The following is a 72,089-nucleotide window of genomic DNA, read 5'->3' as shown; positions in this document are numbered from 1 at the left end:
CCCATTCCTTCATTGTATCTCTTGATAAGATGAGGTTGTGGCACATCTATCTTGCATTTCTGCGCATTTGAGTAACGTTTTACAGATGCAAGTGGCTCATGTGTATAACAATTAGATGCTACTGTAACCACTGCATTATCATTCCAGCTGCACATGTACACTGATCCATCAGATAGATAGTCAAAATTTCCACGATCTTCTTTAGAAAGGGCTTTTTTGGATTTCAGTGGACAATGGCCAGTTCGGTTTTCACGAATTGTTCCTGTTGCTCGTACACCTTTTTTTGATAGCTGAGAAATTAAGTCATATGATGTAAAAAAGTTATCAAAGTATACTTCATGCTTAGACGTGTCAGTCAGAACTGATAATAGATCATTTACAACTCTGGATCCTAATTGCACATCAGGGGATCCTTCTTTTTTGCCTGAATAAATCTCCATGGAATATGGGTATCCACTTGAAGAGCACAGCATCCAAATTTTGAAGCCGAATCTTATTGGTTTTCCTCTAATAAACATTTTACACGAATGTCGACCGTAGTAGGGAACCATAGATTCATCTATGCTCAATTTTTCATGAAATACACCAAATTGTTGAAGGTTTTTACACAATTCTTCGTAAATAGGGTATACTTTTCCAAGTTTGTCATTTTGTTTTAATTCATGGTTGTCCATCAAATGAAAGTTGTTTTTTATTTTTCGAAAACGATTTCGAGGCATAATTGTTGGTACAATTGGCACAGATGTATCTTCTGCACTGCTCCAATACATATCTTCAGAAGGAACGGAATGGTACCCACTCAATAGCAGCAAACCAAAAAATTGTAGGATTTCATCTCTGTCAACATCTATTGATTCTCCTTTTTGCAATGCATACAAGTTTGTCATATTTGCTAAGTGTTCAACATACTGCAAAGGTAAAATTTTAAAAAATAAATCAATTGGAGATAAATCCACCATATTCGGAAATGCGTGTCGAAGTGGTTCAATACTTTCTGACGAAATCAGTTTCTGAAAATTAGCTTTCTTCTCCCAAGTTAAATCCATTTTCATTCTTTTTCTACTTTTATTTCCTGATAATTCCAACTTTTTCTTTTTTTCCGTTTTCATTCGCTTTTTACTTTTATTATCTAATGATTTCAGACTTTGTTCTTCCTCCGATTTTTTTGTTAAATTTTCACGAGAGTTGGCGAAAAAAATGTCCACCTGTCCACATACATCAATTGGTGTAATAGGTTGTAACTCGTCTTTCTAGAATGTCTTCTTCCTCAGTGATATTGCCTGGTTCATCAGGGGGTAATTGGCATATATCTACATCTGACAAATCCGAATCTGACAATGTCTCTAAATAAGCCACAGCTTGTTCTACAGTAAGAAATCTTGTAGACATTTTTTAACAGTTATGAACAGTTGGTATACGTCAAACAGAATTTTGTTTCGCTCGAAAACAAAGCTAGCGAATTATTGAACTGCATTTAAAATATGAAGAATAAAACTCTCACTAATATTATTTTTTATTATCACGTGACAATGCAGCTGTCCGAGCAGGTGTGGATGCGGAGCCATATAGTCCGTCAAACAGTAGACTGTTTTTATTTTCTTTGCTAACGAAACTTCATATCCTGTCAAAACATAAACTTACTTGGTTTTGCCAACACCTACATCAGAGTACATTGAAAATGAGAAGAAAAAAGAAACATATATTACGAAAAATGAAATTTCCCCTTTGAAGTCGAACGATTTACTTCTTGGAAATTTGACTCCCTAAAAGCGCCAATGTTCCAAAATTGGAACATGCTATTTTGAAGGGGTACATCTTTTGGAAATATCATTGTACAATTCTACAAGCATTTTAAAATCATACATTGAAGTATTTTTCACAACTATGATAAATATCATCACATTTTCTGAAAAAGCCAATTTTTGGTAAATTTTATAAGAAAAAGTTGCAAAAAGCTAAAAAAACACCCATCTTTGAAAAATCGCAATAAATAATTGAAAATATATAAACAATTAATTAGGAAATCAAAAATTACTTTGAAATAAGATTAAACTGTGTTAAAAAAAACTTTTTTATTTTAACGTTATTTCTTGGGAAAATTTTCAGTTAAATATGATGTTCCATTTTTGGAACATTGGCGGGTAAACGGTTAATGTATGGCATAACAATAAGAAACGCTTTGAATTTTCAAAAACCATTTTATAAGTTAAATTTTTCAATAGTATATTTGTCATTTACTAATCATAAAACCAGACACATGTTTGCATATATATATATACAATGGAGTCTCGAAAGTTAGAAGTTCCACTTAATTTGAGGTGTTTAATTTATATTATCAGTTATACAGTTTAGTTCCGAAAAATTGATTTTTATTAAAATCTAAAAATAAATACGTACAGCGTACAGACCTCGTGAGAAAAAAAAAGTTGCTTAGAGGTAATTAAAGCAAAATTTATGCTGAAATATCTGTGATAATTTTCCATGAAGACAATACTTCCTTTTCTTTGCACAAAGAAAAGAGGCTCTTCCATACATTCTCTAAAAAGGGTGCAAATTTAATCTGGAAGAATTTTCCGGATAATCCGAGTTTTCATCGATACGAGCCCCCAATTACCTTGAATTTTCGAGTTTCTACTCTGTACCCATATGGTAGTTTCCGCTTAATGAGATTACTTGGACAATAATTTTGATACCTAACTAAATTTGTAGAAAGTTTTTCAGGGGTCTATCCAGTTTTTATTTTTTGGGACCCGATTTTGTGAAAAAGCTAAATATTTTTTTGAATTTTCTTTATTTTTGAAAAGTGAATCATTTTGAATTACCAGGTTATATTTCAATTTGATAGCTATGAACGTGGCAAAATGATGCTTGTGCAACCTTTTAATTAGGTGTACAAAGGAAATTGTTAATGTCCAAGCTATAGAATCACAAAAAGTCTTTATTGCGGGTCACCACTTTTTCAATCTGTAGTGTCCCATGGTGAAGGGAGACTCTGAATCTTGACTTTTACTTCATGATGCAAATTTTTGTGAATGAGCTGCATTTACAATGTGTAATTTTGTGAAGTATCCACAAATTGGACCCAATTCAGGTCTGGGTCGATCCCTGTTCTTATATTTTTTCAAACAATTATGTATGATTAGATACATATTTTGGCGAGCTCTGGGCCACAGAGAGCCAAGGAGGGCCCCTTGTCCGTTTGGTCGATGGGTGTCCCCAGTGGCGGATCACCGAATAGGCGCATGAGGCGCTAGCTGGGGCCTCCAGCAAAGCAAGGGGCCTCGGAGCCGAGTCACTTCCTCAAAGATGGAAAGTCAAAATTTTGAGTGGAAAATGCTCAAAACTCCTGGAAATTGACAGTTAGTCATGAATTTTAGGCGCGGGTTGATTGCTCCCTATAGAGCCCCCCTGCGTCAAAAGAGGCCCCAGGCTTCAACTGTCTTCGTTTGAATTTTTCCGGGAGAATAAACTTTCTTTTGAGAATTTGCCATGGAAAGTCATAATTTTGAGTGGAAAATGCTCAAAACTCATGGAAATTGACAGTTAGTCATGGATTTCAGGCGCGGGTTGATTGCTCTCAATAGGGCTTCCCTGCGTCCGAAGGGGCCCCAGGATTCAGCTGCCTTCGTTTGAATTTTTTGAGAGAAAAAACTCTCTTTTGAGAATTTGCCATGGAAAGTCATAATTTTGAGTGAAAAATGCTCAAAACCCATGGAATTGACAGTTAGTCATGGATTTTAGGCGCGGGCTGATTGCTCCCAATATAGGGCAGCCTGCGTCTAAAGGGGCCCCAGACTTCAGCTGCCTTCGTTTGAATTTTTCTGGGACAAAAACTTTCTTTTGAGAATTTGCCATCGAAAGTCAAAATTTTGAGTGGAAAATGCTCAAAAGTCCTGTAAATTGACAGTTTGTCATGGATTTTAGGCGCGGGCTGGTTGCTCCCAATAGGGCCCCCTGCGTCTAAAGGGCCCCCAGGCTTCAGTTGTCTCCGTTTGGATTTTTCTGGAAGAAAAAACTTTTTTTTTTTTGTGGATATGCTTTGGAAAATCATAATTTTGAGTGGAAAATGCTCAAAACTCCTGGAAATGGACAGTTAGTCATGGATTTTAGGTGCGGGCTGATTGCTCCCAATAATTCCCCCTGCATCTAAAGTGGCCCCAGGCTTCTGGTGGTTTTGTTTGAATTTTTCCAGAAGAGAAATTTTGGACATTTTTTTTTGTATGTGTATAAGGTTTAAAGTTTCAAAATATATATTTGTTTCTTTCCTCCGGAAAACTTCATCTAGCATATTTCGCACTCTACTCAGCACTTTTCCCGAGATCGGAGAATTCCCGCTTCTTTCCTTCAAGGTCGTATTTTGTCCCTGAGAAAGTGGGGTGTTAGATAAGAAGTAACAAAAGGAAAGGCATTTTTATGGCACTAAGACAGGGGGGTTGGGTTGACCTTGGAAAATCGCCGGGAGAACTGTTCTGTCCGGTACATTTCAATCCAATTCAGTAGTTCAGTCAGTGAGTGCTGTCTTTAACAGTGTTCAGAATCTTGCTAGTTTAATGAAAGAAAAAAGCATTTACAAAAATAAAACAGCCCTGGGATTTAGGTGAGCAATCACACTTTTTTTTTCTCCAATGCGTTTTCCTTTTTGGTCATAAGTTTAAAAACGAAATTGTTTCAAAAGAGTCGGGAAAAGTTCTTTTTGAGGCACTGCTGCTACGTAACATTCTTTTTACGATGCTGAATTTTTCCTGCTGCCGAGCAGGGCTGCGGAGTTGGAAAGAAAATGATTGACTCCGACTCCAAGATTTTGAAACATCCGACTCCGACTGCGGCTTTTTTATTTTTTTAAATTTATTTTTTCAAATCCCCTCTTATGGGAAGGGGGGAAAACTCCTAAATAGAGATTCCCTTTTATGAAATTATTATTGAACCCCCTTATTTTCCCGTTGTATTTTATTGTAAACCTAAGATGCATACAACGTTAGAAATTCAATATGAAAATCAAATGATCTGGTAGGTGCGATTTCTAAAGTAAGATTACTAAAAAGTCCCATTTTTTTAAAAAATGAAAAAGATTAATTTGCGCCCCTTTAATGTTTAACAGATGCTGATCAAATCATGTGCTTTCAATTTTTGAAAGCACTGAGAAGAGTGAGAGAAAGAGTTTTGAATGAAAAAAAAAACTTTTTTGCTAAGTCAAAAACTTTTCTTGAGAGGTGGCGCCCCTCCCCCTCCCTCCCGGGTGGCACTCATCTGGTGGGTGACACCTCAACTTAATTTCAGAGTTTATAAAAATTTAGATTCTTTAATTCTGAAAAAATTCCCCAATAATAAATCTTAAATTTCATCTTAAAAATTTCAACAAAAATATTGCACTATATTGCGGAGAGAGGTCGTGTACATGTACGTCTTCAGCAAATTTTACACAAAATGCGGCGGCATACAGCTTTGTACGAATAGCTTTAACTATACCTACATTTCTTGGCTCAATTTTTAATTTTAATTTTTTAATTGACGGCTTCAAAATTAGCCTTAATATGAAGATTTTAGAATTAATTATAATTATTGAGTGTTGTAAGCAATAAATCATATACTAATTTTATTTTGTACTTTTCAGTGTTAATCAAGCTGTCTTAGATAAAATTTTTAGAATTAAAAAAACATTTAGGGGAGAGTGTTGTACCTTGGGGCACTGCTAATTTCTAAGAATCTATTTTTAGCAGCCATGTTTTTATAATCTCTAATAGTAACCTTTCACCCTAAATGGTGCCATAGTAAAAATCAGCATCAAATGAGTAAAATTGACGATTTTGTGAGAGAAAGAGAATTTCATGACTCAAAAGTAAATATTTTCTTCCTTTTCATTTCATTTTCCGTCTTTGTATGTATTTGTAAATTTAGTCAACTGAATTTTATTCTGTTATAAAAGAGAAGTACTTTCATTATTTTATCATAAGCAAATTATTTATAGTGCTTCTAGATTGACCATCATTTTGGTTTTCATTAAACCACATGGTGATTGTACCTTGGGAAAGACAAACATTTTGTACCTTAGGACACGTTCCAAGGTACAACATATGCATGGTTCTTAATAATTAAGATATGTTTAGGAACATGGAACAATGTTCTAATCTTATATTTAGTCTTTTAAACAACTTTTTCTTTTCTGGTGCAAAATTGGTTCAAGTATAATAAAGCTGTTTCCTGAATCATGAAGACTTTCCCATAGAACAACAGGATGTGCCCCAAGGTACAATAGGATGTTGAACCTTGGGGTAGCTTGGAACTTATACTTTAAATGGCTGGCAACATTTTATTTTCAAATTGTCTGAATTAAAAAATATATATTCTATAGAAGTATGTTGGGCTATTTTAATGTGACTTTTAGATTTTAAATTTGATTCAAATAATTGACGTTAAAAATTAAAATATGAAAAGTGTTCCAAGGTACAACATTATCCCCTATATTTTATCAGATCTTTTGTATTTGTGCTTTCGTACCAACACTCTTTTGAATTTACTAAGCACCCTGAGAAGTTTCTCGACTTGCTCAAGCGATACATGCATTCCTTTTACTATTTTATAGCAGAGATCGAGGTAAAAAATATATTATTTTTATTTCAAAGTGATTATTTAGGAAATGTTAGGCAACAAAATTGTTTGCTGACAGTTGCTATCAGTTAAATTAAGTTAGAAAATAAGCAAACTAGGAGACGGCGTAGGTAGCTGTTACAGAAAATTCGATAAACAATCAAGCCAGCTGGTTGCCACAATGAGTTATTTTCTTATTAGTAGGTATTTATACATGTGATCAAATTAATTGGTTGTTTATTTTTCAAAAAAGGCAAGGAGAGTCAGGGAAAATTAAAGAAAAAAAATGAAACCCGGAGTCGGAGTCGACATGTTTTCGAACGACTCCGACTCCTTTACCCTAAAATGAGCCCAACTCCGACTCCACAGCCCTGCCGCCGAGTTATGATTATTCCACAGCTGTCTTTTTTGTTTGCAAGTTTTCCGTAAAAAAAATGCTTTCCTGCGCACAAAAGTAAATTTTTATAGTTTGTTTTCAACTGTCGCGTAGGGTGTTTAAGTAGTTATATCATATTAAACCAAGATTTGTGTTCCTTGAATAGAAGACATGATTTTTACTAACAGAAGTTTCTGATATTCGCTGATGTTTTTTTCCCATGTTTCTGAGTTAACGTAATGGTGTTGTTTCAGTCAAGTTGATACATTGCGTTTAGATCTAGTTGAAACCCAATTATACTTAGGCTCACAAATTTTAATGGTTATTTTCTTTTTTCAGAAAGGCTTAGAAATGACCCCCCCCCCTTTACACACACACACACACACACACACACAAAAAAAAAAGAGAGAACATCCAGGATTTGCATTTGAATTTCGACTTCTTTAATTCGAATTACGCTTTTTACAATCATGAATTGCGATAAGTACCTACACGTTGGGTTTCTTGTTTCTACAAATGGAAGAGAATGCGAGAATGGAAATGGTCAAGAACGTTACACCCGTCATATTATGACTTTGGATTTTCTAGAATAATACGCATTAGCGGAGTACACGGGGGGGGGGGGGGGGGGAGAGAAGGGACACTTGTTGACCCGGGCCCGCGCCTGATGGGGGCCCAAATAGTTGGGGTAAATAATATGGAGGGGGCCTGTAAGAGTTTTATTTGTGATGGATCTCAAAATTTCTGTACACCCTCCTGGTAATACGAGACATATCCACAAAAAAGAAATGGTGATTCGGATGCGGTTATACAGATGAAGAATTAATAGCCCATATCGACCAGTAGGTACACTTATAATAAAAATTATTTGCAGCGTATAACGTTATGTATTTTTATTTCTTATCAATCTCATAAGATGGGAATTAGTAATTTTTTGTTCTGAAAAACTTAATTTTACGCAAAAAAAAAAAGCCTTTTTTAAATGCCAAGTCTGCTTGAGCTAAGCCTCAGACAGGGGCGGTATTTTCAGCATTTCGTTTCGGGGGTCGATTTTCTTGAACAGGATTTTCCTCAGTATGGTATAAAATACATATTGGTTAACAGGAAGTGATAATAAAATGGTTTTAATGTTAAGAATAATAAGGCAATTTTGATTTTGAGAGCGAGACGTGAGAATTCGTGATTGCTCAAAAAAAAAAAAAATATATATATATATATATATATATATATATATATATATATATATATATATATATATATATATATATATATATATTAATTTGAATTTTTGGCATCTTGAATTCAAATTATGTTTTTCGCAATCACGAGCGTGTATGTTTGCGTAGGCGCATGTGTGTGGGTGCGTGTGTGTGTATGTATGCATGTGTGCGTGTTGTGTCTGCAGTGCTGTGTGTGTAGGCGTTCGTGTGTATGTATGTAGACATATGTGTTTGTGTCTGTGTGCAGGCATGAGTGTGCATATGTGTGTATGTAGACATATGTGTTTGTGTGCAGGCATGAGTGTGTGTATGTGTGTAGGAGTGTGTGTTTGTGTCTGTGCGCAGGCATGAGTGTGTAGGCGTGTGTGTGTATGCGTGTGTGTGTAGGACATGGACGCAACCTGGAGAAGGTTTTCGCAAGAGGAGCAGCATCGTGAGGCCGGTCGATGCGACGGTGGTGCTGGCAGAGGGTGCTGGCGGGAAAATAAAATCAGCGTAACGCCAAAAACAGTCAAATGAGAACAATAAGCAATCGTGATTGCTCAAAAAAAAAAAAAAAACCCTCAAATGAATGAAATTACTCTAGAAATATTTAAAAGAGCTTAATTCGGAGAAGATAGCCATACTTTATTTACATTAACTAAATCAAATTTACTTTTAGCATCTCACTCGAACAAAATATTTTGTGAGAATCTTCTTTCAAAACAACCCTTAAAAACTTCATTTCGCTTATTACTTCAGCGCAACAGTTTATTCTTTTGTGTATCTACTTGACTCACGTTGAGTATAGTTAATAAATTTCGATAAGATATTATTGTTGCGAATACATTATCTCTACAAAGGTTTGAAATCATTATTTAATAGGAAAATAGTGCTTGCATCCGATGAAATTTTGATTTGGTACGTAACCCTCGTAACGAAAAATATAAAATAACAAATATAACAAAAATCAAAATGCAAAATGTGTCTAAACTATAACCGGTTTAGCCTATTAAGTTATCCTTTAAGTATGGATTTCATTATACTGTACAATTTTCAAGAAAGAAGCAAAAGCATATCTCTCACGAAGGTTTTCATCAGATTTGAAATATCCCGTAAAGTTTTGTCTACTGTTGTATTTTTGAAACTATACAGTTTCGAAAATTGGGAAGGGGGGGAGGAGGAATTGATCTCTATCTATTGTTTTGAAAAAAAAATCGATTAAAGGCAGTCCCTGAGCTCCATCTCTTACCCTAATGTCAATAAATATAACCTATAATCGTGTTTTTAGGACTTCAATTTCAACAACTTTCCGCTGAGACCCCTACACCCAGGACCGGATCTATGAATTTCGGACCCCCTACAACAAAACTTGTAGGGCCTCAGAGGCCAGCACACTGTTAAAACTACAGGATGCATTCGGCACCTTTCTGGAGAGAAACGCTTGTTCACCAGCGACACCCAATACGGAGCCGAAATCGCACCTCTAAATAGGGTGAAAAACAGGCACGTTTTAAAAAATAGACAGCCGGAGTGAACAAAAAGGAACCTTTGGAGAGAGAAATGGCACCTTTACTATAGATCCTCCTCCCCCCCTCCCCCGTATTGTGTGCGTTTTCGAATACAGTTGTGGTTTTTTTTAAGTTTTGTTTTGATTTATGATATTCTTCGTTTTGGACATTTTTCACATTGAACTCAATACTGGAAATGATTAAAACATGTAATTACAGCATTTGATCATATTTCAGAGTTTTTCAACATAGTTAAGAAGTGCTCATTGCTCTAACTCAGTGTTTCTCAACCTCTTTTGACTCACGGGCGCGGTAAAAGCAAATGAAAAACTTTGTGAACCAGTGAAATCTTTATCGTTTTCTTAAAAATTCATAAAATAAATAATATTAATAATAACTCTGGGGCCGTTAAAAACATGTGAAAAATTCAGAGTTCTGACGAGTTTTTTTTTTGCAAAAAGTAATGTTAAGAATTAATAAAACAATAAATACCTACCCCTTTACTTGGTATCAGAGATCTGTCACAAATCGTTATAATTTGAAGACGAGTAATTATTTAAATAATGTGAGAAATTATACATTTACTAAAACCTTGATGCATTCCGAAAATGAAGCATAGCTGTACTTATGGATTATTTACATGAAGAGCTAAAAATAGTCAGGGATATTACAGTTACGGAAAAACAAAATCGTTTTATAAACGTTAATCAAGAGTAACAAAATAAAATGCACATGAAGTTTTTCGATAGTTAAAAAACCAAAAGAAATTTATAACGCTATCCAGACATTAACCGCTAACAGGAAATGATTCTAACACTTGAATGAAAAAGCCAAAAAAAAAAAAAAAAAGCTAGACTGAGAGAGATTTTTTTTTCGCTAGCTTTCTGTTATAATCTACGTAGCACAAGAATCATTTTTATTAAGATTCTCACTTGTTGATTATTGATATCTCATAGCTTTTCTTTTTTTTTTTTTGGTGATTAATAAAAGCTGCTTATCGAGTACTCAAGAAAATAATGACAGATATTTTTAGTAGCGTTTTGAATGATGGAAATTTCACGATAGTAACGGTAACTGAAAAGTAATAAATGCACTTTTAACCACTTAACTATGTTTGAAAGCCCTAAAAGCTACAAAGTGATCAAAAGCTGTACTTACTTGTAATTTCGGATAATTAATCCAAGAAAAATTGTGTTTAAATCCAATAGTGTACTTCATTCAATGTGAAAGACACACAAACGCAATCATCATTTGTCCGCCATATTGAGGTGGTTGAATGTATGTCTAAGGCAAAAGCGCATGCGCAATGAGTCTTTTTTGTGATTGCATGCTGTTTCGGCTCCTCTGCTCTATTTTCTAGCTTGCATTGCACCTTCAGGCACTATGCTTTCACCTTAGAGGGAATATTTTCACTCGTCTGGAACCCCTGGTTATAACAATGCAGTGTATATTTGTAACGTTAATAAGTCTTAGAGTGCTAGATTTTTTCCGTTTTTTCTTCAATTTCTTGGGCCGTAAAAAGACCAGGTGCACCCCCGCACTACGGGGTCTGCGGGTGCGCAGATTCGGACCTGCCTGCAGCTACACCTGTGTGCCCCCTAACATCATCAAAGAAAGTCTAAAACTGCGTTTTTAAAACTACGAGTTTAAAATTTTTCCCGGGGGAGAACCCCCGGACCCCCTCTCTCTTTATTTTGCCTATCCAATTAAAGGTTCTCTTTCTCCTCTCTCTTTTTTTCTGGCTAAATGAAAAAACCTCCCGCCTCTAAGATTTTTTTCTCTCTGGTTGCGCCCCTGAATGATGCGCATTGAAAAACAGGGGAAAGCTGGGATTTTGCTAGATGGTCTGAAATTGGGGTTCGGATCTCACACCCTGCACTACCTAAATTACCAAAAAACAAAGACAAAATTTTTCGCAGTAAACTTTTTTTGTCAGAAATGTCGTTGTTTTTCCTTTTTAAATAAGAATAATTCCCCCCCCCCCCCAAGCTTGTTGATTCAAAAAAATATAATTTTTTGCATTGTAAATATAGGAAACCATATCACTTTCGTTGTGTCAATTAAGGGGGGGCCTCCGGATAGGTTGCGCCTGGGGCCCTAAAATAGCATGATCCGCCACTGGGTGTCCCGCTTCCTATAAAACTTATAACATTTCCTGAAATGGCCTATGGTCGGCTCTGGGTGAGCAACAAAGGTTGTTCACAAATTTTGAGGTACTCCCAATGTTGAAAAAGCAACAAGAATAACTGAAAAAATATGCTGGTATCATTGTGGAACTCGACTATGGACATTTTTGCTGTCGTCATAATATAGCACTCGAGACTCGGGAGAAGTACAGCGTTTTTTTTTGCAGAAATTTTTTAAGAGATAATTTGAATCACAGACAGTTTTAAATCTTATCAAGATTCTGGTTGAAGTTATTGTGTACTTGAATTTGTTATTTTTGATTTCAATGAAATCCTATCAACTTGAAACAGCAAAACATGCGAGAAAAATCAAGTAATTTTGTTTGTTAATTGAGCTTTTTACCGAAACAATATTATGAATGTATCATGATTATTACATTTTGCAAGCAAATGAGATAGAACGAACATCAAAACACCATAATTGAAATAACATTGGACAATAACTATTCTTACTTACCTGTCACAATCCAAAAAAAAGAAGCATATAGAAAAAAAAGGTCAGCAACAGAGTATGTTAGATTTTAAAGTATACTAGCACTCTCTTTTGCTGCCCATTTTGTTATCGATATTTCCATAATAAAGCTCGTTTGATGCAGTAGCGTAGTATTGACTAACTTTATATTTAAAAAAAAAAACGATGCTCCGTTGAAAACAAAATAAAGACTGAAACAAAACGCTTTTTGAAAAAACCTTCTTCGATTCTTACGGATATAATGCATACTCAACAAAATTAGTAATGAAAGCTAAATATCAATCAAATTCAAATAAGAGCTAATGAATAAGCTGCTCTTGCAGCCTTGTTTTTTTTTTTCCCCAAAGCTTCCCTGATTATAAATTGACGATTAAACTAAGTCATCTTCTCAGGAACATTCAGAGAAAGCCACAGAATACTTAAATTTAATCCGATTGAATTTTTACATGCCTCTTCTTTAGACTAGCACGAAAACAACAATAGGATATTATTATTCCTGAATTTTAAAAGCGAACTTTCAGTTTCACAGTACTTAACACTGACTTTCAAAATGTATCCATTGCGCAAATAAGCGAAATCGACCGGAACGACCGCGCGTTTGTTTATAAACTCCTTCGATTCAGTTGATGACCGTGACGTCAGAGCCGCGACCGGTCGAGAACGGAACAACCGAAGATCAAGAGTTTATAAACGCGCCCTAGGAGGTGGTGTCTAGAGCCGCTATATACACTGGTGTGCAAAAATTAAGGACGAGACGGTTTTTTCAATATAACTTTGTACAAAAGCTTTCCAAATCAACACATTTAATACCGTAAAATCCCCAATACGTAAGGACATGTGTAATGTAAGCAACACTTGCTAAAAGAGAAATCAGAGGGATAAAAAGAAGCTTTATTGAAAAAGTAGCATGGAGCGCAATGCGACTGAAGGCCGGTACATCCCTGTGATGGATGTCCAGCAAGAAACATCAGGTCTTTAGTAGGGGATATGATCTCCCCCGACTGCTAGGCAGGTTTCACAGCGTCTGCCCATGCTGAGAATGAGGGTGTCAATGAGTTGTTGAGGCATTGCTGCCCATTGGTCTTGCAGCGCCAATCGAAGCTCCCGAATCGTTACTGGTGGTAAGGTACGAGCTGCCAAGCGTCTGCCTAGAAAATCCCATACATGCTCGATGGGATTGAGATCCGGAGATCGTGCCGGCCAATTCATACGTTCAATATCCTCACTCTCTAAGAGCTGTTCGGCAGCTACTTTGCGATGACATGGCGCATTGTCGTCCATGAAAAGGAACTGTGGACCCATAGCGCCTCTAAAAAGACGCACATATGGAAGAAGAATCTCTACAATAACGGGTCCCGTTGACTGAACCTGCGTCGAAGACGTGAAGGTCTGTACGACTACCAAGCATGATGCCTCCCCAAACGAGAACACCGCGACCTCCATACCTGTCCCTTTCAATGATGTTCGAAGGATGATTGCGGCTTCCCCGCTCTCTCCAGATGAGTATGCGATGAGAATCGCTACTCAGACTGAATTTGCTCTCATCTGTAAAGAGTACTCGTCCCCATTCATTGTCTCTCCAATTCCGGTGTTCCCGGCGCCACAGAGAACGCCTTCTCCGATGGGCAGGCGCTAGAGGTACACACCGTATAGGGCGTCGTGAAAACAGACCACCACCGTGCAGTCTTCTGGCCACAGTAAAACGCGATATCGGTCGTCCAGTCGCCTGTGTCGTGTGTCTAGCGATTTCTCCCGCTGTGTGCCGCCTGTTTCTTCTGGCCTGTAAGACAATATACCGGTCATCTGCGGGTGTGACTCTTCGTGGACGACCACTACTGAACCCCCGGATAGCTGTTCCTGTAGTTTGAAATTGTCACCAAAGTCGTGAAACGATGCTGTGAGCAATTCCGAACTCTGCAGCCACACTTGTCACACTACGGCCTTCCTCCAACCTCTTAATCCCAGTAAGCAAAATATCTTGCCTCAGTATTGCATAAAGGTTGACATGCAAGAAAAATCATCTTGCATTAATGCTGCCTCAATCTTGTTATGTTACTCCATTTATGCTGTCAGCAGGCTGCCACAATATTGACTGACAAGGTGTATGCAGCATAATATCAGGAAAATAACAAGGTAGGCTGCCTTTGTAATATTGCATACGTATTGATATGACAGGAAAATGTCAGGATACATTGACATGACAGTATGAAATCAGAACGTTTGCAAGGTGTTTTATCTATTTATTTATTTGTTTAACATTGATCGCACATCGTCTGCGATATGACTTTACTACATTAATAAACAAATGCAGTTATCAGTCATTCATAAGTTATTCCTAAAACAATACTATTCCACACTAATAACTAAGCAACCAACTTAACGAAGCCTAAAGATTGCAACGCCACGTGCTCTGAACCGACTGAATCGAAGGAGGAAAATGTACCAGCAATGCGAGGGACGCTGGGTAGAAAGAACTGTGCGCATGCGCAAGTATCGACGAAGGTCCACCTGTTCTATTATGTACTAATTACCTTGATGGAGACAGCATGTATGCAATATTGTTACTTTAAGGTAATATCAATATTGATATTTTAAGATGAATGCAATGTTGCATACGTGTTGTTATTGTAATATTGCTTTTTAATCTTTATGCAAGCTTTATGCAGTATGAAACACGTCAATATTGACGCCGTCCATATAATATCAAGATCTGTCAAGGTTGATGCAAGAAATTTTGCTAGTAGGGATGGTGATATTTTGGGAAATAATGATGTAATTTTAAAAAAAAAAGCTTTGGGGAAAGGAAAGGAAAGAATTTTTCCGGAAGCAAGTTCTGTGAAAGATTTGGTATTGTAGTATCTTGTTATTTCTAGATTTTCAATGGAAATGCTAACAATTAGTGATGTGCCGGATAGTTAATCCGTGGATACGGATCATTAGCGTCTAGATCCGCGTGTAAGGATCACAACCTTTTCACCAAATTTAGTCCCGGTATAAGTGCAAAAATTTTGACCGAATGGATTCTCTTAAGAGCAAGGGCACAACTTCTTTTTAAAAATCTATCTATAGCGAAAACATCATCAAGAATGAGCATGTACTACGTATCAAGTCTAACTGTAAGATGAAATTGATATTTTCAAAGAATTTTTTTTAAACACTGACAGTTACTCTAAATTATTTATTATTGTAAAATTACAATAACTTTTCTAAATTATATTTATTCCAAATATTCATATTTGAATGAAATACTCGAAAATATATGATAAGACAATTTATTAAGAAAGTAAACAATTTATTTCAATAAATATACAGACATTTTTAGAAATGGGAAAACCCTTTGCATCTGACTAATGCATTAGAGGACATCAATTTGGCTAGACAAATCGTCAATTCAATCTATTATTTTGAAATAAACATTGGCAGTCTTTGGGATGCGCTGACAAAAATACTCTTGAAGTAATTGCACAGTTTTTTTCTATTCCTAGAAAAATAGAAGCTCTGTTAAAACTGAGTAATTGTAATCATCAAATCATTTATAAAAATCGATCTTAAACTTCTGCTTACAGTACACGAAAGATATCAAGGATAGCATCTGTACTTTTATGAAGGATTTTATAACTGACACAGTTTTTAATAATCACAAAACAACAGCATAATAAAGCCACAAATGTTGTAAGAAGTTGAAGACACTTGATTTGGGGTTTTAAGGAAACCATTTTTCAATGCCAAAAAGTGAACTTTTGGATGTAGAGTGACCCAACAAAGGCCTTTTGCCATAGAGGTTCTTGCGAACCCCATGGATTAATCCCAGTTCAGTTAACTGCATGAACAGTACATAATTTTGCTTACTTTTTTAAACAGAACAAGGGTAGTTAAGAGGCTGATATGTTCTATTTTTAAACTGCAATATTAAAACTCATTTTATTAAAAATAATTTATAAACTATGTGATATCAGGAAAAAAAAGTTTTAAAAAAGTTGCTGTCTTATAAGTGATAGTTTCTAACAAGAAAAACAAACTTTTCAGTCTGAACTTCAAGTTCTTCAACTAACCTTGTCTGAATGAATATTTTTAGCTTTGTCTTGTTTAAAACTTATCGTAAAAGGGCAAAATTAAAAATTACCCTCATTAAAGGTTCCAATTTTACACTAAAAAAGCCTATTTACCTTTACCAATTATTTTAATGGCTTTTTTTTCTTTGAATAAATTTCACTTAACATGAATATTAAGAACTAACAAAAGGTGATGACAATTCTCAGAGCAGAACCTATGATATCGCAGCAAATAGCAGAATTTTTATGTTAACTTAACTCCACTCCACATTAAATGAAATACACATGTAACTTCAATTATAAACAAAACTTTGGTAGGTTTTAGCATCTTTATGCTGCATGGCTGTAGGGTTGATGGTATTTTTCAGAAATTCAACTTAAATGGTTCTCTATTAAAAAGTTCTATAGAAAATGTCACTTACAAATCACTTCCATCAAATTCAAGTAAATGTGGTAAAATTTCTTTTGCAATCAGACAAAAAAATTCAATCCAAAACATAGTTTCCTGCAATCTATGAACTAGTTGATATGCCTTCTGGAAACTGCAAAAAGATTTGCATTGAAGTTTGCTCAATAAATATTCTTGACCTAAAAATGGAAGATAAATATATAAGTTATCCCTTTTCATATTCATCGCCCATTATACATAGCACTAACTTAGAAATAACCAAATTATAATAAAAGTTCAACTAACCTATTTTTTTTTTAACAATCAAGATCCCCATTTTTAAATATCTCCCCCCCCTCAAATGAATGCTACTTTAAAAGACCTTGGTAATTATTAGCAACGTTTATTTATTCTCTCATGGGCAGGTAAACAGCAGCATTGACAAAAATGAGTTGTTTTTGAGATATTTGAAGACGCTTGTTTTTGACACCCCTCCATTCGTCAAATTCTAATATTTTACTAGTTCTTTGAGGGGGTGGGACAAAGAACTAGTCAAATGCTGGAACTTGACCTCCTTTTCATGCTTGATTTTCAGCCCATTTTAAATAGGCAAGTTTGTGCAAAAGTTAAATAGCTGATAAAAATGAAAAGAAAAAAAAATCGTAGATACTGCTGCTTTCTTACCCAGGGTAGTATTATTCTGCCACGGCAAGGCAAATCTCAGTATCCGCAAAAATGAATTTTAGAGATATTTAAAGAAACATGTTTTGGATTTTTTACAAGCACTACTAAAATATTTAAATTTGAAGTTCATTTCATGCTTTAATTTGAGCAGGACCAAAAAATATCATGTTTGAGCATGAAATCTCCAGTAAGGGGCTGTCTATAAACAATGTCATGCTTTGAGAGAGGCTTGAAAAATTGAGTTTGTGACAGGGGGATGGAGGAAGTAAAACAAAGTGTGACACAACATATTTGTTATAAAAATATGTGTATGAAAAATAGCATGACCTGTGACAAAACGGGGAGGTGAAGCGTAAGGTGAAGTGTGACACTTTGTGAGAACAGGGGGAGGGGCAAAAGCGCCCATATGCAAAAATTTAAGGGCGGTGGGGGGGGGGGGCGGAAAAATTTTCCCCATGATTTAGCAGAATATTTTCCCCATGGAAACCGATTTCAGTACAGATTAGAGATATTAAAATTTGATATTTTTAATAACTTATTCATTAATGGGTGGAAAAGAAATTTTTATACATTTTTGTAATGAAAAAAGCACTAAAAGCAAGGAAGTTCTCATTGCAAAAGGGGGGGCTTGAGCCCCCCTTGCCCCCTATACGGGCGCCCTTGGGGAGGGCTCTAATAAAATGTTGAAAAAAAGTGTGACACTATTTACGGACAGTTCCTAAGGTAGATGACAAACGAAAACTTTGCAGTTACTGCCGTTGACCTCCTCAGGGGAGTAAAATTATTATACATGAGATTTTTATTAAATTAAACAGACAGTTATACTGATACAGTATTTTTACTGATCTGCAATCCAAAATTTCTGCTCGTCTTAGCCCAGACATTATGCGCGGAAATTTAAACTTAATTAAATAACAAACCAAGCGCTCATTATAGCCATGACTTCATATTAACTCTGGTCATATTAAAAGAGTTTAACTGTATTATGCTCTCATCTTTCGCACTGTAAGTCACAGGGTTTTCTGTTAATAATGATGATGTTTTCTGTAACCAGAATTATGCCTTTACAATCATGTAGTTATGAGTTTCTTTTTGTGTTGCTTGCAATGAGTCTCTAAAAATCCATGGCTTGGGCTATGGGGGAAATTGATACTTTTATCAAAGCCTATGCCCTTAATGGACTTGATTTCAGTACTAAAGGACTCAAAAACACAGGAAGAAGAAAAAATTTTACTTTTGTCAGAAACATTTCTATTTTTTTTTGGTTAAAGCATAGCAGCAATGTCTCGCATTTCATATTGGGAAGGAAAAAAATTGCCTTGATAACCCAAGTAAAAATGTAACAGAGCATCACCTAAAAATATGAGGCATTAAGGAAAAACATAACCAATGATACACAGTGAGATTTGTAACTAGTAATTCAGAAAAGTTGCTTGAATGACAACGTTAAGGCTTTTGCAGTTAAATTGAATTGATTAAGAATTATTAAAGAGCATTGAGAATCTGTAAATCTATTTCCTAAAAATTTAGAAAAGGGCTATTGAAGTGAAATGAAACGAGTTTTAGAACTACCTTTCTGATAAATTAATAGGTAGAACTCAATACAGTCGTCCCTCGCTACTTCGTGCTTCGACTTTCGCGACTTCACTACATCGCAGTTTTTTTTTAAATATTGTAATTAACCTTTTTTAAGTGCTTGTGTAAACTTTTTACTACAAAAAAATAACAAAGTATGTCTTTTAAGTAATGTGAGCTCTTTTCCGGAGCTGCAGCTGTACTAGTTGAGGGAGTGGAGGTATAAAATCTTCGAAGAAAGTGAAGGGAATCACTATCTCATTTTAACCGTTAAGCACTGACTGAAAAGTATAAATCACTGTGTTATTGCTAGGGGATAAATACATCTATAATGTAGATGGTGTTCAACAATGTACTAGCTTTTAAAGTTGTGTACGTAATCCCTTTAATGAGGATGAATGTTGAGGAAAAACGGGGGCACATACGATCACTAACCTGGCAATTAATTCATCATCAAACAGGTTGAGCTTTTTTCATAGATTAGTAGTCGTGTATAAGAACTACAAGTGTGTGTATAGTTTATTTCCCAATAATTAACAAAGTGGTTTCTTTTTAGTTTAGTGTATTATTTTGTGCAATATTTTGAATACTACAAATGTAATGGTGGCTAAGGGTGCTGTTATGTTTAGGGTGCTCTATCTTGAAAACCTATTTAAATAGTTGTAAGTTTTATGTGCTCTAATAAGTAAAATATTCGGTTCAGAAATACAGAATCCTACTTCGTGGAAATTCAGTTATCGCGGTAAAGTCTGGAACGAATTAACCGCGATAAACGAGGGTTGACTGTAATCCAATCTGTTTGTGTGTTTCATCCATACTGTTGACATTTGAGGCAGTGAGAAGCAAAATGGATGCAAGTGACAAAATTAAAAATTTGGAGTAACCAGTACAAATGGTGGGTGAACCTCTTCTCTGTCTCGGGGCAAGAGATAGTACGAGTAGCCTTGATAGGTGCAACTATTCAGCTTGATTTAAAAAAACTTTTCAATAAAAACCTACTTAGGACCACAACTTTAAAGCTGTTTTATTTAAAACTGGAAAATACAGTAGAAGACCATTATAACGCACACCTTGGGACTAGAGCTTTTGCGTTATACAGGTTTTTGCGTTATATAGATCGTTTCACAAATTTTGAAACTAATATTCAGAATATATCTATATATTGGCACTTCAGAATGAGTTTTATCTGCAATGAGTATTAAAGCACTCATATTACAATTAGTCATTCACAAATATGTTTCACAATCAAAAGAAAGTGCATTATCCTGCACTTCTACTAGCTTCATGGTTTGCACAACAGCTGCATTTTCAAGAGCCATCTGGTATTTTCTGTTTACTATGAGTACTCATTTTCAATTTAAAAGCTTTGAATTAAGATGGAAAGATGAAAAACTGTCTCAAAACTTAATTTGCCTAACAATTTTTATGTTTGCAAAGTAAAACAGAGGGATTTCTTAGACTTCAAAACCTATTGTTTACTCCTGAAAAGTAGTGCGGTTTATAGAGAATTGAGTTATATAAGTCGGCGTTATAACGGTCTTCTACTGTATCCCTCATTTGCTTCTCACTGTCTCATTTCCCTTTATTGAATTGAAATATTTTAGAATGCAAATTTTAAACTAACTAAATAGATTAAAGAAAAAAACTTTTCGGGAGCTGTAATTAGTTAATCGAGCTGAGTCTGAAACTCTAAGATAAAAATTAAAAAGTTCCTTAAGTATAAAACACCACTAACTTTTAAAGGTTAAAAATGGATACCATATACACGATTTTGATATGTAAGAGGCTTGAGCATCTAGTTTACCTAGAAAAAAATAGGAAAAACTTGATTTTAAAATTAATATAAACAAATTTTATATTGAATCAATGTCATATCAACATATTTTTGATTTTAACATACAAAACATCAGTTTTGCCAACTTTGAAATTAATAAAAATTTAACAATTTCATTTGCCAATATTTTTAAACACATAATTGTAAATTTATTCTCAGTCTGAAAAATAAATAAGCTTTCTTTATCTGCAGTTGAAGCTTGGTTATACAAAACTCTAATTTAAACTCACAATTTTACAAACTATTCCTTAGTCCTAAAAATTTTTCCACTAAAGCAATGTAATATTTCATTCTTTTTATGAATTGGAAATGGCAAAAATTTTATTTTTACAAAACGTAAGGCCAAAGTAGCTGATTCCTAAGAATTCCGCCACCAGAGGTATGAAATGTCAGGGAAGGAGATATCTCTTACAGTTAAATTGTAGTTTCAATTTTCCCCATCTTTACTTTTATTTTTATGAAAAAAAAGTGGTCAGACCTAGATTTTACAATCCGTACTTCTGTTTAGACACTTTTTCTACTTGGAGCAAAACAAAAAATATCAATTAGTACTGATAGAACTTGTTGTAGAAATATCTGCACCATGCATTGTACATGGCTTCCGATACATTTTGATGTTACGAACTCTAGTTCTTACAAACTTTTTTCGTAGCCACAAAGAAATGGTAAAATTGAGCGCGTGTGTACCACATAGCTAATCTTTCCATCCCAGGACCCAAATCGTGATACTGACCTTCTCAATTATCTACAAGGAATGCTGAAAAAGGAATACATATAAAACAACTAGAAATATTGATTAGAATAGAGAACTAAATTTAAGAAATCAAAATCCATCCTGATTTATTCAGCATCCTACCACTTCCATCCCTTCTCCAATAAAATGTTTCTTGCTGGGCCAGTGTACAAAAGAACAATAAGTATACCATATATACAACATTAAATAGGCAGTGCATACAGTAGACCCTTGTTTTGCATGGGGGTTACGTTCCTCGGAAATACCGCGTAAATCAAATCCGCATAAATTGAGACCTAATACTAGTGTTAAAATAGGGGTTTAGTTCCGTAGATCACAAAATACTTCATTCTAGTGATGACTAATTGTATAATAAGTTTAATGTGTGGTTATATTGACTTTTATGCACAACGTGTATAAAGAAAACATAAATTAATATCGTGTGATGTTTATAAAGAGCTGGCTATGGTTGTCTTTTGGCAGTAATTAAGAATATTTCTCGGTAATTCTTTGCAGAGCATTAACGCATCCATGATCACTTGCGTCATTTCCATGGTAAAATCTTCCTTCACTAACAAATCAGAAAGATCATTTCTATTGTCTAGGAATGGCTCAAAATTTTCAATGTGAACATTTTTGTTTGTGCGTCACCGACATTGGTGTCCTCGTTGGTTTTGACTTCCTTTGTCACTCCTAAAAGCTCTTTTTCTAGTGAGTTCTGAACTGTGTGAGTTTAATAACTTGAATTCTGGAAAGAGTTCTGGAACCAATCTCATAAAATGTATACAGTGGTCCAAGCACGATTATTAGCACGCTAAAATGCAGCTGATTACGAGTAATCTGCAATCTTTAACAGTTTGGATTTTGAAAGAGGGGAAAATTTTATCTGTTTGCATTGCCGCATCCGAAACTCATCAGCGTAAAATAAAATAAAGGTGTCAAATCTTAAACCCCATATAATCGAAACAGCGTAAAACGAGGGTTTACTGCATTTTTCTTGAACATAAAGAGCTCAGAATGCAGAAATGTATATTGTTGAAAAAAAAATTCAAACTCACGAAACCGTATAGATTTTGCAACTGAAAGAAAAGAGGAGTTTTTAATCTACTTCTCAAAATGTCCTGAGACAAAATGGCACCTGCAGCGTCACTAATGCCAAAGTATAGTGAAGCATGGTGCGCTACGGTTCTACTGTACTGTCACTATTTTCAAGCATGGAAAAATAAATACTATAATTGGGGCAAACCTAACATGGCAGCATTGTGAAGGAGGCACAGATCCTAATCACAGCATTATGACGCTGCCGGGTTATTTTTGCCCCAACTATAGTGTAGCATTTGTGTAACTTACTTTTAAGCTCTTGAATAAAACATTTCATTGTAGGGTGTTCTTCGTCACAATTCTTTTTGGCATTTTGAGTAACATCTAATCTGGGTAAATAAAATTGCTTAGAAGTTATAATTACATAAATATATTACTTTTTATGAAATAAATACTTATTTTTATTTAAAAAAAATGAACCTTAACTTTTTTACAGAAAAATTAAAAAATATATTTAATTTAAAGTATAAAGACAAATAATTTTCTTTTAAAATAACTTCATTTTAGAGTACACAATTAAATGTATAACTGACATTGAAAGTATAACCTGGAAATATGATAAAAATGAAATTTTTCACGCCCCAATTTCAAAATCCTGAAATCACCCAAAAAACTGGAGCTTTTTCCCCCTAAATTAAAAAAAGCATACTTCTCTCCCCTACCCCCCCCCCTTTTTGTACACTTTAAGTGTTCAAATTTGTTAACAAACGTTTATTGCTTGTTAAAAATATATTGTACTAAGAGCTTATTTTTACATTGGTTCAATGCCACATGTGTAACACGAGAGATTTGCAGCAATCATGGAGCTATGTTTTAGCTTCCGCTTTCGATTTACAACGTTTTTCTTTATTTTCTCATTTGTATGCAACACCTTATTAAATTGCATGTCCTTGTAATCATTACAGAGTATGGGAATATTGAGCAAAAATGCACACCTATTTTTCAGTATAAATATGATTTATTATATTGATTGGCATATCATATAATGCACAATAACAAAAAGCAACATCCCCAAAACACACGCAGACGCCATTTTTTTCAGCACACTCAAGTATGCTTTCATTGAGAAAAAAAAAAAAGAAAAAATTACAAAAACGTGCCAATACTATAGTTTAGGTCTTTTTTTTTTTTGAGTGAGGATCAAAAATCCGGAAAGGTTGCAGCCCCAAGTGTTTCGGATTTAAGATCTTATATTGTGCAATGATTACAAGGGCATGTACTGTACACTGAAGCATGGTTGAAATTCTATTAGAAAAAATTACATCTGCATGAACTGACTTCATTATGATCGTAAGCTTAACATTGGCAGGTTACAAGCTATCAGATGACTGCTCAAATACAGTCCATGTAAGACACCTCATAGGTGCAGCAGGCAATAGCAGTTCTTGAAAAAACAAGTAATCTATAATCACAGCCATTTTCTAATTAAAAAAACAGCAGTTAATGGGGTTGTTTCCAAAATTTTAGAAGTATTTTTTTTTGGAAATAGCATGCTTAAAAACATAGAATCTGATCATTTTTTAAATAATTTCTTTAAGTTTAATATTTAAAAAAAAATACTTAAATCGGTGCTCTTTCATCGTTTAACGCTTCTGCCGATGACATCACAAATGATGAAATGCCATTCAATGTTGCCATTCACGGTCCAAAATATTTGATTCGCATCTTTACTCAGGTGTATTGGCGACGATATGGTTGGTAGCAAGTGTAGAGTGCAATTTTAATTCGCTGCTTGATTATCATAATGTGGAAACGTAGTAGAAAGATGTGGCAAAGTGCATCATTTGTGATGTTATAAAGAACCAGGGCCTGATTACCGCACAGGCCTACTAGGCCTGGGGCCCCCTCTTCCTAAGGGGCCCCAAATTACTTAAAGAATTATGCATAGCATTACAAATATACAAAAAATACACACATTTTAAAAATAATAGCCTTTAGGGGGCCTCCAAATTATTGTGGGCCTTGGGCCTCATGTTTAGTTAGTCGGGCCCTGTAAAGATCATGCCTTGTTTGAAAAATCGGACATTAAAAAAAATAATTTTAAAAAAACTGTTGGGAAAATGAAAGTATTTTCTGGGTCCATGTAATTTTTTTGCTCATTGTATCCATTTCAATGACTAAAAGTAGTACTTTTGACTGAAGGAAACCACCCCATTTACTTTACATATTTTATATTGTGTTGCTTTTTTTCCCCTGGTGTCCTACTTCATATTTAAATGAGTTAATAATAAGAAGGTTAGCGCAATGTGACGTAAACTTAAATAAAAATTAAAAAGCAACAAAATTTCAATTTAACATCCGAGTGTTAACATTAAAATTACTTCGTTCTTACATTAAATTATCATTGTATGTGATAATATTAATAATTAACAGCTTGAACTACTATTGTACTATGCAATAACTTTAAAATTTATTGTATAAAAAATAAAAGATTGCTGAAAGTTTAAAGTTTTTTATTATTTTGTTGCCGAATAGTAAAGTATTTTGCCTAACCGAATGTTTTGCTTGTCTGCCGAAAATGCAATATACCACTGAATATTCGGTGCATCTCTACCCTTTAGAAACACTTGAAGGTATATATTTCAATACGCATTGAAAAAGATCCTTCCAGTGTGCTTCAATTCTTATTGTTTGCTTGCAACAATAATTGATCATTAATTTTGATAAAGTTACAAAGATTACGACAGAAAATGGATTCAATAAATATTATCCGATTTAGCATCAAACTAAAACACTTATTTAGTTTAGAGCATGAAAAATGAAACCATCATTGATATAATATAAATTACCTTCAGAGATATTGCTACACACAGATGTGCTCTGTTTTTCTTCTCTTGGTTTATATTTCAAACATATTTTACCAATGTGAAGTTTATGAACAGATGGAGTTAAAGCTGAAACAACCACAGCATTTGTTTCTTTGGCACATTTTCCACCCTCCTTCGTAAATGAGTTCTTTTTCAAACAAATTTCAGCACGTTTATTCATATTTCCTGGAGCATGTAAGGTAATGCCTGATTTTGAGCGAGGTACGACATTTGTTTTCTGGGACAGGGGCAAAGTCGAGCTTTTGCTACGAGGTGGTTTCTTTTCACTAAGCTTGTAGTCACTGTTAGCTATCCTAAGTAAACATTCAAGTTTATTTGAAGAGATTATAGATACGTTTGAATTTGATGCATCTGCTTGTAATTTATGATTTTTTGTTCCTTCCAATTTCTTTTTCAGGGTCACCTGAAAATATAACATATGCGATAAGTATTGTGGAACGAATTTGGCGACAAACACTGGAACATGAAACAGATGTTTCTAAAGAGATTCTAGTTAATATTCAGATCAATATTAAATACAGTATTTAATGAAAAAAAATTTGATGCGGTAAAACTTCCAAGCATATGTTACAGTGAAAGAATAAAATTGAAAAATATCAGTATCACCAGTCATTTACCGGAAATATGCAGCCTTGGGCAGATGTCTAGGCTATGTAAATGTCAACATTCACTGGCCAATGTCAACATTTATCACATTTCAGCCATTCACCAGGGTTGATGTAAAAACGTTTTTAAAAATTTTTTTTAAACCAACACTCCCCCTTTTTTTTGGTTTGAAAAAGTTTTTTTTTTTGGTTTTTATTACCATTAACAAAAGAAAAACAATTTTGTTTCACGAAAATCATGAAGATTTTATAAATTAATTGTTATATAAGGAATGTTTAATATTCATATTTGTACCAAATTTCTTCGTAACTAATTAAATAATGAAGAGTAAAATCTTGTAATTTCATTTCCTTTTACTTAGAGATTTCTATAGGGAACTATTATAAAAAATTCAATACATAAATAGGTCTTGGTATAAATAATCAAAAATATAATTTACTGTGGTGTAGCTCAGACATTATTAATTAGAAATAACCAAGAATAAATTCTTGCAAATTAATTTCCCCATAATCATAGCTGTCTGCTGTAAATGCAAAAATAAAAGTAAAATCAAAATTAGGCGTTCTTAACATGGAAAGTATTTTGCAATATCTACAAACAGGGCCATCCCAAGAGGGGGGCGAGCGGGCAATCCTCCCAGGCACCATGAAATGAGGGGGCGCCGCAAGGAGCCCTCGTTTCGAGGAAACACGACAACATTCACGTGAAATGAGGGTCGTACAAAATCCATTATCTTTACTAATAATAAAGCTGAAAGTCTCTCTGTCCGGAGGACGTCTGTAGGATGTCTGTGACGCGCATAGCGCCTAGACCGTTCGGCCGATTTTCATGAAATTTAGCACAAAGTTAGTTTGTAGCATGGGGGTGTGCACCTCGAAGCGATTTTTCGAAAATTCGATGTGGTTCTTTTCTATTCCAATTTTAAGAAAAAAAAAATGAGATGGACGAGTAAATTACAAAATTATCATAACGTGGAACCGTAGCATGGGAGGAAGCCAATTGGCGAGATACGAAATTATCATAACGTGGAACAGTAAGATGGGTACAAACCAACTGGCGAGAAAATTCACCATGCATTATTTGTAAATATACAGGCGAACCAAAACGCTTTTTGATTTTTCTATTACGGGCAAAGCCGTGCGGGTATCACTAGTATTATATAAAATCAGGGGGGCCTTGCGGCGCATCCTCATTTTGTGTATCATAGGTACACAGTCATAGACATACAAAATAGAGAATCATTGCAATAATTCTCTATTTTTTCCTGGGGCACGAAAATGTTCCTCGCTCTAAGTCTCCAAAACATTAGTTTCCTTTGTATCATTGAAGCAGTTACAATTTCTGAGAACATAACTGTTAAGAATCAAACGAAAGACACTTCTCCTGTGTCTAGTTCTGACCAAACTTGCTTGAATTCTGCCCCTGTGTGTAGTGGCGTAACCAGAAAAAAATTTTAATGGAGCACATTGAAAAAACAAAAAACAGATTTTTTTAATCTGATAAGAAAAAAAAGGTCAAAAAGGTGTCCGGGCAAAAGTTTGAAACTTCTAGTTTTGAAAACGCAAACCAGGTGTTTGCATTTCTCACTAGATTATAGAGAGGAATCAGTAATGGTCTAAGGTACATTCAAAAGTCCCAGCAGAAGTACTTTCTTAATACAAGCAAAAACGACTCAGACACACAGAAATAATAAACGGTGCAAGGGCATTTCAAGATAAAAATGTATTTCCGAAATTCATTTGAAAATCATTTTGCAATGCATTTACAACGTCATCCTTTTACTACTGTTTTTAAGTACAACTGTAATTTCATTCAGAAATTTTTTTTTCATTCTGAATGATTTTTAGTTACTTCAAATATTTCAAATAACTCACTTTGTTTTTACTTCTTATACTTCTGGCTTTCTCCAATAAACTATCCGCTAAAATTAAAGCTTCTTCTTCTTCAGGTAGCAATTCATCTTTTCAAAAATGGGAATGAATGAGGAAAAAGGGAGTTTATTAAATTTTGCAATACATTAAATATTAATTTGCATAAAAAATGATTATTGATTAAATAAAGAAGAAAATACTTCTCTTGAGAAATAATGTTCTTCACTGATGTCAAATTTTAAGCAACTTAACAAAAAATTTTTTAAAAAAATCCTAAGGAGACTGAGGAAAATCGTTGATGTATTTCAAATGAGAGATACAATAAGGAACAATGCAACAAGAGGTTATACTATTTTCAAAGATACCAATATGCAGTTATTAAGCACATATTACTAATAACGAATGACTTTCTACAGAACACTTTTTTGTTTGCTAATCTATGATTAGAAGCATAAAAGCATTTACTATTGAAATTTTACTCACATTGTTAACTAGAATGTCTTCTTAAAAGTTTGACGTATTTTACTTAAACTGAAAACATTAAACAATTGAAATTTTGTAAAACTTAATATAGTGCAACCTCGATATCTCGAATCTCTTGGGAAGGGGAAAAAAATCGAGATAATAGAAGTTTCGAGTTATCAAGGTTTAAAAAAAATAAGTATAAAAAATTAAAAAAAGAAGATAAATGAGAGATAAATAAGAAAAAATTATAACTCTCACAATAACATGTAGATATATCACATTGCATAAATGTCAAAAACCTATAATTCCTTTTAGCAATTTACTAAATTTTAAACGCACACATTCCTCTACTTCAGGATAAGCAGATTTTCATTTTTTACAATTTCCTTAATCATAGGTTTTTCGATAGCTTGACTTTTTTTTTATTATTGTTGTACTGGTAGGGATTTTAAAATTAGCAGCAATTTCAATTTTCTTCATCAGCATGTTTTCTCCAATAAATTTCAAAATTTTAATTTATCCTCAATTGATAACACACGCTTTTCATCAACCATTTTGCAGGAGTTAAGACTGAAGAAAAACACACTTTTACTGGAAAACTGGTCAACTACAAAATTTCGACCCCCTGTTGTCAAAGTGAGCGTGTGTTCCAAACCAGAAGAAAAAGAGCAAGAATCTAATCTTTAGAGAAAACAGACAACAGACACCAGCATCCCCTCATACCAATGCTCTCCTATTCTCTTACTCCCCCCCCCCCCAATCCTCTATTCTCATATTTTCCAGGAAAAAAGGGTGAACAATGGCGGTTTGTGCCTTGAAAATGTAAGGGAGGCAGATCATGGGTCACTCGTCCCCCCCCCCCAGCCTGCCGGTTTTTGACAAAAAAAAAAAAAAAAATTTTAATACAGTGGACTCTCTCTATCTGAACACTCCCTAATGTGAACACCCCAGTATTCTAACCACATTTTGATGGTCCCAGTGAAGCTCTATTCACTTAGCATTGGATGACCTCTCTATATACTGAACACCCCGGTATTATGAACACTGTTTTTAATCCTCATTCAATCCTTATCTCTCTATACTCTGAACATCATGAAAGACAAATAGCAAAGTGAACAACAACATTGAAATATAAAAGCAATAATTAATTTCCAAATATATATATGTTTTAAAATAAAGAATTTTACAGTCTGAAAAAAAACCCCTTCGTATAAGCTGAAGTGACAGTGAATAATACAATGGCAAAAAACCAAGTTGACTTTCATTTAACATTCAATTTTAGCAATTAAACTAAAAATGCTAACAATAACTTTTTAGCTTATATCAGTATTAATTTAAAAAATTAAGATTTTTTCTTGAAATAATGATTATGCTACACCAATTACTTCAAGACAATGAGTAAAGGCAATTGAGCTAAGTCATTAAGGACAGCTTCCTCTTTGCCAGTAGGGTTATTTATTTTACGTAGCATGGAACACGTGGAAGGATCATTAAAGCTACGTAAAATAAACAACTTTACAGACACAGAAGCAATAATCCTGTGAAGTTCAACTTGTGGTTAATAAGTTAAGATTCAATACTTTTACATTGAGGAAAAAACCCACAAATATGAGACTGTATAATCTCACCTCATTAGTTTTACTTTTTTCAACAAATAATTGGTGGAAAATGCGCAGGAAATTAGTGTACTCAATTTTGCAAAGCAAAAAAAAAAAATATTCTTATTAAATCAATTTTTCATGAATTGTTGTTATTTTTTCAAATTTCCCTGATTTTTCCTTGACTTTTCCCTGATTAATAAAGTTCCCTGACTTCTCCCTGATCTGTCACCACCCTGATCAATTAAACCTTGCTTCTGCGGCAAAATTTTCGACATAGCGAGAGTTCCGAAAAATTAATTTTGAGATAACTATTTAAAACACTTGAGAGTTTTATTCAAAATGCAGGGGAAAAACTTTTTTTTTGAGATATCAAGGGTTTTGAGATAAGGAGGTTCGAGTTGTCAAAGTTTGACTGTATCCTTAAATGATGGAAGGGGTAAGCAGATGCACGGGCAGGTTTAGTATTGAGGTCCTGGGGGAAGGGGAGCAAGCCTTTTTTTTTTGAGTAACATTAGTTTTAATTATCTATTAACCTACTTGCTAATTTTGGTTCGATCAATCTTAGCAATGAGGTTTTACCCTTTTTGCAAATTTATCGCAAAACTAGCAATTTGGATCGAATCTCAGTAGTTTTTCCGAAACCTGTGAGGGTTGGATTATCACAAAAGTAGTGATTTTTACCGAACTTCAACAATTTTTCTAAAACTGTTGATAACTGGGATTGTTGAGATTTTAATATTACCAATGATTGGTTTATTTAGACTTTGATGATAATGCCTTACTATTTAAATAACATTTAGAAAGTAAGTAAAACAGTATTTTCCAACCTGATTTTGGGGCTAGTTGGGAGTAACTATATAATCCTGATAAAGCTGAAAATGCTTGTAGTACTGAGTTAGGATGCTAAAATATTGCTTTTATTGCTCTAAACATGAAAAAGTCTAATTTTTTTACTTCATTTAACAGTTTGTTGTTGATTTTTTATCATTTTTTTATTAAATAGTAGAATGATAATCCAGCAAATCGATACAGCTCCTATCATCGAACTCGAGTAAAAGTTACTTCCTAATTCAAAGCCAGAAACGCATCTTCAATCTTAAACAAGCACCATAAGAGTGAAAGTGCAAATCCTGTTTAGGCATACACACTATAGGTTGAAGTATTATCGACTTTGATTATTGTGATTCGTATCAGGGGCCAAACAAGTCCTGATCTTATACAATGAAGTTATTCATTTGTGATGGTAACTTGGAGCCCCTTGTGGGCACGGCAGATCAATCCCTCACACGGAGGCACATCCATGATCCTTCCATGGCTGCAGCGTCAAACTGATCAAGCTACTTTGCCCATACTCCGAACAAATACTTTAGCACAAGATGCATTGTATCAATATTTAAATTTTAAATAACCAAATGATTTTATTGTATAAATCTGTAAAACCTATAAATATAACGGAGATATACAACAGTAACATTACATTTTCGTATCATTCTCTTAGAACTCATCATATGATTATTATTTTTATTGCTAGTAAGTGTCCCGCCAAGGTATGACAGGTGAAAACTGCTTCTACTCTTCGACATTTTAGCGAAGTAATTGCCTGTTTGGTGATATTTTGATAGTTGACATTTTAACCCTAACTCCAGTGGATTAACCCTAAACTCCAGTAGATAGCGTTCATTGCCGACCACTTTTTCGTTTCTTCACTCTCCTAAAATGACGATCTTACCAGTAAAACAGTTAAGTGATCAGATCCAGTTTTGCCATGACAAAATAAAGCATTTCCCTGCATGTCAAATATTACTAACAAAAATTATAAATATTTTCATATCATGGCGTGAGCTTCATTGTTTATGATGTCAGCAATACTCGATCATTCGCTATTATATATATGTGGAATATTAACGATTTAAAAAATCTTAAGAATTTTCTCCCTTATGTTCTGTGTCTATGTCCCCTCAAAAACTGAAAGGACATGATGCTTCGCTCTAATAAGAATCAACTATAATCCCATACTATCAATGTTTTATCTTTCTTTTTCTTTTGAGTTTGTCATCTGCCTCTGGATTTCAATTTAAAACCATGATTGTTAGTGATTCCTAAGTTTCACACCTTACAAAGACAAAAATGAGTTCCTCAAGGGAGTGGGGTGATGGATCAAGTTTTAGAAAACATTTTGCTTTGCAATGTTTTTATTCTAAGTATGCAAATTTTTATCTCATATTTTCCAACAGAATTTGTGGTGTTGCGATAGCATACCTGCTAACTTTTGAAAACTATAAGCCAGAGGGTCAAAGCTTTGAAAAGGGAAGATTAGAAAACCAAAACGAAAACTTTTGTCCCGAACCATATGTTTTAAAGCATCAAGAGTTGTTTTTCTAACTGAATCGATTACTTCAGAATGGGAGTAAGTCCTTCGGAAATCCATTGGAATTATGCCTTTTTTGAAACAATCAAATCAACTAACTAATAAACAAATCTACGAAAAAAAAAAATCCCGCTTGGATTTAAAAAATTTTAAAAAGCCACTTTAAATTTTGGTCAGGGTGGATAATTCCACCTTACATTTTTCCTTGGTGCAAACCCTACATTCTTGCGTTCTATAAAAACATTTCAAGGCTGACTTCCATTCCTCATAGAAATTTAATTCTATAATACAAACCTTCTTTAATTTCCTCTTTGGCTGACAGCTGAACTATTTCAAATTCCTCGCAAGTTTTCTTTGCACCAGTCTTTTGCTTGTTTTTCCTAAAACCAAAAGCATTTAGTTTTTTATTCTAAAAGGTCACACAGATAACAAAGCAATGAAGCACTCATATAAATATTAATCAAGTAAATATCTTTAAGATTAATGAGAAAAAAATTTAAAGTCCCATAATTCTTTTCAATACAGGGAAAACAAGACCGTAGGAAAGCCTGATCTAAAATGTGTTTCTGATATTAAATATTTAGCAAAGCAGGGAATTATAGACCTGTAAGTCTGACTTCAGTGGTTTGTAAGATTTTTGAAACTTTGATCAAAATTAATATTATGAATTTAATAAGAGACTAATAGTCTGTAAGCTAGTTTGCAGTATGGTTTCAGGAAAGGTAAATCATGTGCTACTAATTTATTGCATGTCTATGACAAGGTTACCTTGGCTTTAGATAACAAAAAGTGTGTGAATGTTGTTTATATTGATTTTCAAAAAGCTTTTGATAAGGTACCCCATGTTGCTCTTCTCAGCAAACTAGGTACAGTTGACTCCCCTACAAAGCGATTCGACTTACGCAAAATGGCTACAACGCGATTTTTTCCCCCAAGTTAAATTTCAGAGCTAACGCAATTTTTTCGTCCACAACACGAATTTTTAGAAAGAAGTATCGGTTTCGTTATTGGCTACAAAATATTGATTTCGTGAATGTTATTACATCCCTTTAAGCATCACTGAGAGCGAAAGTTCCCACATCAAACTAATCTACGCATCAAGTTGTTAGTGCATCGAATAACCGCTCAGCATCTTTCATTTATTTTTTTCATTCTAAATATTAAAGTTGATGAAATATATTGGTTCCTTAGTGGCACCTATATCTACACTTCGTGAAGATGGGAAGAAAAAATAGTTTTTGATTAAAAAAAAAAGCTAAAATTGTTGAGATGCTTAAACAACTACGAAACGCCGATGTTAGCGCAACAGTAAATATGAGTGGATCTTCCATGTGTTCAATTAAAAGTCAAAACAAAATGATATCAGTAAAAGTTCAGAACTTAGTTTCAATATTTAAGCTTGCAGATCAGTCTAGCAAAGTAAATAAAATGAAAATAGAAGCTGCTCTTGTATTATGGATTAAAGAGATCAGGAAGAGGGGCTGTTGTCACAAATTGAACCACAAATGATCGTAGAACATAAATTATCATTATCTACCTTTTTAAAGTCATAAATATGTTACTGTATCTACTTTACAGTGTATAGTACTATTATAGTGCATCATTTTATTATTACTACATACTGTGCGTACGGTGCTGCTTTATTTTATGTCTTTCCCTCTCATTGATCATTCATTTTGTGCATCTTAAAGTATTTCATGTTGAACAAAACCTTTTTTATTTTTTAAATACAGTAAAAGTTCTGTTCTTTATATAAGAAACTGTAATGTATAGTTGAGGAATGCTTTAAAGCAGTTTGAGGGGTGTTTATAAGTGTTTAAAGGAATTCGGTACGGTTCTAAAAAATTTATGTACATATATTTTTCCACAACGCGAAATTTCGACTGACGCGAGTAGTCTTAGAACGCATCCCTCGCGTAAGTCGGGACTCGACTGTAATCTAGGAATAGGAGGAAAAACGTTACTCTGGGTTAAGAATTGGCCGACTGGAAGGAAACAAAGAGTAGTTGTGAGAGGAAATCATTCTAAATGGAGTGATGTTTTAAGCGGGGTTCCTCAGGGATCAGTTTTAGGGCCCCTTTTTTTATAAATGACATTGATGAAAATGTTTCTGGAAACATAAATTGTTTTGCTGATGATGTAAAAGTTATGGGGATTGTTGAGAATGAGGAACAAGTAAAACAGCTTCAAGAGGATTTAGATCATATTACTAAGTGGTCGGATAGGTATGGCAGTCAATGTAGGGAAATGTCAAGTGCTAAACTTAGGTCATGGAAATAAACGTACAAGTTATTATTTACAGCGTTCGGTCATTAGTCAGGCAGAAAACGTTATTGATCTGGGTATCTTAATAAATCAGGATTTCATGTTTAGTCAACAGTGCAGCATTTCAAGTAACAAAGCCACAGAACTTCGGTTTATCAATAGATCTATTTCAAACAAATCTAAGAAGGTTCTTCTGCCATTATATAGGGGTTTAGTAAGACCTCATTTGGAGTATGCTGTTCAGTTTTGGTCTCCTTATCTCAGGAAAGTATTGGAAAGGGTTCAAAGAAGGGTTACTACACTAGTAAGAGGACTTTCAGGTTTAGACTATGATAACAGACTTAGTAGGCTTAATATGTATAGCCTAGAGCAAAAGAAAGTCAGAGGGGACATAATTCAGTTGTTTAATTTACCAAAATGAAAAATGTTAACAGGTTAAATTTCCTTACGGAATGCAAGACAAGAGGACATTAAAGGGTTTTAAGCTATTCAAATCTCATGCTAACCTGGAAATTAGGAAAAATTACTTCTTTAGTAGGGTCGTGGGCACTTGGAACAGCTTACCGGAAGAGGTGGTAATGAGCAAGAGGGTGGATAGCTTTAAGAGGGAGATTGATCTTCATTGGGGACATATAAACTGACTAGGATAAGCCTAGCAGGGCCCAGAGCCTGTTGCTGGTCGTCACATTTGTATTTATATCATTTGTTTAGCTACTGAGCATCATGTAACAGCATGGTACCAAGCTAAGTTATTATGCCAGATATTTGCAGAATCAAGGTTGTCTGTTTTTTGTTTCTTGAAAAAACAAGCCAAGAAAAACGTCCCAGACAAAATATTATTTTGAAATTTTTTTTTCAGTGAACTGAATGTTTTAACTTTTAAAATGAAAAATAATAATAATAATTTCAAATTTAAATAACTTATATAATTAAATAAAAAATCATAAATAACTATACAGATTCTTTCAACATGATAAACATTTTAATGTCAAGATTTCAGATACATAATACATATGTACACACAACAGTGTAAAATTCTTTAGCTGAAATAAGAAAAAATAGTATCAGTTTATCAGTTAGTTTATAAAAACATTATGTTCATGAGTATCAATATTAAGTTACAATGTATTTAACAGCTATCATAGATGAAACATATTCATTTGTAGTAAATTTTAATAAGTTTGTCACATGACAGTTCCATTGCTAATTAATGTGTTTTCAAAATTAATAAGTTATTAAAAAAAAACTTTTTAAATGCAAATTCTTAATGTATCATATCACATAGCTCTTTCAGCAGCTATGATTTTGCAAATTTCATTGTATGAAGGTAAAAGGTAAATTACAGTGAATTTGTACTCTTTTATACACCACGAAAGCTTACAGAAGTCTGGATGAGGTTGAAAATTTCTTGAAAGTTAAAAATCCCCATAACTTGAAACAAGTGATAATGCTGATTTTAGGCCACCAAGAAAATAACTGTAGGCTATATGATCTTAAATTTTGAAAAATAAAAACAACAATAACTACAGCAAAATATTTATGTGTGTGTTTTATTTAATTAGACAATCAAACTTTTAAAAACTATTTAAAAATTTATAATTAACAGTAATTCTTTCAAATATTACTTTAAAAAAAATAAACACAAAATAATAATTGTTCTTGAAATAACCTCAACAATGAAGAAACAAAACAACATCATATTTTTTAAAAAAACATGGTATTTCTTCATTGTAAATTATTAAGGCATTTTTCAATTTCCATGTCCAAACTCATGCACATTTTGCGTTTACATGCCTTTTTTTTTGCATTTTCAGCTTACTTTTGAGTTGCTTTGATACTGTGTCTTATACGTAATATTTTGCCTTTTTCTATATTTGTGCAGCAATATTTTAGCATCTGTGATTGGTTTATGACATTTTTCGTTATTTCTTCAATAATACACATGCACAAAAATGCAAAAGAATTAAAAAAAAAACATTTTTATTTTTATTTAAGTATATTGATTGGCATGGCACATAATGTAAAAAAATGAGGCAAACTGTATTATTCGCAGACTATGCATTGAAAAAACATTGTTTGCACAGATAATTGCGCTGGTAGATTATAAACTGAAAAAAAGGCATGGAAAGAAAAATCGAAAAAAATGTTTATGAAAAAATTGCCAGGGTAAAATTCTGATATTTTGAATAAATATGCCCATATTATCAATGCATTGATGTGTTGATATGTTTTTCTACCTCCAGCATGGTGCTTCAAAATTACCTTAAAACTTTCACAAAGGAGAAAAGTCTTGTATTAAAATAAAAATAATGTTTTAAAAAGTTGCTGCAAAATTCAAGACCTGCTGAATACAGGCCAGAAACTAAAAATTTGAATTTTGATCTCTATTTAACACAATAAAACTTTATTAATCTGATTTTTAATGTAATAATTATTTAAATTGGCTCACAGAAATTGAATGAAATTTTGAAATATTATTTTTAAAAACAAAGTTATGAAAATGGAGAAAAATAAATCACTATTTATAAACTACCGTAAATACTCATGTATAAGTCAACCCCGCTACTTTTAAGAGAAAAATTGGGGAAAAAATCGAAAACCTGCGTATAAGTTAAGTTTCTACTTTTGGAAAAAACCGGAGTGTTTTGCCGCTAATTTCGACTTTAAACATTATAAAAAGAAGGAAAATGAAATGTAATGAACATTTTTGTACGTTAAAAAACGTCTGATTTTCATTCTTTTGCACCATAAGGGTTCACTTTTGCGATTGCGATTTTTGTAAAGGGTTAGATTTTGCTGTTATGATTTTTTTTTACTGGTTGCGGTACAGATATGATATACCTCCCCCCCTGCCGAGGATTAAATTTTTAGCTCATTTTGAAAATCGCCAATGTTGGCGATAAAACATTTTCCGGTAGCCCCCTAGTAACCCTGCAGAATACACCTGGGAAGTAGAGATGTGCACTAATTCTTTTCGCACGTGTGTCCGTGGAGGTAGGTGCACAAATGTTCCGCTTTTAGAAGGATTTTAATTTGAAGTAATCTTAAGTTGAATACTCTAAAATAAAGTTTCAATTTAAACTTTATTTTAGAGTATTCTTCTTATTGTTACTATTTTCTGTAAATTTAGTTGAGTTTTATAGTTTGAAATGAGTTCTGTTTGCAGTGTTATTGAAAAATATCAATTGAAATTTATGACTGAGTCACCTTTTTATTTTTTGTCAGGTCGTCCAACCTTTGGACGTACCGGAGTGCTAAACAGATTTTTTATTTACAAATTAATTGAAAATAAGGATGTTTTTCAGAATTTTTGAGGTAAATTGGATTGATTCAAAATGAAATGTTATATTATCGATGTAATTCCGTAATGAAAATTAAAGCAACAAAAAGATGTTCAGATGGGTTTGTGTTTGTTTGAAAAAAGGTTATTGGGGGGAAAGTTTGTGGTAAAGAAACAACAATTAGGTGGGGTTCATGATTCAGCTTAAGTAAATTAAAATTAGAAGAGATATTTTTGTTGACATATGAAATAATAATAGGAACAAAGACTGCAGATATTGAAAAGCAATACTTTTTTTCATCTCATACTTTAGCAGATTGGAGAAATTATATAAACGAAGAAATTTTAAATTATGTAGAATTAAAATCCGAAAAAATAGGGGGGGGGGGGGGGGGGGGGTTAGGAAAATTACTGAAGTAAATGAATCAAAATTTGGAAAGCGGAAATATAATCAGGGTCTCGCAGTTGAGGGACAATGGGTTTGGGGGGGGGTGAACGGGGTTCGGGTAGAATTTTTTTGGTTACTGTTTGGGAAAGGGGGAGGGAAACTTATTTCAAGCCATAAAACAGTGGATATTGCCAGGAACAAGTTTACTCAGATTGTTGGAGGGCTTATGATAAATTAGGGGAAGAGGGATACAATCATTTAACAGTTAATCACAAATTATATTTTGTTGATCCTGTTACTAACACTATTGAATCCACATGGAGGCATGTAAAAAGTAGTCTACCAGCATATAATAGCGGGGGGGGGGGGGGGATTTTCAATGTTATTGGGCATATTATTTGTTTAAAAAGAATTGTGAGTGTAAAAATGAGGACATATTTATACAATTTTTGGAAATAGTACGTGACGTTAATTGGGCAGAATATCAAATAAGGCAAAAATAAGGATGTTTTTTTTGTCAAAACTAACACAGTTTAATAATTTTACCGTAATAATAATAATAAAAAGAGGATAATTTCCGTAAGAGCGGGACATATGTGCACGGCCTGATGCTGGGGTAGAGGGAAAAGAATCCAAAAAAAAGGTAAGTGCACTTACTTTTAAGTATTGTGTTCTTAAGATAGTTAGTTTTTGATATCTTTGTTACATATATCGCAATGTTTATTGTTGTTTTATGTTGTTTTAATGATTGTCTTCTTAAAGTATTTGTTGATCTTTCCTTTTGGTGCCAAAAAAGCATCTTCAGGAACGATGTACGACATATCTTGTCATACATCGTTCTCTTGGCAACACTTTTTTGGCGCCAACAGGAAAAAGTCGCCAAGGGTGGGGTATATCACATCAGTTCCCTGGTTGCTTTTATTTTGATTTTATATCAATACAATTTAATGCTGTAGCCATATTATAGTATTTTAAAAAATGAGCAATAATTTGCGACTATCTGGAAATTTGCGAATAGCAGTTTTGACATCATAGGCCATTTACTGAAAAAATCGGGGGAAATTTTCAGAAATTCTGCCCAGGTATAAGTTGACCCTATTAAACATAATTTTTTGTAATAAATTTCGCAACCAAGTCGTGAGTACATACGGTAAAAATTGTAAAACAAAGGGGGGTAGGGTAGGAGAAATTGTACTGCTAAAATGCTGAAATCATTGTCATGATTATTAATTGGTTCTTTTTGATTAATCATTAATTAACCAATATGCTTATCAGTGCATCCCAGGGACATTTACAAGGAAGGGGAGATGGGGGCAATTGGCTCCATTTTCATTACTAGGGGAGATGGGGGCGATTGTCCCTACCTAGAGGGATTCTCTACTACTAGTTTTTTTACATTGAAATTCAAAATATCCAATTTTAGGCAATCATTAACAATGATAAAGTTAGGGACTCTCCTCTGGAAATGTTATAGAATTGAAGTCCGAAACATTTGTGATCAATACTTGCAAACCAGGATATATTTAGTAAAGGGCAAGCAATAAAAACCAATTGTCCCCTCCCCCTTGAAAAATTTCTGAATCCGTCCTTGGTGCAGCCCTTATAATTACAAGACTTACCATTCTAATGAAAAGCAGTTAAATTCTTGAATTTGCTTCTGTTCCATTAAGAGCCTCTTTTCATCACAAACATTTTGAATTAAAGATATAAACTTCAAAGCACTATTAGAAAAAAAAATGAAAACATAATTATATTACAATTATAAACAATCAAAATAAAAAAGGAAAAGAACAGTGAAGCACCGTTATTTATACGTTTTTAATTTGATCCCTGCAGAGTTTAATACATATTAATGTATCCTTCTATACGTTCTTCTCATTTGTACGCTATTCATAGTCCCTTCAGAAACGTATATCCGGTGCTTCACTGCGTAATTTTTTAGTAGTGAGTCTGGACTCCTTTTGCAGGGCACCTATAGCCATTTTAGAAGTGCTTTTCTACTTTCATCAACTTCTAGACAAAATCCATTTAATAAGAAAAAATTGAAATATGAATGTTTACCTATGCACCTAATGTATGTGTATTACACAAAATCAGAGGTTATTAAGCACCAGTTTGTGTTTAGGAAAAACAATTCTTGTTTATCAAGTAAAACAAAAATGAAATAGCAAAAGTTTTTTATTAAATAGTATCATTTTGCCACAATCTGCAATTTCTAGAAATATTTTTGTGTTATTCCACAACAAGTAGAAAGAATTTTCCTTGCAAATATGTGTATTGTATACCGGTTGGCTTTTCATATGAAGATTCTTTTTCGGGTTAAGATTCCTTTCCTTTCTTATCATATGTTCCCGTGAAGGAGGTCAAGGAAAGAAAACCCTAGCTTCATATAGAAATTTCAGCTCATTGAGACAGAGAGATCAAAAGAATGGAGCAGTGGCTCCCTACAGCCCGTGGGTCATATAAGGCCCGCAAAGCTGATTGATCTGACCCGTTATTAATGTTCAAAGCTATGACTATCTTCAGTAACCTTCTAAAACAACTGATCTTCTTTATTTGGCAATTATAATTTTGAGGCCAAAGAGTCAGAAATTAGTTTCTGAAAAGCAGGTGCAAGCTTTGTAATAATGAAACAAGCTTGCAGCAATGGTAACAATTATTAGATTAAAGGGCAGTTCTCAAAAGGTAGGAACAAAAAAGTTAACTTTGAGCAATTTCAAAAATTTTCAAATTTGACATCAATTTTGCTTTTATTCTATAGTATCCATACCTAGAACACAATATATGAACATGAAAAGACAGCAGGTATTTGTAAAAATTGTTAATTAGCAAATTAAATCAGTAGTCTGTAGGTAACAGATTTTGGACATTGTTGTCCTGTAGGTAACGGATTTTGGACATCATCTTAATGTAAGTTTCACCATTTTTGACAATTGTTAATCTGATTTTTAACTTTTCCAATGAAAATTTTATTTACTACTTTTTGAATTTTGCAATTTAATAATAAAGAGGATATTAATCAAGTACTTGAATGGCTATACATACTGCTCTTTACATATAATGATAAATGAAGTTAAATATAAGTTTTGGAATGATTTTGAAAAAGTTGATGAAAGGTAAAAAAAAGCTTCAAATTAAAAATAATATGTAAAAAGTGACATCAGTTTTAAAAATGAATATATTTTTTAATGTCATAAAAATTAAAACGATGTCTAAAAATAATTATTGAGAAAAGAAATTCGTATTTCTATTTGGAGATCGTTAAATTATGTTTCGAAAAGAAAGAGAAAAAAAAAAATTCTAAAATAATAAAAGCGGGGGAAAAAAAATTGCTAGCGCAGGTGATAAAGTAGCCAAAACTGGTGCAGCTGACGAAAAACTACATTTGTCAAACTGGAATTCCCCTCTGGTAACCTTTAGCTTATCGTACACTGTGTTGTCGCCAACGTAGTTTGCTTGGCGATTTTAGCGCAAAATGGCTTTCCTTCGATCATAACCAGCCATGTTTCTACTGTAATTTATGTATTGTCCAATGTGTAACATATTAATTATGCAAAATACCAATGGATTAAAGAAGATAACATTATAATAACCTTTTTTATTGAGGTTAGAAGACAGTGGATGATCAAATATTATGAATAAATGGACAGAATTATCGGCGTCAAGATTGTAACGGGATTTGGACATCTCACATGTATGTTTAAGAAAAATTATTTATCTTCTAAGATACTGCATAAAAGCTTATGAAAACACTTTTAAACAATCAAAAATTGATTCTCAGGATCGATAAATACCTTTAAAATGAAAACATCATATACTTAGTTCTCAAATAATAGCATTGTAAAGATCGTAACTTTTGGACATACATCAAATTTCAAACTTACTTTTTTCAAAAATCGTTTACAAAGTAAATAATCCGTCTTTACTTTTGTTATTTGTGTAAAATATTAACAAAAAATTATTCAGTGTAAGATTCATACCTTTAATTTTTTTTTTGAAACGTATGGAAATAATAAAAAAAAAATTTTTTTAATGGTACATTTGCTCAGTTAACGTTTTGGTATGTTCAAAATTGTGCCTTTTATCAAAGAAAATATTTTTTTAAGGGCATTTGAAGAGCAATTTTTCCATAATTTATGTCAATTCTTGTCTCTATACAGTATTATAATTTAACTCAAAAATTTTTGAGTTAATTAAAATGAAAGTTATTTGGTGTTGAAGCTTCAAAGTTGAGGTCTGTGTTTGCTCCCACCTTTTGAGAACTGCCCTAAAATTTTCTTTCTTTTTTCCCGTTTTCTCATGCTGATGCTATCTAGAAAAAACTATATGTTTCATTTTTATATGCTTTCTGGCCTGTAAGTTTGAAGTTTTGCACCTCCATGTTTTCGATTGACTTTCTTTAAAAAATATTTTCCATCGACAAATGATCATAAAACATTGTAATTAGATGAAATATGTAACAAAGAACCACCTGGTGACCATAACTCAATTTTGGTAAAAAGTGCAGATACGACTTTTGTGCTTAGCACAGCAGTATAGAGTATGGTATTTTTCTAGCTTACTAAAAATTACGTGAAGATATCATGGTTCCCAAAAATACTCGATTTCTATTCAGGAAGCGGCTGGATTTTGAGAGGAATAATCTGAGGAACAAGCGTGCGCTGAGTGTTAATGTTGGTTTAAGTGCAAGGTGATTTAGAATTTAAATGTCTATCAACTTCAACATTGAAGGGCCTTTTCATAGTATTTTCCTTTAAATGCAGAGTCTGCACATTGTTTCATTTTGAGTTTATATGCTGGTAGGATTAACTCAGAATAAAATTTTGTGCTCATTAAACAGAAAATTAAATAGTTATGGCAAAAAAAGTGTCATGTTGCAGACTCTACATTTGGACAAATTACTGTGAAATGGCCCTGAATGTACAGTGGCTCCCAAAAGTGTTCATACACTTTGAAATTTTTTAGTAAAACAAAAATAACGTGAAACTGAATTCGAATATGATGTCCAATATTTTCTCACATCATTCCTATGTCATTCTGAATAAAATCCTGTAGTTTTTTCAAAATATTGACACATCTTCTTTCTGAAATGGGTTAAAAAATGAAGCGACAGAGAAATAATATGACACAAAAGTCATCGTACACTCAAATATTTTCGAATAAATTCATGATTAAAATTATCATGCGTCGTTTTTTATATTTTTGCATTGTGTTGAACCCTAAAAGACATTGAGCTTTAATTTTTTGTTTATTTATTCCTTAATATTGTGCTTATTACTTTAAAATGGCTTGTATTCGTAAAAAATCACAAACATCATTCGAAATTTGAATTTTTTCCTCGCAGTAGCGGTAAATTGGTTTGAAATGTCTCTAAATTAGTTAATTTATTCTATTCTATAGTAAAGTGCTTGATAAAATGCTTTAAAGAATAGAATCGAACCGAAAACAAGGTAAGAAAAGATCAACCGGCAAAGTTGAGAAAGTGTAATCAGAGATTTAAGGTAAACAAAATTATGAAAAATACACATTTGAGTGCCGTAAAAGTTTCTGCAGAGTTAAATGAACAAATTTACATTTAATTTTCATCTAAAATTCTTCGCCAAGTTCTCTGATTAGTTGGATTAAATGGGACCTCTTCCTGAAGAAATTTTCTTGGCTGTGCGAAAAACAGAAATCTTAAGATTTTCGTCGCAAAATCAATTATAAATAAACTCAAAACATTTTGGAATTACGTCTTACTTACAGATAAAAATGAACTTAAGCAGTAAATTTATAGCTGATCAGTAATCAAATGGAAGTGTTCATATAAAAAAGGACTAAATCACTTGCAGCATGTCAAAAGATTTATTCTTGGAAGTTAAATGCAAGTCAAAGGACAAAAAAAAAAAAAAAAAAAAAAAAAAAACTCACTCACTTCTTAACAGCAATATTAATAGAATCCATTCAGAAAGTTAATATAAAAACTGGATGAGAACAATAGTATAAGAAGTTGCATTAGAGCTCAAAATTTGCGATGAATAATTACTATTCAATATTTATATAAATATGGATATCAGAAACATTGAAAAAAACTCATTTTAAACTACTTAAGAAATTATAAGAACAAAAAAAAATTGCAAATGATCAAAAGGTTTTTGATTAACAGCAAATTCATAATGACGAATGACATTCATTTGCAAATTTTGTAAACAATGTGTACGATTCAAATATTGCCACAAATTTATATAATTTGGCAAATGTGAGCACCATTTTTAAGGAGAATGAAATCTTTTCAAGTACTTTTTTTTTCCTATTAATTTCAAAAATAAATATTTAGAAAGTTCAAAATCTGTCGCTAAAAAGATCTGTTTCTTCTTACAGTTCATCCTTAAGTAGAAATATTTGAGTTATGTAAGATTATGGATGTTGGAACTTCAGAAGGTTACTTAAACCAGCATATAAACAGCTCAACTGTATTGTTTTCGTTTTTCGATCGTCTGGTCTGGTTCTAGAGAAAAAAAAAAGTGCATGTGTTCAGAAATGTGAAAGTTAAATCTTGATTATATATTCTACATTTCAGCTGGTCTAATGGCGAGTTACAAACAATGCAAAAGTTAATAAAAAAGGAAACGGAAAGATTTTGAAAATTTTAAACGGTTTATTTTTAAATTTCAAAATGCTGAATGTATTAAACTTAATATTTTTAAAATCAAGATCAATTGAAAGGTTATATTTGAGCAGTAACCTTACTACCTGGTCTTCTGTAGCATCTGCTTTCAACACGAAACCATCAAAAGTTAAATCTTTAAAATGTCACTTTTTAGGTGAAAGTACTGGCATATTTGGGTACGGAGAATTGCAAGAGCCGAATGGATTTTATTTACTGAAAGATACTGCTGTTAGTAAAGCAGAATGCTTAATACACGAAATCTTATATTCTAAACGTCAAAGAAAAATGGTAAGGGTGTTTGATGAGTTATCAGACACTATTTGTAAAGTTGCAGATTTAGCGGAATTTGTAAGAATAGGTCATCCACAAGAGCGTTTTGCATACGCAGCTAGAGAGACCTCTGTTAACATTAGCAACTTAGTTGAAAAACTCAACACAAATACAGATTTGTACATTAATTTGAAGCAAGTTTTGGAAAATGGAGATGTTTGTCCTACAGATGACATAGATAAATATGTTGGAAATTTGTTTTTATTTGATTTTGAACAATGTGGGATTCACTTGGAAAAAGAAAAAAGGGAAAAAATAGTTGCCTACAATGATTATATATTGCATGTTGGTTCTCATTTTATGAATAAGACATTAAGCCCAAGAACAATATTAAAATCCCAGCTTCCAGAAACCATCAGACAATGTTTCGCTGTGGATGGGGAAACAATTGCTGTAAATGGCCTTTTTGCAGATTCAAAAAACGAGTTGCTGAGAGAAGCTGCGTATAAAATATTCTTATATCCTGACAAACAACAGGAAGAATTACTAAATGAGTTGCTGATGGCTCGTCATAAACTGGCTAAATTGTGCGGTTTCCCTACTTACGCACATCGTGCTGTACGAGGAAGCATAGCTGGAACTCCAGAATTTGTTCATGAATTTTTAAAGCTATTAAGTGAAAAACTGAAGCCAAAAGCTGAAAGTGATTACAATGTAATGTTAAATTTAAAACAAGAAATTAATAAAAATAGTAAATCATTAATGCCATGGGATGTCCCTTATTTGATGTCAGAAGCAAGACATCAAAAGTTTGATGTGAAATCTTCTGATTATAGTCCATACTTTTCATTGGGAGCTTGTATGGATGGACTAAACTACATTTTTAACTCTCTTTATCAAGTGACTTTGAATGTGGAAGATGTACAAGATGGAGAATTGTGGTATGAAGATGTTATTAAATTAAGTGTAAGTGAAAATGAGGAAGTTCTCGGGTATGTTTATTGTGATTTTTTCGAACGTCCAGGAAAGCCAAATCAAGATTGTCATTTCACAATTCAAGGAGGTAGGATGTGTGATGATGGAACTTATCAGAAACCTATTGTTGTTTTGATGTTGAACTTACCAAATGCAACCTGGTCACAACCTTCCCTTCTAACTCATTGTATGGTGGACAATTTATTTCATGAAATGGGCCATGCAATGCACTCAATGTTGGCACGCACAACTTATCAACATGTCACCGGAACTAGATGTTCTACTGACTTGGCTGAAGTTCCATCCGTCTTAATGGAATATTTTGCTTCAGATCCTCGAGTAGTCTCAAAATTTGCCAGACACTACAAGACAGGAGAAGTGATACCAATGGATCTAGTCAAGAAATTAGGAAGTACAAAAAAGATGTTTTTGGCTTCCGAAACGCAGTTGCAAGTATTTTACGCAGCTTTTGACCAAGCCTGTCATGGTTACCAGTTGCTGAATTGTTCTACAACCGATTTATTAGCTCAAATACAAAATACTTTCTATGGTTTGCCACATGTTCCAAATACAGCATGGCAACTACGTTTTGGACATTTGGTAGGTTATGGTGCCAAGTATTATTCATACCTTGTTTCTCGTGCTGTAGCTTCATGGATATGGTATGAATATTTTAAAGACAATCCTTTCAGCTTTGAAGCAGGAAAAAGATATCGAAATGAAGTCCTAGCACATGGTGGTTCAAAGCCTCCACGATTGTTGGTCGAAGATTTCCTAGGTGTTAAAGTTACCCCACAAACTTTGTCTGATGCATTGTTAAAAGATATTAATTATAAATATCCAGATTGATATTAATTTTATTGAGTTGTTATCACTAATAAGGTTTAATGATGACTTATGTTGGTACCAAACTTGCAAATAAGATTACCAAACTTTAAACTGCCAACTTAAATTATTTTCTGTTAAATGACTCAACATTACATAATATGGCACTCCTGAAAATTCGAGGATTCAATTAACAACTCAAATATCTGTACCTCATGGCTAGACGTAAGTCCAAAAATTGTAGTTTTTGGGTTATTATTGCATTGTATGTAGAATCATATTCCATATTGTGTCATAGCAATGTAATTCTATGTATAAAAAAAAATCTTTATAGCTCTTTACCAGTGCTATAAGAGTGGGAGTCTCAACTTTTGTATTCACTAGACAACAGTGCCGGATCTACTATTTTTCGAAATTGATGCAAAGACTTGGAACTGCACCCTATATCCATCATCCTTCCAATTTTTATACCTAGTTATAATGAAAAAAAAAAAACAGAAACAGGGTTATCTTGCTAACCAAGGCAAAGTCCCCGTCTTGCTCCCCCTAGATTCAGCACTACTTGACTACCGTTTTTACTCTCCTTTAAAGTAGTAACGATATGACTTATGTTAGTCTGACTTGGTACAGATTTTATCTATGAAATATTCTCTTTGTAAGCTTCTTCTCTTGTGGCTCCTTTACTAAGAAAGTTCAACGAATCAGCTTAAGTGTGAAGCAGGAATTTCTGATGAGACCTGATTGCATAGCAAGCTGCTGTTCACCAATGCAACTTTGAACTAACTCTTTTTTTCTTCTGGTAGAGAATAGGTCAAAAATTCTACCTGCAATCCTGGAGCGGAAAAAGCCTGATGCCTGTTACCCTTGAGCAAGTCTGCAGACTATTTCTGAATTGGAAAGATTGTTTTTTACCCTTTCTGTATGAATCTGTTGAATTTAAAGTAGAAAAATACATTTCAGAATGAAACAGAAAAACAAAAAAGGTGCCAAAATCTATATTGGAATCCATTGTGGCTGAGAGGTCAAACGCACTTGCTCTGGCAGCTATCTGAGCCTCAGTTTTCCATTTTGTTTTGAAGCTTGCTTTTAATCTACATTTTTCAAAAAAAAAAAAAAAAATTAGCATTTCATTTTCATGCATTAAATGGTGATGTTATAATGACCATTATGACTAATTTAATGCTGGTTTACCTTGCAGACTAACTTTGTGGTTTTCAATCTGCATTGCAGGTCGCTGAGAACAATTCCTCTACCAAGTCTGCAATTATTCAATTTTTTCTTCGAAGCGAAGGGAATTTTCTCGTTGTGGTTTAAAACTACTTCCAATAGTCGGGCTAATGGCTCTAAGTGGAAATTACAAGCATGGTAAAAGAAATAATTCTTCAAAATTAATAGCATGACAATGAAAACTTGTAATATTTCTTAAAAGCTCATTAAGTCTATAAATTCTAGAGATAAATCCTAAGTATAATTATTTTACTTCTGAATCTACTACTGAAATAGATACATGTAAAAAAAAAAAAAATCATTAACTTTAACAGTAGTGCACAACAATTACTGTTTAGTTGAAAATTTTACATTGAACAAAATATATTGTAATGATTGTGTATATCAAACATCTGGGTCATCCAACGCCTTGGGCTTTTTATGAAATGTAGACAAAATACAAACCCTGACTGTGCATTGTGTGTTCCATATTGATTCTGGAAGCAGAATATTTAAAAAATGTTCGATGTTCACACCGAAAACTGCCTCTAATCCCTTTTTGATTTTAAATTTAAACTTCCATTGCATGGAACGATAAAATCAAAATTAGAATCAAATTAAGAAAATTCAAAATAATAATGTTTTTTTTCATCCTGAACAATTGGTGTGGGTGCACATTGTGAACTTTGGTGGCACAAGGGAAAAATGTTATATGAATCTGAGCCTTTATAATCTGTCACATAAATAACTTGTTTTTTAAACATTATTTGTACTAATTTATGAATAAGGCTTGAAAATATTTATTATCTCACTTTCATCACTGATATTCAAATATTAGTCTTCTTTTTTTTTTCGTCAATTTCTTAACTTCGGTATACTATTAGAAGTGCACACCAGGGGGGGGGGGGGGGTCATACTGTGCCATTGAAATTTTTAAGGGGGTTGTTTTTAGGGTTATTTTCCTCTTTTTTGGGGGGAGGGGCATCCCTGTTTTTATTGCCTCTTTTTAACTAGGAAAAATTGTTAAAGTTATCTGTAATCTGGTGCCTGTATGTATTAGTGATTAAAAGTTTATGTGAATATCTGCATTGTTGTTTTTTCTCTGTAAACTTGAACAAACATTTTCCCAGAAAGTAGTGATTAATGCCATTGCAATGCTGATTATTTTTTATCTATTGTGAAAGTTATTTATTTAAAATTAATAATTCAAGTACTACTATCTAACCCAGGGGCTCTCAAACTGGGTGCCTCGGCACCCTGGGGTGCTGTAAGAAGAAGTGAGTGGTGTCGCAAAAAGGCTGGGTGTGTAGCAATTCCCTCCGGGGTTTGAAAGGCTTATTAAAACAAACACATTACCAATACTGCTACACGTTGATTTTACTGAAGAGTGGAGGACTTTGTAATGTGTATGTTTGTTTATGTATGTTTGGCCTGATTATTGAAATCCCTTCATTATGGTAACCTGCCTCGCGGAGGAGCAGTGGAAAATGTGTGTGCGTTGGCATGTTCTGTTTTACTGTGGGGGAGGCGAATTGGCGAGGATCTTGTCTGGGTTCCGTGGGAAAGGTTTGAAAAGAGAAGATGAGCGGACAGGGGAGATAGTGGGTGTGAAAAAAATAACCGTTAAAATACAACCTCTATGATTCATGAGAAAAAAATACTTAGCCTCTTAGTGAGCTGAATACCATTTGAATTTATATATATCTAGATTTAATGCCTGAAAACAAAAGCTTAATAATTTATTAACGTCCTCGTTTCCATTCTGCTGAACCTAGTACGATCACGGATGAACATTCATGTATCATATGATTCAGCAAAATTCATCACCAAATAACAACATCATCACATACCTCTCCAAGTTTTGTGTGTCTTTACCTTACAAGTTTTGTGTCTCAGATGTTCAATAGGTGAACCTTTCTTAATGAAGCAGATATAAAGTCTAAAAGATTAATCCTTGTTTCATTTGCTGTAGATCATTTGCAACAAGATAAGGTACCTCTCCGTCCTCTCACAGGCCTTCCCCATTTCCTCAATTTCGAGCTTCCTAATAATTTAATTGGATGAGATTCTGATGATGACAATGAGCAACCACTGCTTTCCGGACCTAACTGCAAGCAATTTTTTTTTTAGAGTTACATGGAAGATATCGAGTTTGTGCCCCATGTGCCACGTGATTTATAAGATAAATGCCAAACGATGATAACCACACATTCTACTATTGATTTTGATATGTTACAGCGAGTGAAACAAGAATTAGATTTGATATCTGTTACAATACAAAAGGTCAGAGTTGTTGCTGTATTGGTAATATGTTTGTTTTAATAAAGCTTCCTCCAAACCCAGAGGGAAATGTGGAGATATGTATATGATAGAAATAGACTAAGGTGTTATGAAAAAGTCCAAATTCCCCAAAGGTGCCCCGAGCCGGAAAAGTTTGAGAACCTTTGATCTAATTAAAACAAAGAACTAGGTTTGTTAGAGTGTAATTTCAAACATAAGAAGTGCAAGAGCCTTATATGATCCACACTCAGCCCAAAGTGCACCTAAAAATGTTAAAATTTACATCACATTGAAAAGAAGTGCAGAGACTTGGCTTCCGAGAGCTCCCATGCAAATTAAGCACCAAAAGTATATTTCAGTTAATCCCTCTTCCACCCTTGAAAAATTTCTCGCTATGCTAGACAATCCTCTCCTCCCGGATTTCTTTTCCCTTAGAGCTTTGCTTCCATCATCCTACCCCACCCCCTTCTCCTGTTGCCCTGGATGCTAGTAAAATAGTATGATACCTTTTTTGACATAAAATTTTCTTTTCTCATCAAATTATTCACAATATAACAAATGTTGAAAAAAAAAAAAAAAAAAACTGCTTTGTGTACTCTGTTTTGAAATGCTACTTTAATAGTACATATAATTTGGCCCATGTGGTTCTCCAGGGAGACTAAAGAAGCTCTTAATTATAAGCAAGCCACTTTTCGTAAGTTTAAAGAAACTGGTCAGAGTGCGGAGAGGCTCCAGTATGGTAAGGCAAGGCGAAATTTTAAGTATTTGGTACGGATTCAGAAAAGGGAATTGGAGCAAAGGCTGGCAGATGACATTGATGGGAACCCTAAGAGGTTTTTTGCTTACGCTAATTCTGGGAAAGCTCGAAACAGTCAAATTGGGCATTTGGTTGATGAGTATGGAAATTTAATCCAAAACGATAGGGATATTGCAAATGTTCTAAATAACTTTTTTTCCAGTGTGTTTAACGATAACTGTATCTCAGCAGTTGACACTAACAAGACACAAGCTATTATACAGCTTGAGGATTTGGTATTTTCCAGGGAGGAGGTTTTATTTCATTTGAAAAAGATTAAAGCAACTAAAGCTCCGGGACCAGATAATATTTATCCAAAAATTTTAGTTGAATGTGCAGAGGAATTAGTGGATGTTATTTTGAATATTTTCAATGCTTCTTATAACTCGGGGACGGTGCCAGAGGACTGGAAGCTGGCTAACATAACGCCACTCTTCAAGAAGGGGTCTAAAGGTATTGCTGGGAATTATAGACCTGTAAGTTTGACTTCGGTGATTTGTAAGATTTTCGAAACTTTGATCAAAATTAAGATCATGATGTTCTTAGAGAATAATAGTCTGTTGACTAGTTTGCAGTATGGTTTCAGGAAAGGTAAATCCTGTACTACTAATTTATTGCATTTCTACGACAAGGTTACCTCAGCTTTAGATAACAAAAAATGTGTGGATGTTGTTTAAATTGATTTTCAAAAAGCTTTTGACAAGGTACCGCATGTTGCTCTTCTCAGCAAGTTAGCTGACATTGGAATAGGAGGAAAAACTTTACTTTGGGTTAGAAATTGGCTTACTGGTAGGAAGCAAAGAGTAGTTGTGAGAGGAAATCATTCTAATTGGAGTGATGTTTTAAGTGGGGTTCCTCAGGGATCAGTTTTAGGGCCTCTTTTGTTTATTATATTTATGAATGACATCAATGAAAATATTTCTGGAAGCATGAATTGTTTTGCTGACGATGTAAAAGTTATGGGGATTGTCGAAAATGAAGAACAAGTAAAACAGCTGCAAGAGGATTTAGATCATATTACTAAGTGGGCAGATAAATGGGGTATGGCAGTTAATGTAGGGAAATGTCAAGTGCTACACTTAGGTCATGGAAATAAGCGTATGAGATATCGTTTACAGGGTTCAGTCATAAATCAGGCAGAAAATGTTATGGATCTTGGTGTCTTTATAAATCAGGACTTCAAGTTTAGTCAACAGTGCAGTATTGCTAGTAACAAAGCCAACAAAATGCTTGGGTTCATCAATAGATCTATTTCAAACAAATCTAAGAAAGTTCTTCTGCCTTTATATAGGAGTTTAGTAAGACCTCATTTGGAGTATGCTGTTCAGTTTTGGTCGCCTTATCTGAAGAAAGATATTTTTGTATTGGAAAGGGTTCAAAGAAGGGTAACTAAATTAGTAAGGGGACTCTCAGATTTAGATTATGATACCAGACTTAATAGGCTTAACATGTACAGCCTGGAGCAAAGGAGAGTCAGAGGGGACATGATTCAGTTATTTAAATTTATCAAAATGAAAGATGTAAATGGATTAAATTTTTGCGGGAAAAGCAGGACAAGGGGTCATTGTTTTAAGCTATTTAAATCTCAGGCTAACTTGGAAATCAGGAAAAACTACTACTTTAGCAGGGTTGTGGGCACTTGGAATAGCTTACCGGAAGAGGCGGTAATGAGCAAGGGAGTGGATAGCTTTAAGAGGGCCATTGATCTTCATTGGGGACTAATTAATTGACTAGGTCCAGCCTAGCTGGGCCCAGAGCCTGTTGCTGGTCGTCACATTTGCATTTGTATAAATTAAGGATGGCCACCATTAGGATTTTCCCTAAAAGTTTTACATTTTTCGTTTGCAATTTGTTTATGGTATTTTTTAATTGGATAAAAAAAACATGGATTTTCTTTTTTTTCTTTAGTTTTTGTTCACACATAAAAAAAAAAAAAAATAATAATAATAATTATTATTTCCAAAATTTCTGGAACCAAAAATTTCCCTAAGTAAAGAATTTAAGATGGGGGAAAAAACACACACACACACAGCATGATTAAAAAAAGAAGGGGAAAAAAAATACGTCATTTGAAACTAGGTTTCTTTTGACATTTTTGTGCGATTTTTCAAAAGAAGATAATTTTTTATATGCATATGTAATGTCTCAAAGTTTTAAACCTGTTCATTTTTAAAATAATTCTAGTTATTATTGAGGAAGTAAAGGAATATGGTACAATTTATTGATTTGAAGATAGTGAAACTAGTAACTGACGGATATACATCTACGTAGTGAAATGTCGCAATATCGTGCAACGTTTCACCGAGGTTGTTACAGCGTTCTAGTCGAAGGGAAAATAAATAAACAAAATAATTATTACTAATATCAATTAAACTGAATTTGAAATTAAAGTCTTTCATTCCTAAGCCGTACACTTTGCGCACTTGATCCCAGTTCATTCAAATCTTATATTATTTATGGGGAAGGGAGGGGGGAGGGGAGAAAAAAGAAGAAAGCAGTTATTGCTATGAAATTGAATGTTTACAAATTTTAAATGCACCGATAAATTAAGAATACTTCAAATAATAATGTGAGAAAATTGGTGAAAACACTATGAATTTTTGCCAAAAAGGTTCGTTCAAAAATTCGAGTAAATTATTTTTTTAAATTTACGCTTAAGCATTTAATAATAATAAGAAGTCACGAACATTTTGTTATTCTTCAATGAACGAAAAACAGCAATAACATTTTAAATTACAACAGTTTTAATTACTAAATTCAACTAAAAAAACTTTTTCGCAAAATTAAAGATCCTTTGTAAACAGACTACTTTTTTTCGCGGCAGAATACTTGACTTGTCACTACTGTCACCCAATCAAGGATCGGTGGGGATGTCTAGTAGCTTGTATCATTCCGTCACGGGTAATGTCACGTAATGAGAACCGTAAAGTGTGAGAAAAGTTAGTAACTACAAAGTTTGTAAGAAACAATCATGGATTACTGGCGAAAAATATGTTGTGAATTGTGCTTCTGCTTAAGGATTATTTAGGTTTAATTTGGTAAAGCCAAATGGCAAATCAACCTAGCAGAAGGATTGGAGCTATGAAAATCCGCCTAACAAGTAAGTTTTTAAGTTGTTATTATTATACTATGGAAAATTTCTAATTAATAGATTTTCCCCTATGTTTTTGCTTACATTTAATCCTTCAAAAATAGTGCTTGAATTTGAATAAGTTTTGTTTCTTTCAAACTTCCGTAAGCATTTAATTGTTTGGGTGTGTTAATCACGTAGCTTAAATAGCGAACTTTGTTTATGCCTGATCGTGAAAACTTTCAGACCCAGCATAGTAGTTTTATGAAACAGACATTTCGTACATTCATGCAAATACTCAATTTTTTATCCTCCTAGATATTTATTCGTAAAGGGATCTACATCATACAGTACGTTGATGCATATCCCATTATTACGTTTAAAAATGATATTAGCACAAAACTCCTTGGGTGTCACACAAAGTGCACTTACTAATAGCGTAAGTGCTGATTTAGAAAATTATCAAAAGAATAAAATTAGAGAATCGCAGTCTGTGACACTGCTTTAGTCATGTTGGATGTTGATGAAATTTCATCTATCTGATGTAAACATAAAAAAAAGATTTTGCTTTAAGTTGCGAATTCAAAGGCGTTTTGTGCCTTAACACCAAATAATTTTGAGTGTAGAAATTTAAAATGTTTTAGAAAATTATTCGTAATAGGTTTTGAAAAGAAGTTGAAATTATTCACTGCAATTTCTCAAATATTGGGAAACATTATCATTTGCATCTTACTACTGAAATAGAAAAACAATTTTTTCCCCTCACTCGCATGTTATAAAATTTATTCAAGTTTACAACAGAAAACCCTAGACATTTGTAAAACTTGAATGAAAAAAATCTTCATGATTTTTTTTTTTAAATGTGATTTTTTTATACTCTGAAATCATTTTATACCTATATCATAAGAAGAGCAAATAAGCAGCAGTTTTTTTTGAAAGAAAAAAACATAACCAATATCAAAAACAGTCAACATTATGCTAAGCGTATTGTTGCTGTTTGTTAAACCAATTTAATTTATTTTAAAAACACGTTAATTTACAAAAATGTTTCTTAAGTTTCATCTTAAAAAGAGTTTGAAGAGGGAAAAGAAAAAGTGTCTTTGCTTTTGCCTATCACCATTAGCTACTAAATATAAAAATGGAAGCTACAGTGGCCAAAGGAGGGTCCATAGGGTCTTGATTCTCTCTGAAATGAATAAGAAAATTCAAAAATTTAAAGATATCCCTTTTCTCACACATAATTTTCCTGTGTCATGTGCTTTAGAAAACTCAAATTTGTACATGCAAATTTCATTGGACCCTCTCCGAAACCCTGGCCAGGGCTCATAGTCCTCCTATATCTCCTATATTTCCTATATTTTCACAATTGTCAGATATTCTCCTGTATTTCCTATATTTTATCACTAACTCCTATATTTTTTTTGTTAGATGTTAAATGCTACCAAAAAAACGCAAAAACATTTGATCCATTTTTTTCCTTCTTTCTCCCCTGCACTGTGCACTCTTACATCTTTAATGCTGGCATATGTTCTAAACTTCAGTTTGATTATTTTTATGAAACGTGCAAAATATAGATGGCTTTACTTGCAACTTTTTACTTGTTTTCAATTAATTATTTTTCTTTAAATGATTTTATTTTGTAATTTTAATAGTATAACATGTTAAGTTTAAGTGTGCTGCTGTAAAGATCTTGAAATCTTTTAATTTTGTCACATATAATCTTACATGTAGTTCAAATGACCGGTTGCAGCTTAAACGATTGTTTTTGAAAATGCTGTGTTCAGATTTTGGTACCAATTCAACTTCTACTCTTGGTCAAATTTACCCTTTATACATGTTTGTACATACGCACATTAACTATGAGTTATGGATAATGCCGATACAGTGAGCGCCAGGTAGTTGTATCAGATAATGAATATATTCCTCAAAAATGAAACAAAATCCAGTTTTAGCATTAAAAAATTGCAGAATGTTCTAATCAAACATGCCACTCAAATGAATCAAGCGTATGAGACTGACCATATCTCTCTCTCCCCCACAAACATGATGCCTTAGTGCAGTCGTTTTTTCTTTACCTTCCTTTAGTAAAATATATTTTTGTTTCTGTAAATATCGAAACGAAGGTGAGGCAGTGTTGCACACTTTTTGTAACGATTTTCTCGTGATATATCTAACAAAACCAGTGAAACGAGAGAGACATTAAGTCGACGGGACTTTTCATTGTTATAGTGTTAGCATTAAAACTATAAGGTACCAATACCAAGGACTAAAGGTAGATTTGACATTGAAAAAAGAATGTCCAAATTAATTATTACCTAGTTTTAGCAATCAAAAAGAGGTGTGTTTTTCGAAGCACATAAGACAAAATTTGAATTTTGTAATTGCTTTTTCATACTGTTTTGTGATAAAATTATTTAAATAATCAGAGAATGGATATTTTTAGTTTGCGGTATATTGCTAAAGATATCTAATTTGACCAAAAGTTTAATAAAGTTCTCTGAAATTGTATGTAGAATTTGTTTTTCACGTTTAAAAAAAAAGAAAAACATGCACTCATAATTTTGTTTAATTGAATCAAAATTGTCTTAAACAAATTTGATTTATATAAGCTACCATGGGTACAAAGATTCATTTGCTCTCACATCTGAGACTCTTCACATTGCTATGACTTCATGCATTGTAGAATTGTATTGATACTGGCACTCTGTGTGTGTGTGTTTTTTTTTTTTTTTTTTTTTTTGGTACAGTGTTCCAAACATACTAGATGCTGTACTTTTTCGAAATTCCCATATATTTTCCTTCTAAACTCCTATCTTTTCCCCTTAAATTCTATATATTTTGCCATCAAACTCCTATATATTTTCCTATCAAACTCCTATATATTTTGCTATCAAACTCCTATATTTTTCCTTTTAAACTCCTATATATTTTCTTCCACTTGCTATGAGCTCTGCCTGGCTATGCTATTGGTAATCAATCATCATCATTGTATGCTACTGCACCATTTCTGAAGCTTTTGGCCGTAAATGTACTATATTCAAATATTTGTTGATTGTAATTTCTGATGTAAAATTTTCCATTCAAATATTTTGTCGATTATAATTTCTGATGTAAGCTTATCTATTTACATTTCAAAAGCACAACATTAAAAATCCACTCACTATTTGAAAATTTCTAGTGATCGGAGCAAAACAAACTAAATTTTTCTTGGCATCCGCTTTTTCATTCACGTTAAAGCAGGCACCATTAATGCTATAAAATACATAAGGGAGATGGAGATGCAGCTCACACTGAAGCACAGACATTTTCCTTTTTATGACCATAGACAGCGACTAGGAATGGGTTTTTGACAATTTTAATACTGGTTTCAGGGCCATTTCGCATTATTTTGTCCAAATGTAGAGTCTGCAACATGACTTTTTTTTGCTATAGCTATTTAATTTACTGTTTGACTAGGGCAAAATTTTAATCTGAGTTAACCGTACCAATATGTAAACTAAAAGTAAAACAATGTGCTAATCAAACAGTAAATTAAATAGTTATGGCAATAAAAGTGTCATGTTGCAAACTCGACATTTGGGCAAAATACTTTGAAAAATCCCTTAAACTCAAAAACCCTTAGGGGTGAATTAGAGCTTGCTTAAGAAGCGTGAAGTATTAACAGTTGTCATGAATTATATATACAATTATAGTATGGGTAATTAGCAAGCCTTTAATTAGTAAAAATTAAGGTAAAATGTTAATTCAAATATCAAAGTTTGTAACATTTGAATCAGTGTTTATATCAAATGCATTGTTTAAACATTTCATGGGTTTTCTCCCTTAATGTTTAAAGACTCAAGTCAAGTTAGTATGCATTTTTGACATAAGTAATAGGGAGAGATGAGGCGTGTTGGACAGGTCTCAATATTTTTAGTATAGAAATTTTTGTTTTAATTTATGACCATAGACCTATTCTGCCTTGCTAAGCAGAAAAGTAGTGTTTACACTTTTTATCAACATTAAGTTACGGCCACCAGGTGGTTTTTTGTCGCATATTTCATCTAAATACAATTTTTTATGATGGTTATTTGTCAATGAGAAGTATTTGAATAAATTGAAAAAATTGCTCCTAAATCAAATCCATGGAAGCGTAAAACATTACAGGGCAATTTCTCATTTTCATCTCGGCTGCAGATATGACTATTACGTTTAGCACGGCAGTATATAAAATCCTTAACAAAATGTCATAGTACAGTTAGTTGTATTGAACAAATTTTATTGATTTTTTTCAGTACTGAGTAATTTGATTTTTTTAAAAATGATTGTAATGAAGAATAGAGTAATAAATTAAACTCCTCTTCTAAAGTAAGTTCTTTAGTTCTTAAGTTTTCGTCATAAAGAACAAAATTGTGACACCATTTCTTCAGACCAAGAACGTGAGGTACATATAGGTCCACTTTTAGAACACCCACAAAAAATGAAAACTTTTAGAAGAATTAGAAAATAAGTATTTTAGTATTAGTAACAGATGAAGATCCAAGTTGTGCTAATTCTTGAAAAAATGCGGGTGGTTCTGGCATAAGTAGTTCAAAATAAGAAGTTGGTCAATTTAATATTTTAATATTAAATATTGATCTTTAAACTTAATTCCTTTTCATGCTAACCACAAAAGAACATTAAGTTAGTTTGAGTATTGGATAATATTCACTATGAAAATTGTTATAGAATTTGTTTTGGTAATGATGACCAACGTATTCCGCTTTCAGAACACGTTGGTTCGCTTCACAGAGTTCTGTAAAAAAAGTAATCCGAAAAATGTTGATGAGTTGAACATTTTCAAATAGAACTCTTGGATGGTGATAAATGTTTAATGAACCTTATGGAGGGTTGGGGGTGGGGGGAATCATTCTGCTCATTTAGTTTTGCGATGAGATGAAAAGTGAGAGAAGCAGACCAATGTCTGCCATCTTCTTTCTGCATATTAACTCTTTTCAAGATTCTTTTTAACAGAAATGAAGAATATAAGGAAATATGCATGTTTGCATCCCAGTAGTAAGTTTAAAAAAATGTTTACTTTAAGAATATGTAAGAGGGGGAATAATTGTTCTCCAGCTAAATTTTTAGACATTCTATAAAACTTGGTAATCTCAACATACTCTATTTTCAATATGAGCTAAACTTAATACAGTGGGTGCTGCTTAATGTAATCACGGTTTATGTTATCATTTGCTTATTGTTATCAGAATCATGAAGTCCCGAAACACTCGTATATTTACATGTGTTAAAAAAGTCGGACATTGTAATCAGCGCCTTCGTTTATTGTTATCACTTTTTCATAAACTTTCAATTCTTATTGTTCCTCAATCAAAAGAAATACAAAGGCAAACCCTGACAACTAGATTCCAGGAAAACAAGTTCCCTTCTTGTCAGTAAATCAGAAAGAATTTTTCTCCCTTCTCAGTTGCACTAAAAACTTCACTCTCTAAACGGTCCAACATTTTAGCCATGGAGAAAAAGCACAATGATTTCACTGTCAAGGAAAAAATTGACATTTTAAAATGCTTTGACAATTTAACCATGATGAATCAAAGAAATGCTGCAAAACAAATATTTCCCATCCATTACTTCTTTAGTTACTAAAACTCCTGACGAGATTGAAAACAAAGTGATGTTAACTGAAAACTTAAACAACTAGGGAAACCATGCGGGAAAAGATGGTGAAGTTCCAACTGCTTTGAAACTGGTTTACGAATGTCAGGAAAAAGGATGCGCGTAAACGGTTCGTCAATACTGCGAGTAGAAATGGTCAGAAAAAACTTTGTAACATTGGATGGATGGTTAAATTGATGAAAAAAAAAAAGCTATTTCCTTCTGCTAATTTTAATTTATAACTGCATTTAGTTAAAACATTGTAATTTTAATTTGTAGCTGTAAAAATAAATGCTTCTTGATTGAAAAGATCATCATTTTGTGTCTCCTTGATTCTTTTCGATTATTGTTATCAAACTGAATTAGTCCCAAAGTGTTCACATTAAGTGGGGTATTTTGTATTCAGTTTATAAACCTAGTATTCCACTATTTTTTTATGTGTTTTTCATTGAGTAGAGTGAGAGGGGGAAACAGAAGGTCTCTCAGGTTTATACATGAGATACAACTCCAGCTCGGTCATTCCAGCCGAAGACTGCAGTTTCGTGCTTATTAGCACTCATCAGCCCGGCATAGGAGTGACTGAGCCTGAGGTGGAAAACCATTTACGCAAGCCACGAGTGCCAAACAAACTGGTAGCTAATATAGAATTAGCACTGACCAGACAAGGGACTGAAGCAATGGTTCGTTTCAACTCAGAGATTGAAGGCAAGGCATGGTATTTTCAGTAACTTACTGAAAGTCTCAGGTTTATATTAGTTTTTTTTCCAGTTATGTTGATGTGTTCAATTATGTCATTAGCTCTAAATTTTACCCACCAAAAACATTCTGTAAAAAACTAGCCAAGTCTCGATGGAGCTGCTTGTTCATCTCTAAAAAGTAGTGAAATCTAGACAAAGTCATGACAAGTCTAAGGTTCCTTACTGTGATTTCTTTATTATTATAGTTAATGTTGTGTGACTTGGCCGTTAGACATTCTTTATACCTTAGTGGGTACAGGTCAATTTTGTTTACACGTTTTCCAAGTGGCAATTTTCTATGGTCAATGGGTAGTGGTTCTGGCGAAAGATTGGTGCAATGGTGTCATGTAGCTCCTGGTTTTTGAACCCTTGTGTACCCTTTAACGGCCAAGTCACACAACATTAACTATAATAATAAAGAAATCGCAGTAAGGAACCTTAGACTTGTCATGACTTTGTCTAGATTTCACTACTTTTTAGAGATGAACAAGCAGCTCCATCGAGACTTGGCTAGTTTTTTACAGAAGGTTTTTGGTGGGATTTCACTTCTTTTTGTAGAAACATTTAATTTGTGTAATGTTCGAGTACACTAAAGTTAGGCTAGATTAAATTAGAAGATGTGTCCCTCTACACTGGACTTTTGCAATGACAGTCGATTTTTTTATGTACCAATAGTAGAAGGGGGCATTACCATATCTCTAATACACCTGAGGGTTCTTCATTAGATACTTCAGCTTTCGATTTTTGACATCAAATGAAGCAGCCCGCCAAGTTGAATATTTTTTGTAAAGGTGGTATGTCGATCTCTAATAGTTTGGTTGGGCTCTTGTGTTTTCTAATCAGGGTCACTCCAGATCTTCGATTAGCCTAGTTTTTATATTTTTCCCTTTATGTGGCCAATAAACCCTAACTCTGTACCATATTTCACCTCTCTGAGTTTATGGGAAGTACTAAATCTATTTTGATGATCATGAGTGAGTGAGTGTCATAAATGCAAAACTTTGCTTTCGCTTAACTTCGGGACTAAATGACCTACAGACTTGAAATTTCGGATTTTAAGTATGCGATTATAGCTGACTGGATGACGAAAGTTTCTGCGTTCTAGTCTCATCAGAAGGTTCTCAAATAGGGGCCTGAAAATGCGGCGAAATGGTTCCAGTAAAGGATGGTACGGCAGTGTTTGCTTCGCGCTCGACTTGGCATGATCTTACATCAAAGTACTAAGAATCATTGTAGGCTTGATATGTATAAAACTTTGAATGATGTGTGCTATTTGCTAGTATTAAGATGATTTAAGATTGATATATTTCTTTCTTTCAATCTTAAACTCAGCTAACACATCGTAGCTTTCCAGACCAAAAAAAAAAGGCGGGGTGGGGGGGGGGGGGGGGGGCTGGGTGCTTTCAGATGAAAGGGCACTTTTATTCAATTAAAACAGCACTTTTGAATAGAAGCAGGAAAAGTTACGTTTTAAGAAATCATTGTTTTCCATTGTAGACATTATTTCTCCTGGTTTAGTGCATTTAGGAATACAATTTTTTAATCAAAGAAAAAAAAATAATTAAAAGCCTCAATATGAAAATACTCTTTTTACATATTTTAATAATGAAGACTGTCATAAAAATTAATGTTTATTGATCTTCCACCATTCATACATGAGACTTCTTTTATTATATAGGGATAAATTTCATTGAAAGGTGAAAATTTGGCATTAAATTTTTTTATAAGAGCAGAGTTACATGAATATTTTCTGTGTTCATAATTTTATACGTTTTCTTTTCTTGCTCTGACTGCATCGTTCATCGGGGATGCAAAATGTGTTCAGATATTATTGCAATTTTATGTCTACTCTAAGTGTTCTTTGACTTCTTTAGTTATTTTTTTCTCGTCATTTAAATATTCTAGCATTAAAATTTATATACACTATGCATCGCTTCAATGGTACATAATCTATCTCAATCAATCTTAATCAAGCAAATTAGGTAGTAAATGAAATTTTGGTTGAAATATCCTTTTTGGACTATTTTGAAATGCAAAAGACTGAAAAATAATTAATAATAAAAAAAAAAAATAATGAATAAAAAAAAGGCTACTTGGCTTTTTTCTCCATGTAATTTAAGAAAAACTTAATTGGTCTGCCTTGTATATTTATATACTTAATAGAAAAGCTGCATTGATTTAAAAAAAGAAAGAACAAAATTAAAAAAAATAAAAGGAAGAAAAACTATTTAGTAAACTTGCATTACCTTAAAAAATATAAGTTTCTTCATTTATTAAATCTGTAATTTATCAATAAGATTTTACTCTTTGCAATAATATGTAAAATGTATGAAAACACTTGGGAGAAAATGATGAAGTTTTTCAAAAAAAAAAAAAAAGCCATTTTTGAAAAAACCACTGGGTTTAAACCAAACAACCCTGCATCTCTCATTGAAAATTTCAATTTAAAAATATTGTTAAAAACTGAAATCATTAATAATAGATTGAGAAAGAAATAACAAACAAGTTAATAGTTTTTAACATTAAAAAAAAAAAATCTTGAAACAAGCTTAAAAAACAAAGCTAGTTCAAGACGCCTAGAGTTTGGAGGGAGGGGGGGGGGGGGGGGGGGGGAATGGATTCGCACAAGTTAACAGATAAACTTTAAAACAAAATTATAGTTTTTGGTGGCAGTAATTACGAATGAATCTCTGAATATTTATGTAAAAGAAAAGACTAAAAAAATGGAGAATTTTGTTACAGAACTCAAATTTTTGAGAGAAAATATTGTTTCAGAAGCGTGTTTTAAGAGATTAAACTACTTTCCAATCATGGGAGTCATCAAACTCATTACACAAAGAAAGAATTTGTGAAAAACATCGGTAACGCACGCATCAGTTCAGTAACAAATGATTTAGTACTTATGTGCTACTGAAATAATTATGAACATCGCAAATTAAAGATTTGAAAATTAAAACGCATTATTATTTTCATGGCAGAAAAATTATTTTCGATTATGCAAAAATAGTTTGAGAATTTTTTTTATTTTGCGTTTCGATTAGTGCTACCGACATGATCCTTCATTTGGTAGAAACAGAAAAGATAGGAACATTCTTACCTGTAACTCTACGGAAGTGAAAACTTTCGATTTCTCTCTATCTGGATCTCTGTGACTCGCATATTGCCTAGACCGTTCGGCCGATTTTTATGAAATTTGGCTCAAATTTAGTTTGTCGCATGGGGGTGTGCACCTCGAAGTGATTTTTCGAAAATTCAATTTTGTTCTTTTTCTATTCCAATTTCAAGAACATTTTACCTAGCAAATTATAACGTGGAAGAGTAGATTACGAAACTATCATAATGAGGAACCATAAAATGAGCGAGCAAGTGAACATAGCCAATTGGTGAGAAATTGGTGAAGCCAAATATGTATATAGCCAATTGGTGAAGTTTGCACTCCAGACATGATTATGAAAACTTAAGACGAGCATAAAATAAACTGCCTTTTTTATTGATATAAATTAATTTTTTCTAAAACACAGGCCTCATCATAGATAAACATAAAACATGTTACTTCATTTTATAATTTTTTCTGCCGAGACATTTTATAATGTACAGGATTTTTTTTTTTTAATTTGCGATTCGAACATGGGACAGTTGCCTTCATGATTTTGGGGCCATTTAATATTTTTTTTTTTGAATACTATCAAAGCATAAATAAGATGCATGTATACAAGAAGAAGAAATGATGAAAGCTTGATGTGCGATGTAAATGCTTAATTTCTAGTCAGCCACAGCCGTCTGCACATTACAGCAAATCATTATGGTGGTCTGAGCTTAATCTCATTTTTTTCTTTAGTGCTAATGGGGGTTACCGAGGTACCCCTGGTGACCCCCTGCACATGCCGCTGGTATGCATACAAATTTTTTTAATGTAATTACTATTGCTTGTATTTTTTAAATAGCTGCCATAAATCTTTTTAATGTTTAGTTTAGACGATTTTGTTAAAAGCATTGGAACATCATTTATATTGAAAAAGAAGAAATCATAAGGAAAATAGTTGAAATACTTTTCAAGGCCAAAAACTTGCCTTTGTGATGAATTTTTGTCGAGACTTCAAAGGGGCAAGGAGGGTCCAGCGAAAAATGCAAGGGCTGGGCTCATCACTAGGGTGGTTGAAAATTTTGAAGGTGAACATTTTTTGAGTCTTACCCTCCCATTTGGTTCCAATACATAAGGGAATAAGTGGGACAAAATTTATGACATTTGAAAAATATTTAGAGATAGCTCAAAGCAGATGAGGTTAGCATCATTGCCGAATATTAGCATATTGACAAAAGACCAAACCAATAACAAATATGATTGCTATTTCTACTAACAGAAATTAATTACATAGCAAAATTGGTATTTTATTTACAGTTTCAACATTAGCTATGAAAAATATTCTGTAAGTAAACAAATTTTTTTTTGTAAGATGTTGCAATTTATGAAATTTTGTGCAATTCTTTGTACATCTACTAAGTATTGTGCTTTGATCGAAGAAGCATCAATATCGGCAAAAGTAAAAACACCTGTTTTACTGGGACAAAACAAAAGTGCTTTGGCTCGCCTGAGCACAGGTCATCTAAAAACCCTCAGATTTTTCCATGGTAATACGACTTTCCCAATTTGCACCAAATGTCATACTGAAGAGGCCACTGCACAACATCTGATTTTTTGTGTTGGTTTGGTACGCGAGGATCTACTGAAGAGACCTGCTTCTGTCTTGAAGTTGATATATACCTCAATACTCAAATTTTGAATTGGTAGCCAATGGCTACCAGATGTTCACTAAATGGTAGCCAAATCTCAAAAAATGATAGCCAAACTTTATTTTAGTTTAAATTATTTAATTTATTTTATTACGTTTATTTATTTAGTATGTGTGTATATGTCATTGGCGAAGCAAAGAACGTTTCTTATGAAATAATAATTAAAAATAAATAATCAGGGTTCGTACGCTCCGGGAATTCCGGGAAAACCGGGAATTGTCAGGGAAAATGACACTGTCAAAAATGTCAGGGAAAAGTCAGGGAGTTTTCAAATTTTGTCCTCCAAAATTTTTTTTTTCCATTTTTTTTCCCAAGGAATTAACTACCATGAGATCTAGTCTTCGTTTTTATTGTGATTTCACGAAAAAAATTGTAAATTTTTATCTAAACCGACGCTGGCACTTAAAAACTGCGATCGAGAAATAAACGTTTTTTTTTTTTTTTTCACAACGAAAAATGCGCCAAAAGATCGAAGATTTTCTTGCATGGAGTCAGTGAGGGGAACGCATTTCTTTCTACTGCCTAAAGTTTTAGATGGGTTGCCACAACATTCTATTCGGTACAGGGTTCGTACGCTCCGGGAAAACTTGGAATTATCATGGTAAATGACATAGTCAAAAATGTCAGGGAATTTTCCAAATGTGTCCCCAAAATTTTTCTTTTCCCAATTTTTTTCCCAGGGAATTTGGTTTTATGAGATCTAATCTTCATTTTTATCGATGTATTTAAAAAAAATTGTAACAATTTTAAAGCAATGAAAAAAGTGGCGACCCAAAAAATCTTCAGCAGCCGCCATTTTTGGCTCTCAGTAGTTCCCAAGGGAAAAAAAATCAGGTGAACAGCAATTATGTACAAACTCAAAAGGAGAGAAGACAATTTACTGCTTCGGAAGCACAACCTGTAGATAGGAAGATCGATCGGGGAAAATAGTTTTTTTTTTTTTTTTTGATCGGAAAATCATTTCAGCTACGTGTGAAACGCAGTCGCCATCTTTGGTCATTCACAAGATAGATGTAGAGACGATCCTAAAATGCCTAAGTTTCTAAAAACAAAGAAGAATTGGATGTTTTCTTTAATTGAAAACTGATGAAAATAACAAAAAATGGTCTACAAATTGTTTTTCTATTGTTATTTAAAATAATTTTCTTGAGAAATAAAAAATTTTGTTCTTAAAACTTAATCTTATCCTCACTGCCTCGGACGCAAATGTGATAAAAACTTTTCAATGAATTGTAGTTTCATGAAGATTAATTATTGTTTAATTGTCTTCATGCGACAAATTAAAAAAGTTATTTCTTATTTTTGGGCATAGCCGCCATATTTGGTCATTCCCAAGATGGAAGTACACAAGACTTTTTAAGTGCCTAAGTTCCCGAAAACGGCATTGGATGTTAATTGCAATGCAAACTATTGAAAACAACACAAATTGTGCCTTTTTTTCCCGGATAATTTGTAATTATTTTCTGGAAAAATGCAAAATTTAATCTTTATAACATTTTTTTGTTTTAATTGATTTAGACTCTTATGTGCTAAATACTGACTATTTTGCTTTTATTGTATCCTTTTAAGGATTATTAATTATTTATTAGTACTTTTATACTACAAATCCAAAAATCTACATATTATTTTAAATTTTTCACTTTGTCGCAATATTTGATCGTTTGCACAATGGAAATAGACTTAAACTTCCAGAAACAGAATTGGATGTTTATATCAATGAGTAACATTGAAAATAACATTAAAATGTGCAAAGTTGTGAATTTTTGAAAATTAACTAATACTTTCTGGAAAAGAAAATTTGAAATTTTAATGTAAGCGTCCTTTAATATGTGAAAAAAAAAAAAAAAGATTATTGGCATTGGCCTATGATCGGCGGATGTTGATTTTTGTTACTATGCATTACATGGTATGCCAATTGATGCAACAAGTTAACCATATTTATACTAAAATTTAGCTTTGCGTTTTGCTCAATATGTTTTGTGTAACCTACTTATAAGAAAATAAAAAGTATTGTAAACCAAAAGCGGATGCTAAAAGGTTGCTGCAGGACTACAGCAAAACGCTATAATATTACGCGTGACATCAAAAAAACCCTAAAATAAGTTGAAAGTACTCTGTTTTCAACAAATAGTAAACAAATTAAAACAATTTTGAACAAAATGTTTAAAAAAAACTTAAAATTTTGACAGAGAAAACAAAGGAAAAAAATCTAAGTTTTTTTTTTTTTTTTTATAAATCTAAGGGGAGAAGTTTCAGTTCTTCTGCATTGCTACTTTAAACAATTTAATTTTAATTATTTTGAAAATATTACTATTTAAACTTAAATTTTTAATGAAGCGAGTAACCTGGAATTTTCTAAAAAAACAACCTGGAAAACCTGGAAAAGTCAGGGAACTTTTTTTAACCAAAAGTGTATAAACCCTGAATAAGTAAATTAAAAATAATAAAAGAATAAATAAAATAAAAAGCGAGCTAAAAATAAAAAAGGAAAAGAGGGTTGAGGAAAAATTTTGGAGGGGGGGATCGAACTTGGGGGGAACGGGCACCCCTGCCCAGATATTATTTAACACATATTTTGCAAACTATAATCTGCATTAATTCATTTTTTAGCAAAACACATCACGATAAAAAAATAAATAAATAAAAAATATTATTATTATTATTAATAATTTTTTTCAGCTTTCAAAACTTCTAGAAACATCACAGTTTTCAACCAAAACACGAGTTAGTTCCTTGATAAAGAAAATAACAAAATACCAAAAACTTGAACAGAATGTAAAACCTAAACTATTTGCGATTCTACAAAATATTTTTTTGTTTTTACAAATGCATGCAGAATTTTATAAAAATCGAAGCCTGAGTGTCAAAAAATGAATAAATAAAAGAAAGGTAAACAATATAAAACAAAACGAAAAAAAACAAAAAATGAAATAAAAGATCCAGCAGAAGAAAAAAAGGGTTTCAGCCGTATTCTTTCCACCTTCTCTAGACGCAAGGGTGCTATTTTTTTTAATATTATTTATGTGTTTTATAAATACGATTGTACTTCTCTTTATTTATTTTGGAGCACACATTTTCCTCTTCTAACTGGTGAAAATGGACAATCTACAACGCGGCGCCATTTTGAAAATGCAGGACGCCATTTTGAAAATTTACCGCAAAACTTAAAAATAACAACTTTTTTAAGGAGAAATAAAGTAAATAAACGGATATATCCTCTCCTCCAGTAGGTTTTATATTTTAAAAAGAAAAAAAAAGGAAAAACAAACAATAAGATTAAAACAAAAAATCAAAAATCTTGCAAAAAAAAATTTTTTTTAGCGATATCGTTTTTACTTTGTCTCTGTGCATTTTGACTCAAAGGCGCCATTTTTGTTTATTCATATGTAAATCAAATGTACAAGATTAAAATTCTTTTTATTTTAGAGAGGACATTTTCGTCTTAACTGGTAAAAATGAACAATGACAACACGACGCCATTTTGAAAACGCGTAGTTTAAAAATACCGCAAAACGAAGAAATAGCCATTTGTTAAGGAGAAATAAAGTTGAAAAATGAATTTAAGATCAAAAAAGCATAATTTACTAAATTGGAGTATGAAATTTGCAGGGTGGCAACAGATCAGGGAAATCAGGGAGATCAGAGAAAAGTCAGGGAACTTTATTAATCAGGGAAATATCAGGGAATTTTGAAAAAATAACAAAAAGTCAGGAAAAATTGATTTTATGAAGGAAAGAATTTTTTTTTTTTTTTGCTTTACAAAATTAAGTACTCTAATTCCCTACGCATTTTCCACCAATTATCTATTCAAAAAAAGTAAAATTAATGAGGTGCGATTATACACTGCCGCATATTTGTGCATCTTTTTTCCTCAACGTCAAAGTATTGAATCTTATTTATTAACCACAGGATGAACTTCCTAAGATTGCTTCTGTGTCTGTTAGGTTGTTTATTTTACCTAGCTTGAAATTTCCTTTTACGTTTTCAATGCTACGTAAAATAAACAACCATACAGGCAAAGAGGAAGCCTTCATTAATGCCTTAGCTCCTTTGCCTTTATTCCATTGTCTCAAAGTAATTAGCGTACTGTAATCACAATTTCAAAAAAAAAATCTTTGGTTTTTGAATTAATACTGTAAAAGCTTAAAAGTTATTACTTCTTCGCTTTTTTAATTTAATTGCTAAAATTGAACTTTCAATGAAAAAAACTTTGTTTTTTGCCGTTATACTATTTGTTGTTACCGCAGATTATAAAGGTTTTCTTTTCTTCAGACTTAAGTGATCCTTTAATTTTATAACTAAGTTGTAGTCTTCTTTTATATATTTTGAAATTAACTAATTGCTTTTTTTTCTTTTTTTTTTCTTGCATTTCAAAGTTGTTTGTTACAAAAGCAATCTTAAGATTTTTTTTTCTTTACATACTGAAATCATTTGAAATAGTTAACTTATATACTTAAGTAAATATCATTATTTTTTTATTGTTAAAATGCTGTATTCATTCATTAAAACCTATGTTCTTGATTAGAGAAAAGCTCCCTATGAATGGATGTCAAATGATTTCATCTGTTTTGCATAAATATGTCAATTAGTTATCTAAGAATAACTACATTACTTCTATTCTTTCACTATTACTTGTTACAATTATTATACTGTTTGAAAACTTAGTTCAAGATAATTTCAATTACTTTTTAGTTCTATCATAAATACACATATGTTTTTAAGAGTAATTTTAATAGTTTCTTAAAATTCATATGCTAAGTGGTTTCTGGAAGTAAAGTATTTTTTTAAAATTTTCTATAATCTTTCCATGTAGAAAAATTTAATATACTGTTTTGTAAGGGGTTTTTTTCCCCAAAAAATTGACTTGACATATTTTTTTAAACCATTTTATTAAAAAAGTAGCATCTTTTTAAAATATATCATTAATTCATCAACTTTACACAACTTAAAACGTTTAAAATACTGCATTTTATACAAACATACAATGGATTTCAAGTAGAGCAAAGAAAGAAAACCATTATCATTGGTAACGTAAATCAGGGAAATTTGGTGAACTTAATCAGGGAAATCAGGGAAAAGTCAGGGAACTTTTTTTCAGTTTCTGTCGCCACCCTGAATTTGTGTATATTTACGATCGCGTGTAAAGAAAGCCGAGTTTTCAAAATAGCATGTTCAATAGCAATCAAAATTTGCCGTCGTGATTGCGATTTTTGTTTTCTATTCAGAATATGAACACATAGCACAATTAGCCACAATTGGACAGTACTCCCCCCCCCCCCCTTCCCTCCTTCACCCCCGGCGATCCGATAGCCGAACTTTTAGTGGACAAAAGAATTTGGGGAAAGGTCATATGTCAAGACTATAGGTCAGGGAAGGTTGCATTTGCGAATGGTAGCCACATTGGCGACTGAAGTGAAAATAATGGTCGCCAAAATTTGAAAATTGGTCGCATTTTGCGACTGGCGACCGCGAGTTTTGAGCTTTATAAAGGCGAACAACCTCATGGATCTGATCTGATTCAGAACAGAGAGATAAGCAAGAAGAAGAAGAAACACAAAAGTAATAATTAAAGCTGGATAACCTCACATTATGTATGGAATTGATTATTGGTGCCATTTTTAACAAATGCATAGGATTCTCTTCTGCGCCAAAAATACTTCTGTGTAACAGATTCTAGGCCTGTTGAGAGTTCATTGATAAGGATAATTGCATTACAAGACTCAATAATAAGAAAAAGTGGCTGGTGTGAAGGACTGTAGAATACAGTTTGTTAAAATGTTGCTGCATGACTCCTACCCAAGAGAGGATTATCGAGAATTTCTTGAAATGATTTTAATAGTTGAGCATAAAACCCCTTCTCCTGGAATCAGATTTATTGTACCATTACATTGGAGCTATGCACCATACTCAATGAATGTCAAAAATCTTCTACTGTTTCAAAATATAAATGTTTAACCATTAGTTCGCCATCACTTCAGTGGAAGATATTGGATTGCAAGAGATATATGGTAAATTTGTGGAACATGTTTATTTAAAACCTTGGATGACAGCTTCTATTCTTCAGAATGCACTATGTAAATGCTCTCAATTTATTGAAATCTAAATTTCATTATTGCAATGTAAGAATATTGATGAAGAAGTAAGTAAAATTGCATGGCCCTTTTTGTCAATCAGGTGACACAATTGAACAGAAGATAATTGGTAAAGCTGTGCAAGAAGTGAGGAAAACATAATACAGTAAAACCTCGCTATAACGATATTTTGGGAACCAAAGAAATATATTGTTGTAGAGGGATATATTGTTATATCGAGGGCCTATATATTTTGATAATACAATAGGTTCTTTTTATTTAAATGTTATAGTATATGCATTACCTAGGTGTAAATGTTTTTATATATAGTATATTTGTAATACATTTATTGGCAAGGTGTTAATTAGGATTAAATATTTCTATCAATTGAAATAAATTCCGAAAATAAGCTCGTAAACA

The 72,089-nt window shown here is 33.0% G+C and overlaps 2 protein-coding genes across 3 annotated transcripts; one reads left to right on the top strand and one right to left on the bottom strand.

Annotated features, from left to right (window-relative positions):
• Positions 1–15,606: 15,606 nt before the first annotated feature.
• Positions 15,607–44,425, bottom strand: LOC129233744 (uncharacterized). Of its 2 annotated transcripts, XM_054867720.1 has the most exons (9): positions 44,283–44,425; positions 39,988–40,089; positions 32,730–32,815; positions 28,005–28,090; positions 25,486–25,927; positions 22,946–23,020; positions 20,764–20,832; positions 16,804–16,969; positions 15,607–15,810 (listed from the first exon to the last, which is right to left on the bottom strand). In XM_054867720.1, exons 1-9 carry the CDS (start codon positions 44,309–44,311, stop codon positions 15,729–15,731), a joined length of 1,137 nt encoding a protein of 378 aa, XP_054723695.1. In that variant the 5' UTR covers positions 44,312–44,425; the 3' UTR covers positions 15,607–15,728. The 2 variants fall into 2 exon arrangements, with proteins under 2 accessions (XP_054723695.1, XP_054723697.1); XM_054867722.1 differs by lacking the exon at positions 20,764–20,832.
• Positions 44,426–44,851: 426 nt separating this feature from the next.
• LOC129233743 (mitochondrial intermediate peptidase-like) lies at positions 44,852–49,375 on the top strand. Its single transcript, XM_054867719.1, has one exon. The coding sequence runs from the start codon at positions 45,024–45,026 to the stop codon at positions 47,109–47,111; it is 2,088 nt and encodes a 695-aa protein (XP_054723694.1). The 5' UTR covers positions 44,852–45,023; the 3' UTR covers positions 47,112–49,375.
• Positions 49,376–72,089: the final 22,714 nt, after the last annotated feature.

The sequence above is a fragment of the Uloborus diversus genome, unplaced genomic scaffold (assembly GCF_026930045.1).
Source record: "Uloborus diversus isolate 005 unplaced genomic scaffold, Udiv.v.3.1 scaffold_679, whole genome shotgun sequence".
In the NCBI taxonomy this organism is placed as follows: Eukaryota; Metazoa; Arthropoda; class Arachnida; order Araneae; family Uloboridae; genus Uloborus; species Uloborus diversus.
This window is presented reverse-complemented; position numbering and strand designations above follow the sequence as displayed.

Bases quoted from the DNA above. Each gene is read 5' to 3' on its own strand.
- LOC129233743 (XM_054867719.1), top strand. From the start codon at position 45,024: ATGCTGAATGTATTAAACTTAATATTTTTAAAATCAAGATCAATTGAA.
- LOC129233744 (XM_054867720.1), bottom strand. From the start codon at position 44,311: ATGGATTCTATTAATATTGCTGTTAAGAA. The intron at 40,090-44,282 runs GTGAGTGAGTTT...TTTTTCTAATAG, and splicing joins ATTAATATTGCTGTTAAGAA to TGCTTTGAAGTTTATATCTT. The intron at 20,833-22,945 runs GTAAGTTACACA...ATTTTTTTCTAG, and splicing joins TTTTATTCAAGAGCTTAAAA to GTAAACTAGATGCTCAAGCC.